The following is a 65,554-nucleotide window of genomic DNA, read 5'->3' on the forward strand; positions in this document are numbered from 1 at the left end:
CAATAAAATACCAAGAAGAATGGAAACACACACACACACACACACACACACAAAACCTAAGTATCCAACAAAGAGCCAAAGTGGAAATATGGCTCAACTGGTAGAAGGCCAGTCTTGAGAGAAAAAAGTGAAGCAAGAACATGAGGCCCTGAGTTCAAGCCCATGTTCTGGTGCACACATACACACACACACACACACACACACACACACACACACACAATGTTATTACTCACGGACATGAAGAGACAGAAGATCAAGAGGAGACAAAAAGATGTCACTATGATATGAATTCTCTAGCTGTGCAGGTGAGTCCAAGAGGCCTTCAAAAGATAATGATTGGCCTTAGGAAAAGGAGTCAATTTCTATCTGTGGGCACCTAAACACAAAGGGAACCCACCTGTTTCTGGTCTCCTCTCATAGAGGAGCCCTTCCCTCAGGGCTTCATAACACCTTTGAAGGCAGCCTAAGTTGACCACACTATTCTCATTGACCCAAAAAAAGCACATAATGTGATCTTACTGAGCTTGTGACCCTCTACCACCAATAGGAGCATGTTCATTCAGTCATACCTAAGAAAACAACTTTAAATAAAATGTAAAGCCCATGCAAATGAAAAGGTAGCCATGCAAAGATTCAAATTGCATCCTCTCAGTAGACATTCAGGCACTTAAAATATAAAATAAAGCCAGGCGCTGGTGACTCACATCTGTAATGCTACCTACTCAGGAGGCTGAGGTCTGAGAATCATGGTTTGAAGCCAGCACAGGCACAAAAGTCCATCTCCAACAAACAACTCAGAAAAAGCCAGAAATGGTGCTGTGGCCCAAGTGGTGGAAAACTAATAAAAGGTGCTTAGGAATAGCACCCAGACCCTGAGTTCAAGCCCCAGGACCAGAAAAAAAAAATAGTGAAATAGATCATTCACAGGTTGTATAGGAGCAACCACCAACCACAAAGAAGGAAGAAATAATAGAAATCATATTCCTTTGGGTGCAATGGATTGCCTGGGAGTTTTCATTACTATTATTTTTATTGACTTTACTTTCTACCAACACTAAATTGTAGACAGAACATGAGATTCCCCACCTAGTCAGTGCTTGCATAAAACAAGAGCTCCTTTCCTGAGCCTGCTAGTCCCTGACTTCCCATAGCACATTCAAGGCCCTGTCTTGATTCTGTCAAATGGGAGGACACTTTGGCCTGAGCCAAGGCAGTCCTGCTTTTACCAGGTCTCTGCAGAGCATAGCCTGGGGTCAGACTGTTCTTCCTGGGTATCCTCAGGATTAGGAACATGCATATATCCTCAGCAAATACTTACTGAATTTGGTTAATCCAAAAGATCTGATTCAAATCATATTCCTTTGGGTGCAATGGACTAACCCAGTATGATGGTTAATCTTGACTGCCATCTTGATGAGCTGCCTAGGAAATTAGTGAAGCATACTTCTGGATGCATCTGTAGGATGGCTTCCAGAGAGGAGTAAGGGGAGAAAACCCTGAATGTGGGCAGTAACATCCCATAGGCTAGGGTTCCAAATGGACTAAAAGGAAAAGGAAGAAGTAGCCCATTACATAGGTTCTCTTTCTCTCTCTCTCTCTGCCACATGCCAGAAGTATGGACTGAAACCTTGGAAATTATGAGGCAAAAATAGATAACGCCTCCCTTTAAGTTGTTTTGTCACAGCAATGAAAAACTTATTAACACACCAAAATAAAGTGCCATTGTGATCTCCACCAGCCAGTAGGCATACAAGAGATCTTTGGACTTGACCACGCCATATAAAGGAAAGCCTCAGGCTCAGTCCAAATCCTGTTCTTAATATCCATGGCTGAAGAAAAGCTCCTTTCATTCAGCACCACCAACCTCTGGACCAGCCAAGTTCAACAAGCCTATGTTCAGGACCCACTCTAGATGAGACCCAAGGATATTCAAGAGAGATCGCTGAGCCCATACCTTGAGTTTTCCGAGGGCCTGGGTTCCATTGCAGCCCAAACCAAAAGAGCCCTTGCCACCTACTAGAAGGCATCTGGTTCCCATTGGCCAGAGACTCCCCAGTAGCACTGGCTAGGAATGCTATGAAAATGCAGGGTGAGCAAGGAAGAAAGGGAAAGCTCCTCCCAAGATGCCCTTGGGCTTCAGCCATCTGTCAACACACATCTCCAAGTACAAACTGCTCATAGAACGTGGACTTCCACATAGCTGGAGGTGCAAGCCTACCTACCAACGTGATGGGAAACCACTTGCCATGAATGCCATCCCTGCACTTAATGAAGCACAACAATGGCAAAGCCTCTCTGGGGACAATGTCCTATGTGGATACACTCGAGTTCATCCTGTTTATTTCTGCATCATAATAAACACTCTCTATAATTTCAGTCCATAAAACTCTGGTCTTGGGGTTCTGCTGAGGCCAGACCCCTCATTCTGGATTGAAAGCATGAAGAAGATTTTCCTGCTGTTGTCTGGCTCCGTGTGGGACTCATTCTGTAAGCAGATCACCCTAGGGAAATGGGTGCGGGTGGGTGAGAAAGTGAGCCATACTGGCTAGAGAATGTATGCTGTCTTCTAAGGTGTTTGCAGGCATTTTGATTGTCTCAACCAGCTCACCTTTAAAAAAAAATAAAATAAACAAGCCTCATCAATCGTGTGCAACATTGCACTTTCACGATTCAACTACCTTAGGTGTTTTTATGGCAACCTCCCTCCCACCCCCACCCCAACCACCCCACCATTTATCACGTCATTTTATCACAGTCTCTTTGGGAGACGCAAATAGCACACTAATGTTTCCTTTTGTTAGGGTGAGTTGTCAATCTCCTCTGAGAGAGGGAACAACTACAGACAGCTCTTTCTTTTGATAATCTTCCTGACACTTGCCTAAGACTAGCTGATCCATTGCTTGAAACTGGGCTCAGGGGAGAGGCACATGCCAACAGTCAATCAGTATGGATGTCACTTTGTGTCCCTCAAGAAAATACATCATGGGAACTATCATGCATTTTGTTCTAGCAAAGAGCTTTCCTTTCTTCCGAAGTCGTGTGTGTTTTTCAGGAGCTGACAGTGTGAATCAACACACTGCACTCTGCTCTTTTAACATGCAAGTCTGAAAGTGGCCCTCTGGATGGGTCTGAGCATAAGGATGCACCAAGTGATTTCTGGAGATGAGGGACAGGAAGGTTGAGTCTCTAACATGGAGGGTTACCATACTGTAAATTTAGAACAAGAACCCCTTGGTAAATTAGGAATGCTGGGAGGTTGAGTATAAATTGCTCGATCATATCCTCAGCCAGCAAGTTCTAGCATCTTGGGATCTTCCCACTTAGAACCAACTTCACTTCCTAGGAGAACAATTTCGAGGCCCTGAAAGAGCAAACTAGGGATATAGAGCCAGAAAAATATAATGAAGTCATTTCTCCAAAAGAATTGTACAGATCAGCGTGGCACAAGCCCAAAAGCCATTCTTAGAACTTTGTTTTTCCTATGGGGGTGGGGAGATATCTGACAGGGCCCCAGTGGATCCCACCTAGAATTCTAGCTTCTCGGAAGGCTGAGATTTGAGAATCACAGTTCAAAGCCAGCCCGAGCAAATAAGCACATCAAACATCTATCTCCAATAACCACTATGAGACTGGAAGAAAATCTGGAGCTTAAGTAATAGAGTGGCAGCCTTGAACAAATGAGCTAAAGGATAATACCCAGGTCCTGAGTTCAAGCCCCATTACCAGCACAAACAAACAACAACAACAATAAAATCATGTAAGAGGAAGTGTTTGAGGGAAGGGGGAATAAAAAGCAAGATTTTTAGGCTGGATGCCAGTGGCTCATGCCTGTAATCCTAGCTACTCAGGAGATTGAGATCCAAGGACAGTAATTCCAAGCCAGCGCCGACAGGAAAACCTGTGAGACTCTAATCACAGAAAAAGTTGTGCCTCAAGTGGTAGAGTGCTAGCCTTGAGCAAAAAGGACAGTGCCCAGGCTCAGAGCTGGAGCCCTAGTACTAGCACAAAAAAGGACAGAAAGAAAGGAAGGAAGGAAGAAAGAAAGAAGGAAGGAAGGAAGGAAGGAAGAAGGAAGGAAGGAAGGAAGGAAGGAAGGAAGGAAGGAAGGAAGGAAGGAAGGAAGGAAGGAAGGAAGGAAGGAAGGAAGGAAGGAAGAGAAAAGAAAAAGAAAGCAAGATTTTTCTATATTTCCCAGACTAGCCTTGAACTCCTGGGCTCAAGTGGTCTTACAGTCTCAGCCTCTAGTGAACCAGTACTATAGGCATGTCCCACAGCACCCAACAATTAGGAATATGCTTAATTACTCTAGATTACAAGTAGTATAAAACTGTTTTATACTATTTCTTTTGTTCTCTGCTGTTTAATGCAGCATACACTCATCTTGTGGCTCATGCTAGAAGACAATATCAGCATGCATGCATGCATGCATGCACATGTGCATGTGGGGGTGGAGTGGGTGTAGGTGTGTGTGTAATGTCTATGCTCATGTTCTAGTACTTTCACTCTAGCCCAGCCATAGAGTAGGAGATATAAAGCGTATTTAGGTTCACATATTGTGTTATACAGTTTTAAAAGTTGCTTTAAATTTCTTACCAGATGGCATTTCTAGTTTTGAAGACTGTCTTCACAAATCATTCAATTCCTTGAATTCCTAGGGGAGAAAAAGAAGAAGCAAACAATAACAAGTATGTGGCTTCAGGGGCCCGGTTGCGTGTCTATAATGTCACCTCTTCTGCTTGACTGGAATGCCCTGTGCGAACACACACACAGCTCCTTTCTTCCTGCTGTAATCCATGAATCTCAGAGCTCTTATTCCTCAGCTCTCTCTCCCCAGGCTTTCTGTGTCATACTCTGCTTTTTTATGAGTCAGATTCTCTTACAACACTCCAGGGCTGTGGGTTAGCATGTTTGCTGAATTTTCATCGGGGGATCACATTCCTGGTTAGTGATTTATTTTTTAAACACTTTTTTAAAAAATAAATTCAGTCCGAAAGATAAATAAAAATAATTTTCTGAGATAATGTGTTTAATGTGGAAAGGGTTTTTATTTGGATGTTTGTTTAGATCAGTGATACTGACTTCTTTTTAGTATAGAGAAGCCATGGGGATTATTGCTTCTTTGTCACAGAACCCCTAGATCTTTGTGGGAGGTCCAGAAGCATCAGTTTCTCTTCCCTTTAAACAAATTCAATTCAGTTCCTTGCATTGGCAGAACACACCAAAATCTCTTATTTTTCTCAGCTACAAAAAGCAAAGCTGATTTTTACCATAGCTTGTTAAATTCACATTTCTCCCACCCCCATCCCCACACATGCTCAGAAAAGAAAGAAAAAAAATACCCACTCTTCTCTAAAGTAAGGACATGTAAAGTTTCCTTTTGGAAACCCTTTCCTGATCAAGAGATTGTGATATATGAATGAAAGTAAGTAAATCTTTCTTAATGTATTAAAGTAAATGACATGTAGGTGGTGGTCCTAAGGCTTGAACAAACTCAGAGGCTGGGTGCTGTCCCTGAGTTTGTTTTTTTTAAATCAAGACTATCGCTTTACACTTGAGCCACCTCTCTATTTCTGGCTTTTTTTGGGGGGGGGAGGTAGTTAATTGGAAATAAAAGTTTAATGGGATTTCTTGCTTGTACTGGCTTTGTACCCTAATTCTCAGATCTCAGCCTCCTGAGTAGCTAGGATTATAGGCATGAATCACCAGCACTTGGCAATACTTACTTTTAAAAATTAAGCAAAATAAAATATTAATAGATCTCTTCCATTCCCATTATCTCAAGTTGGTGCTGGTGTCCTGCATTAGAGAAAAAAGATGGGCTGTGTTGTCTGTACCAGCATGCAGAAAGTAACTTCACATTGTACCAGACACTAAGTGATAAGAAACAAAGATCTAACTCATTCCTGAGCAACAGCAGGGGATCCTACAGAACAATGACTCCCTATAATTTACTATTTTCTATTAATGGGCAGTTTGGTTTTCGGCAGAATTTTTATTGTTGTTTAAAAGCCAAGATGTTGAAGCTAAGTATGTCATGGTCCAATTATACTGCTGGCACATCCAGGCATGGGAATGTCAGGATTGATGAGTAGTTGCTTTGTCTAGGTCTACTTCTAGAAAACAGAGAATGAAACAATCCAGATCCAGTGACCAGCCTGCCTACCCAGTACAGAAATATAAATGTGAAACTGCTTCTCCTGCCTGTAGTCAGAGTACTTGGAAAGCAGAAGTTGCAAGGATTGTAAATGTAAGGCTAGCTTGGGCTTCAGAGCAAGACTCTATCAAAAAGAAAAAGATGGGGCTGGGAAGGTGGCTCAGTGGTAGAGTGCTTGCCTCTTATGCATGAGGTCCTGGGTTCAATTCCTCAGCACCAACATAAGCAGAAAAGCTGGAAGTGGCACTGTGGCTCAAGTGGTAGAGCGCTAGCCTTGAGCTGAAGAGCTGAGGGACAGTGCTCAGGCCCAGAGTTCAGGCCCCACGACTGACAAAAGAAAAAAAAGAAAAGAAAAAGACATTCTTTTTTGTTTAAAAATACAATTGAAATACAATTATAAAATATTTGGGATAGATGTGCTCAGCAATGTTAGTTCAAGGACAATTTTAAAATACAATCATAAGGAAATGATGGTATTTATCTATCAATAGTTAAAAGTAATAACAAATATAGTTTGGTACCTTAACCACAGTAGGATGCAGCTCTTATAAAGAGTGATGGTAGGCTGGAAAAGGTAGCTCAGTGGTAGAGTGCTAGCTTTGCATGCATGAGCCCTAAGTTCGATTCCTCAGCACCACATTTTTAAGCAGAAAAAGCCGGAAGTGGCACTGTGACTCAAATGGTAGAGCGCTAGCCTTGAGCTGAAGAGCTGAGGTACAGCACCTAGGCCCAGATTTCGGGCCCCATGACCGACAAAAAAAAAAAAAAAGAGTAATGGTTTGGAATGTGGCTCTGTGGCAGAGTGCTTGCCTACTATGCAGAAAACCCTGGGTTCCATCTCCAGCACCACATATACGCACAGTGATAGGCTAGTATCTAGTCTACTTACTGACAGGAAGGTATTCTACAAAATGATAATGACATAAACTATACACATTTTTACTATCTTTAAAGAGTTGTACAAAGGGGTTTTGATTCAATACAATTTATAAGCACAATGCGTCTTGATCAGTGTCGCTCTTCCCATCATTCTTCCCCATCTCTCTAAACTATATACTTCTACTAATGCTATTTTCCTAGTTTAAAGCAATACGATAGAATTAAAGCATATTGGTCCTTTGTGATACATAAAGTGCAAAATTGTATGACAATCTTATTCATTTTGGGAAAAGCATGTGATATACATAACACAAAGGGTAAAAAAGTAAAAATCCAAACTGATAGTTGTGATATGTGAAATACTGTATGTGAGCTATTTCACATTCTCTATGTGTATTATAAAGTGTATATACTATACTATATTATATTATATTAAAGTAGGAGAGGATAAGCATGGAATCAGAGTGTGATCCGTCAATTTCTGGAAAACACGTAAGATAGGAGTGTTAGGAGAGGATCTGACATCATTTGCTAGGGGACCAAAAAACACTATAGTGGCAGTGTAGGTCCATACAGTTTTAAAAATTATTTTTTAAATTTTATTAATTTACTTTATTGTTATTATAGAGGTGATGTACAGAGGTATCACAATTATATGAGTCAGGTAATGAGTACACTTCCTTTCATACAGTGTCTTCTGTTCCTTCGCTCTCTCCCAATCCCTCCTTCCCACCTCCACCCACGAGTTGTATAGTTCACTTTCATCAGTGTTTGGTGAGTTCCACTGCTGCATTAAAACTATTTTAAATGGTGTAATGTCCACTTACAGCTTGTGCACCTTTCTATATGTATATGATATTTCATTTTCAATTTTAAAAAGCATAGATCCAAGATGCGAAGAATGCTGTCTTTGGAAGCTAGGGTTGGTTTTTATTTTTCGTAGTCTATTTTCCTCTCTTATCTTGTATATGGATTGCTTTTCTAGTCTGAAACACGAATAATACAGTAATTATTTAGAGAAATATCAAGCCATGAAAACTAAGATCGTGATGATGTTTTGGAATCAAGATATAATTTCTCTCTGCAGGATTCTTTTCTTAACTTGTGATAGCAATAGATAGGCACTACCTGTATGGTGCTTCCCAGACACTTGAAGAATGTACCCCAACCCCAATGCAATCTACAGTTTCCCCTTGGTGGTTAAAAGGTGTGAGTAACACAGAGACCTAATCCTCCTGCCTCATTAGGAAAATAGCCAGCCCAAAGAGGTCACAAACCAGAGCAGTGTCCAGCCTGGGAGGGAAGTGAATGGGAGCTGGGATGAAGGAAGGCTCAGCTCAGACTCCTGCCGCTCTGGCCTAGAAGTTGAAGGGCTCCGTTGAGGTGTGTTGCTGTGTACGTGCCAGGCTCTGTTTATTTCATCTTCTGAATGATTCCTTTTTAACCTACCAAGTATTTATAGCCCATAGAAACTCAGAGATGAAAGTCGTTCCAACGCGCAAAAGCCACAAATGACAAGATCTTGTTAGAGTGGCCAAAGCTAGGAGGGCTCTCCAGCCCGTCTGTGTGTGTGTGTCTGTCCGTCTGAAGCTCCTGTTCATTACGAGGGGGCTTTTCTGGGCTGGTCCTCAGAGGAGAATGGATGACCCTAGGAAACCACTGCCCACCACTGTGTTGTGAGCTGAAGGAGAGCCATTGAACACAAACAAAAAGAATGCTTCAAGGACGCATTGCAACACAATCGGAACCATGCCACAGGCTCTGATGGCTAGAGGGGACAGCAGGAGTGACACAATTAGGGACAGGAGTGGTTCAATTTAGGGGGAAAAAAAACCAACAGAAGTGTGCGGTTTGCTGGACAAAGAGGCCGAGTTCTAAAGCACCCCTAGTAAGCGGCTTCCACAAAGCGCTGACCATGTGTATGGAGCAGGCTCTGCAGATGGCTCTTTAAGCCCCACTCAGAGCTGGCACTCTAAAAAGAGTTCAGGGGCAGCAGGCTGGCAGACCAGGGAGAGCGGAGCTGCATGAGGATGTGCGTGTGCCCTCATGTACCAGAGGCAGTGCGGGCCAACAAAGCCCCACCTGGCAGGACTGGTGAGTCTCCAGCCTATTTCTGCTCTCTTCCTCTTCTTCCTGTTCTGTCCTTCCCAGCACTCCTGGCTTTATGCATTCTGAAGTGATAAGCCACTTTAGAATTCCCACATCTCATTTGTTCAGTCATTTTTGGTTACCAGGCTCACTCAACCCACACTTTCCTTCTTCGTAACAGTTAAGGGCATAAGATCTTTGGGGAGAATAGGTTGGAAAAAGCTGTATCATATCTACTAGGACTGCTATGATGTACAGTATGTTCCCAATGACAGTGACTCATTCAAGACTAACTAGAGAAGATACAGATGAAGAAGACAAGTGGAATAAAATGTATGTTTTAACCCAATTTCTCTCCTGGAATATCAGGCTCAAAGGAATCCTCTATCAAGAAGTGGTACTACCACTCTCAGCCCTCAAATTCAAGGCCAGCTTAGACAAAGTAATTCAGATTCTGTCTCAAAGAATAGGCCAGGTGTGGTATTTCATGCCTGCCATCTACGTGGGAGGTGGTGGGAATTGGAACAGAGTATGAGACTGTCTAAGCAAAAGCAGGAAACCCTGCATGGAAAAAAAGAAAAGCAAAAAAGCATGACTCCAAGTAGTAGAGCACTTGACTAGCAAGTATGAGGCCCTGAGTTCAATCCCCAGAATTGTACACCCCAACAGCCCCCTCCTTCCACTACCACCCCTTGCCCCCCACAAAAAAAGGGAAAAGAAAAAAGATGTTCACAAAATAAGTCTCCATCAGCCTTTGACATGCTGCTGAGGTGGGAAAGGCAAGGGTACTCTGAGCTTCATCTTAACCATGCTGTCCTTGAGTTTGAAGGAATAGAGCCTTGGGTAGCAGAGAGCTAGCTCTACAGATCCCTAGTACTGATGTTTGGGGGTTTTTTTGTTGTTGTTTGTTTGGTTTGGGTTGGGTTTTTTGTTTGTTTGTTTTAGTTTTAGTTTTTGTTTGCTTTCTTTTGTGCTGGTCAGGTCCTGGGTCTTGAATTCAGAGCCTGGTGCTATCCTTGAGCATTTTTTTTTTTTTTTGCTTCAGTCACAGCTCCACTTCCAGCTTTATGGTGGTTAACTGAAGTGACAAGTCTCATAGACCTTCCTGGCCCAACTGGCTTCAAACCACAATCCTCAGCTCTCAGCTTCCTGAGTAGCTAGGATTACAAATTTGAGCCACTAGTACTAGGCAGCATAGATGTTTCATTTCCTTGTTGTTTATGGAGGACATCTTCCTTATTCAAAGATGAGTGCACCTTGTGATAACATTATGGAATAGGTTAGCATCTTTTGGAAAAGGATAAACACTGAAGATCCTCTCTATATTAGGAAAGAGGCTTTCTGGAATCATTGGTACAAAAGTAGTCTACCTTGAAAACAATACAGCCTTCAAATTTACCACTTTTTGTTTTTTAAATCAGGCCTGTTGTTGGATTTCTGAATGTGGCTTGTACACTTATGTCCTGTACAAACCCACAGGCGATTCTCAAACAGACAATGGCCTGGACAACTGCTGATGCTAATAGAGTAAATGAACATGTACAGTGGGTGCTGTATGTCCAAGCCCAGGCTGGTACTCGTTGCTAGTTGTACTGCACAGCAGTGCAAAGATGTGCATCCCTGTCCCTTTATGCCTCCAAAGACCACGTACCACAAAATGAGGACAGGTGTCTGCACTGCCATGTGGAAAGCTCACCAGCCCACCCATCACTCACAATCATCTTTATTAAGAGCCAGGGGCTAGCAGATGCTACTATTTAATCCTTCACAACTCATGGAAGTAAACTGGCCTATAAGTACAAGCCTGCCTGAGCCCCAGGACCACATGTCTCATTTGTTGACTATGATGGCACGGTTTCCCTCCAGGTTCTCCAACCTCCCTTCAGTTTCTGGGGCTCTCAGCTTCTGCTGCTTTGCCTGGAAGATGCTTTCTCATCTTAACTGCTTCTGATCCTTCCTCAAGCTAGCTTAGGCCTCTCCTGTTCTATTCCTTTCTTCCCCATGGCACTGGGTACTGCTCTAGCCCTGTCCTTGTTCTGTATCTGTGTTGCCATGCCAAGAGCCTTGCGAGGGAGGGTTGGGCCTGTCACACAGATAGCTGGGTGCCCAGTGCTTGGCACATTGCTGGGCTTCTTGACATCTGATGAATGAGTGAGTGCAAGGTATACACAGGGGAGTGGAGTCTAAGCAGCGCAGATACTGACGTGTCATGGAGTTCTCTTCAGATTATGTCTATTCCAGCAACACAATTATCATTGTTTAGAAAGCTCACAATCAATATTGGTTTCCTCCTTCAGAACCATTTTGTGAGCTTGGTACCCGTGGCCCATGCCTGAAATCCCACTCAGGAGGCTGAGGACCACAGTTCAAAAAAAACCGTAGGCAGTTGGGAGCTAGTGGCTCACGCCTGTAATTCTAGCTACTCAAGAGGTTGAGATCTGAGGATTGTAGTTCAAAGCCAGCCTGGGCAGGAAAGTCCACTCAATTAACTACCAGAAAACAACAACAACAACAAACAGCATAGGCAGACAAATCCAAAAGACTTGCCTCCAATTAACAAGCAAAGTGGAGGTATGGCTCAAGTGGTAGAGCACCAGCCTTGAGCAAAAAGCCAAGCAAGAGCTGAGCACTGGCACAAAAGAAAAAAAAATTGAATCATTTTCTGGGTGCTTATAAGGGTCCTTCTTTGAGGGGCCTCCTTGAGGAGGCTCTGGCCTCCTTTCTGCACCTGCCTTCTGGGATGGACTTCATCCAGCCAGAGAAGGCTCTTTGACCTCCTTGAGATTCTGCCTTTCCACCCACGAGATAACCCATTTGTCTGCACTGCCCTGGGTGAAACCTAGCCTGCTCATTCTTCTCCATATTAGTATAACTGGGTACCACCATTAAGTACAATATTACTCCTTAGTTTCATGTACAACGATCATATTATAGTGATATAATACACTGTGACAATCTCGATACTTTCATTTGACAAGCCAACAAACCTGACAATCTCATTTTAAAGGCATCTACAATTTAAAGGGGAAAAAAATGTACACTCTAATGTCATTGTACCCTCCCCACAAGAGGAGGGGTTGGACCCACTCAGAGTATGACATTCTGAGATGCTGTCAGGATTCTTAAAGTTAAACAAAAACCCTCTGGGTGTTACAAGCAAGAAGACAATAGCAGCCACCACCTGAATAGATAGCTGTCACTCCAGATGACAGCCTGCCTGCCCGCTATTCAGACATGTTGCTTTTGAGGGGAGCTGTGCTGGAGCTGTGAGGGTGTTTCTACTGGGTACCACATTCCAGCTGCCTTGCAGATAGGGTGGGAGGGCCCTACCTGGCCTGGCTGGTCCCTCCTCCAGGCTGAGCTCTCTGGGGGAACAAAGGCTGCCAGGTTATACCGTTAAACTGTAATTCTTCCAGAACATTGCAACAAGGCTCAGTCCAACCAGGCTTCCCCAAGAGTTAATATTCCCATTTAATAGTATTTTCGTGTATGTCTTAAAGTCAATCCTAATCTGCGATTGGTGTGTTTGGGGTTGGTTTTTTTTTTTTTTCCCCCTTCCCCCTTACAAATAGGTTCTCAATCCAAATTAATTATTTGCATCCTTTTCGTTAAAAAAGAAAGCAAAGAAAAACTGAAGCTCTGTGCGCTGAACAGAAGAGCAAACATTCTAGCCCAGTTGTGCTGCGTGGGAGAAGAAAGGGCAGTTCCCACCACACCCCAACCCCCTGGACTTTGGGAACCCCTCCACCAAGATCCTATTTTGTGCAGGGTGCCATGCACCAGAGGCTGGATTTGAAAGAGCCGGGAGGAATCTATCCTTGGTGCTTGCAGAGCTGCAGGGCCGTTTGTGTCTACAATGATTTCTTAGCCTTAATAAGAAGCTGTGTCCTGCCCAGGCGGCAGATGAGTGCCCCTGGGTGACCCCCAGCACGCAGGCACCCTGTGTCCATGCAGAGGCGATGCTCACCTTTGGGGAAAGAAATGCTCTAATCTTGATGCTGTTCCCACAGCTGCAGGAAAGCCCCCTGGGTCTGTGTCCTCGGCCTTTTTTCTTGCTTGCTTTTGTGGGCTGGGGACACTGATCCTTTCCTTGCTGGGTGAGAAGCAATGGGGCCTCAGGGCTCCCTCCCTCCCACCCTCCCTCCTTCGCTTGCTCCTCATCTGGGTAGCAAGCTCTTCCAACCCCCAGTCCTTCTTCACAGGTAGGAAGCACATCACAACTCATTAGTAATTTACTGCTACAGTAATTTTTATAATTACTGCCAGGAGGCCTCATTAAATTTGATCTAATGAATAAATATTGTATTTTTCAACGTGATTACCAGAACAGCTTAAGCTGAGTGCCATAAACAATTATTTTCCTCACTACTCAGGATGTCGGTGAGTATTGATTTTTATTTCATAAAGAATTTACTGTCGTAATACCAATAGAAATGATTTCAGGAATCGACGAAATCCCCTGTGTCAACTCGCAAACAACATCTAGCTCTAGAAAGAGCCAAAGGGCAGGGCTGGGAGGCCAAAGGGAAGAAAAATCTGGCCAGAAGAGCTCTGCACCCAGGGTCTATCCTGGGCTACTGACAGCCCTGTGATTTCTAACATCGTTTTGTAGTGAGCTCCAGGGTTGAACAATGAACACAGCAGTTTTGATTTTTGCATTTTATAAAAATAGTCCATAAATTCTGTTCAGTTGGAAATTTCTCAAAGAAAATATGAAAAAAGGCAACAATCATGTCATTCCAAATTCTACTTAATATATCTATAGATATTGTAAACTCTCCTGCTTAGCTTTTTCTCTGTTGATTTACTTTTTTCCCTTTCTAATTTCATGTAATATAATTTCACTTTCCTTTTTGTATACGTGTATGTGTGCCAAATGGCCTCAAAATCTCTCATTTGGATTTTGTAGCTCATGACTGATGCCACTTAAGTCACACTTCCACTTCTGGCTTTTTGGTGGTTAAGTAAAGATAAGAGTCTCAGGTACTTTTCTGCTCAAGCTGGATTCAAACCATGATCCTCACATCTCAGCCTCCTGAGTAACTAAGATTATAGATGTAAGCCACAGAGAATCCCATTTTAATTAATAGGATAAATATTTCCCTGCCTCTCAATTGTTATTGCCCTTAACACCCAGTGCTCCTGATAATTTAATGTATGGATAGTCTTCTGATTCTGATTTTTCTTCTTCTAACCAAAGCAGCAATTTGCTACCATGCGTGTCCATGGCTCCCTTCTCAGACTTCTCTTTCCCACTAGGTTCGTGGGCCTCAACCCAGACTCCATATTAGATTTGCCAAGGAATTTCTAAACTGTGTGAGTCTTCAGATCTTGAGCATAGAGCCAGGTTGTACAATATTCTCTTTTTAACTCACCAGGCAATTCTAACTCACAATCAGGATCTGAAATCACTGTCCTATAAAGGAAGGGATCAAGGACCCATTCTACATAAGAGCTCCAGCCCTGTCAAATTCCACAAAGCCTGTAGGTGGTCAGTTGGGCCCAGTTGTTTCTTTCCAAAACTCATGTTGCTGGGTCTGGTGACTGATACCTATAACCCATGCCTTTTGGGAGTCAGAGACAAGAAAATCAATGTCCTAGGACATTGTGGATGGTAGGAGCTAACAAATAAAAGCAGAGATTCTGGAAGTAGTCAGTTTCAAATTCTAGCTCTGGAATGTGCTTGGTCATATTACTTCAGAAACAGTGACATTAAATAGCTTTTTTCCATACTCAATCATTCTGAGTCAGGAATTTAGGTGGTGTTCCATGTGACAAGCAGTCTCTGAGACTCTGCCTGAGCTCTTAGCTGAAGATGGGAAGGATGAGGTCTAGGATGACCGAAGACCTGTCTTCTTTCATGTCCAGAAACAAGCCAGCCATTGGCTGGATCTAAGTTGGGCTAACTAGCCAGAATACTTACACATGGACTTTTCATGAAGTAAGGACTTCCTCACAATATGGTGGCCAGGATTTAAGGGCCAGAATCCAGAGGAAAAGCCAGTAAGATGCACCTCTGCCTTGCAAGCCATGCAGAGACTTTTCCTCAGTGTTCTGTTTAGCAAAGTGGTCACAGAGGCTTATGCATGTCCTGAGAGGAAGAAGAAAACTGAATGGCAAAGGGAACAAATGGCAGTGTTAGAAAAAGTAGGTGGGACCAGTAAAGTGGTGAAGCCATTTATTGGAAAATGGAATCCACCCACACTTAAACGTGTGTTTTTAAAGTTCCTTGAGCCTCTATTTCCTCATTCCTAAAATGTAGTAGTAAAGTGCCAGTGTGGTGGTGCATGCCTTCATGCTAGCACTTGGGAAGCAGAAGTAGGAGAAATGGAAGTTTGTAGTCAGCTTTCGCTAGTAAGTTCTAGGTTGCCTAGGCTACATAGGGAGATCCTATCTAAAAAAAAAAAAAAATCAGACAAAAAGGAATATGGTAAACGTATCCACTTATGGGTTAGAATGGTAACTCTTAAGTTTATGGTCTGATGTTCTGAGCAAGAGTTTAGGAAATCCTAGTTCTCTCTCTCTGTAGTACTAGGCTTTGAGCTCAGGGCTTCATACTTGTTACACAGGTGTTCTACCACTTGAATCATACCTCCAGTCCTATTTGCTATGGTTAGTTTTGCCTAGGCTGGCCTAGACTGTGACTTTCCTATTTACACTTTCCAACAGTCTGCCTTTTCTGTTGAGATAAAGTTCTCGTGAACTTTTTTCCCCCAAGTTAGCCTGAAACTATGATCCAGCTGATCTCTGGCTCCTGAGAAGCTAGGATAGAGGAATGATCCAGGCTTGAAAGTCTTTCAGGACAGCATGCCTCTTAGGGTCAGGCCTTGAGAAATGATCAAAAGTCTCAGAGGCTGCTCCTGCCTGCCCAGAATTGTGACATCTTCCTCATCCTCTTCCCCTCCTATACCCTCTCTCGCCAGACAGGGCCAGGGACCTCTGTTCTAAGCCCCACCCATGTGATCTCTTATACTCCCCACCCCCACTCCTTATCTCCCCACCCCCTGCTTCCTTCTGCCTTCACATTGGACATCCAGGGCTAGAAACTTGGATCTTCCTCCTTACCACTATTAATTCAGTAGCCCCAGGCCAAACATTCAGGGCAAAAAGCTGATTTGCAAAGCAAGATGCAAAATAGTTTCTCCAATATCATCTCATATTTGTTAAGAAAAAAAAAGCATATATATCCAGACACACAAAAAAAGCTAAAAATGCTAAATGTTAAAATGCTGAGCCAGGTGCCAGTCATTCACACCTGTAGTCCTAGCAACTCAGGAGGCTGAGATCTGAGGACTGCATAGCAGTTCAAAGTCAGTCCATGCAGAAAAGTCCATGAGACTCTGATCTTCAATTAACCAGCAAAAAGCTAGAAGTGGAGGTAGAGTTCTCAAGTGGTAAAACACCAAGTCAAGCAAGAGCTCAAGGCCTTGAATCCAAGCCCCAGTCAAAACAAAAAAACAAACATCAAAAAGTGTTTAAGCTAAAAATTAGCAAACTTTTAGAAGGCATTTGTATTAGTTAGTCCACCAACCCTTCCACATCTAGCCTACAGGTAGCATGAAGCAGCCAGGAATTTTTCTACAAGCAGACATTTTTTTTTTTTTTTTTTTTTGCCTAGAGAAAAAGAATTGAACTAACCAGAAAGAATTAGACCAGATAATCATGCATTATCCCTTCCTAGTAAAGCCCATTGGGACTTGCAAGTCTCCTAGAGAAAACTCATGCCCAGCCTTCAGCCCAAAGTCAGGTCACCCCTTAGCCAGCCTGGCTCAGCTACCCAGAGTCAAGAGCTAATCTTCCAATACCCCATGCTGAATACAGACTGACTGAGAGATTCCCAGATACTGAAGAAAACTTGAAACAAAATTAAATATAGACAAAGAAGCTGAAAGATTGTTTTCAAGTAATTATATAGAACATGAGATTACTATATATACAAAAAAACATAAAATATAGGATGCTATGAAAGAAAGTCATAGAACAGGAATGAACTCTTGGATATGAAAAATATGGTAAAAAAAAAAAAAAAGTGGTAAACTAAAGCATTTGAAATGGCTGAGCTTTTTGGTCCCATGTAACTAGCCACTATGTCCGATATGAACTACATTAAGGACACACCTTTACAATAACAAATATAAATTACCCTAGTAAAATAGAAGTTTTAATTGAAACTTCCAATAAGAACAAACGAAAAATAAAACAATACCAAAACAAAACATACCAAGGCACATCAACATAGTGATGACTGAAAATAAAGATCTCAAAAGCCTCCAAAAAGAAGCAGACATATTCTCACTAGTAACAGCTTCCCACTGGCACCAAGGATGCTGGAGGACAATGGAACACACAACAGTAAAAATCCTGAGAGAATTCTGATTTGCTTTCAAATTCTCTTTCCTACGAAGTTATTAGTCAGATTTGAAGATAAAATAACTTTTATCCTTTCTGGGACAATTACCTAAGGATGCACTCCAGCAAAAATAGAGTCCAAACTAAGAGAGGAGAAAATGTGAGTTACAGAAGTGATGGCTTTTACGTATCCATCCTAGGAACAGAGATGTGGAGCAAAACAGAGGCGAGATTGAACTGGCTTCAGGAGAAGAGAGTTCCAAGCAATAGATGAATGAGAAAGGCTAAGAAGAACCCTATGAAAAATCTGATAAAGAGCCAGGTACCAATGGCTTACACCTGTAATTCTGGCTACTCAGGAGAATGAGATCTTAGGATTGCAGTTCATAGCCAGCCCGGGCAGGAAAGTCAGTAAGACTTTTGTCTCCAATTACACCAAAAAAGCTTGAAGTGGCAATATGGTTCAAGTGGTAGAGCACTAGCCTTGAGAAAATAAATAAATAAGTAAAAGCTCAAGGAGAGGCTGGGAAGTTGGCTCAGTGGTAGAGCGCTTGCCTTGCATGCCTAAGGCCCTGGGTTCGATTCCTTAGCACCACATAAGCAAAAAGAAAAAAGCCGGAAGTGGCGCTGTGGCTCAAGTGGTAGAGCGCTAGCCTTGAGCTGAAGAGCTGAGGGACAGCGCCCAGGCCCAGAGTTCAGACTCCATGACCAGATCCCCCCCCCCAAAAAAAAAAAAAACGCTCAGAGACATTGCCCAAACCCTGAGTTCAAGCCCCAAGACTAGCACACACACACACACACACACACACACACACAGAGTATGATAAAGAAGGTATGCACTTGCCTGTCATGTGTGCGACAGGTTTGTTTCCTAACAATAGAAAGAAAACAAAAAGGCAGAAAAAAAAGAAAGAACAAAGAAAGGAAGAAAGAAAATAAAAGAAAGAACAAAAGCACTATATTTGTGTGTGTGTGTGTGTGTGTGTGTGTGTGTGTGTTGTGTGATTCTGGGATTTGAACTCAAGAGCCTTAACATTTGCATGGCATTCTACCAAGGGAGCCATATCCCATTCTTTTTGCTTTTGGTTTGTCTTTCAGATAAGATCTTATACTTTTTCACTAGGCTAGTCTAGGACTACTATCCTCTGACCTCTGTTTCCTGATCACCTGGGATTGAAGAGGTGTACCACCACACCTGGCCTGAAGAGTAGTATAATTGTGAATACTCACTAAAGAATAAGAATAAAGAGTCCAATTGATAACAACACTGAGAACATTCTACTTTGAAAAGACAAAGATGGTGAAGGAAATGAAATCATTTCACTTAGAACTAATAAAGGATCACATCTTAAGAATAGGTTTATTTGGTCTCAATCTTTAGAACTATCTTAGAGATGAGGCTCTATATCTATAGAAGAAAATGTAAATATTAGCCTTGATTACAGAAAAATGAAAGGATAAGTGCCAGAAGTTAAGAAGAGAGACCAAGAGGTCTCAAGTTAAACCAGTAGATAACAAGAAACTAGGTATGGTGGCTCATACAAGTAATCACAGCTATTTTGGAAGGCAGAAACAGGTGGATCTCAAGTTTGAGGCCAGCCCTGGTAAAGTTAGCAAGACTATCTCAAAAAACAAAATACATGGGCATGGAGGAAATACATGGGCATGGTGGCTCATGCCTGTAATACTAGTTACTTGGGATGCAGAAATTGCCAGGATCCATCCTTATTTTAAAAAAAAGGGGAGGGGGCTGGGAAGGTGGCTCAGTGGTAGAGCACTTGCCTTGCATGCCTGAGGCCCTGGGTTCGATTCCTCAGTACCACATAAGCAAAAAGAAAAAAGCCGAAGTGGTGCTGTGGCTCAAGTGGTAGAGCTCTAGCCTTGAGCTGAAAAGCTGAGGGACAGTGCCCAGGCCCAGAGTTCAGGCCCCACGACCGGACCCAAAAAAAAAAAAGTTTGTGAGATCTTATCTCAACCAATAAAACTGGATGTGGTGCTGTAGTCCTGATATCCTAGCTATAAGGGAAGTATAAACAAGAGGCTTATGGTCTAGACTACCAAAGGAATAAACGTGCTACCTTATTTGAAAAGTAACTAAAGCAAAAAGAACTCCAGGTATGGCCCAGGTGGTAGAGGGCCTGTCTAGCAAGAGGAAAACTGAGTCCAAACTTCAGTAATGGGGAGTGGGGGAAAGGAAGCTGAGGACATAGCTCAAGTGATAGAGCACTTTTACAGAATGTACAAGGCCTAGGTTCAGTCTCCAGTCCACAAGAAGAAAAATAGCATCAAGAAAGAAATACAATTATTTTTCAAAAGTTATTAAAAAAAAAAACAAAACTGAAGTTAAAGGTTTCCAGGCTGGGCACCAGTGTCTCACACTGTAATCCAGCTATTAGGAGGCTGAGATCTGAGGATCATAATTCAAAGCCAGCCCATGTGGAAAAGTCCATGAGACTCTTATCTCCAATTAACCAATAGAAAACCCGAAGTCGTGCTGTGGCTCAAAGTGCTAGCCTTGAGCAAAAAGAGCTCAGGCCCTGAGTTTAGGCCCCAACCAACCAAAACATTAAAAACAAACAAGTGGTTTTCAGGGGTTAGGACTGAGTATAATCTTAGTACCAACAGTCATGTTCAAAACCCATGAATAACTCAATTAACTGCAATAACTTGTGAGTGGCAGGATTGTGGGTATTATTTGTGAAATGCAGCTTATAAGAGTGTCACAGAGTGTCCAATAAACCCCAAGAAGTGGTCAAAGTTATCAAAAATTGGCAAAAGTTGCCATCAAGGATTGCAACAAGTGCCGGGCGCTGGTGGCTCACACCTGTAAACCTAGCTACTCAGGAGGGTGAGATCTGAGGATTGTGATTCAAAGCCAGACCGGGCAGGAAAGTTTGTGAGACTCTTATCTGGAAAGTGGTACTGTGGGTCAAGTGGTAGAGCACTAGCTTTGAGCTAAAGAGCTGAGGGACAATGCCCAGGTCCAGAGTTCAAGCCCCATGACCAACAAAAACAAAACAAACAAGGATTACAACACGTAGGGAAGCATTCCCTTAAATGTAATAATAACATCAATACAGGCTAGATACTGGTGGCTCATGCCTGTAACCCTAGCTACCTGAGAATCACTTTTCAAAGCCAAACAAAGGCAAAAAAGTTCTTGAGACCCCTTCTCAACCCAGAGCAGGGAACAGTGGGGTGTGCCTGTCATTTTAGCTTCATGAGAGGCTGAGGCTATGGGATAACCACAGTTCCAAACAAGTGCTGGGCAGAAAAGTCCATTAGACTTTTCAATAGAAGAAGCTGGGCATGTTGGCACAAATCACACACATGTGTTTCTACATGTCCAGAATGGGGGAAACCAGAAAGCATGAGCTGGGAAGAAGACAATGGGTGATAGATTTTTAACTAGTCCAGGGAGAGATGGGAGAGAACATTCATTACATAGTAATATTTGTATAGCATGTCAAATAGACCAGAGACCACTCATGATTGAAGATGTTAAAATGGTTAAGTTTTATGGTATGCAAAGTTTACTTTTTTTTTAAGTTAAGAGAAATAATCACAAAACCAGTAACGTAAAAATACTGCAGAAGTCAGGCACCAATGGCTCAGGCCTATACTCCTAGCTACATGGGAGGATCACAGTCTAAAGCCAGACCAGGCAGAAAATGTCTGAGACTCGTCTCCATTAATGTCCCCGAAAGAAGCTGTAGGTGAGCCGTGGCTCAAGTGGTAGAGTGCTTGCCTTGGGTAAAAGAAGCTCAAGCATCTAAGCCCTGAGTTCTAACTCCAGGACTAGCACAAAAAGAAAAAGAAAGATACATATGCAGAGAACTCAAAGCCTATAACTGGTTTGCTTGCAAGAGTTATCAATAGAACTTTGGCCTCACCTGGGCAGCTCCACAGCTTCCAGCCCATGTCACGTGCTGCAGTTGAGTTCTTGGTGTCTGACTTAATCACATGCAAACAACACTGTTAGCACCCTTTCCACCCTCCCCAGCACTGAAAATAAAAGTCTTATCTCCATAATTTTAACTAGTCATTTTAGTTCAGTAGCATCTGTTTATCATGATTGAGAATTTGGCTGGCAATGAGTTGCTGAGAGGATTTGCATTGCAGAATTTTATTTACATATTTTTCTTCCTTAAGTATTAGAATACTCGAAATGGTCACATCTAGGAAACACAGGCAAGCACCTATGTTATTACTTCTCTGAATGTCCTATCAGATGGTAATTTGTAGCTCATGCTTGTAATCTTAGCTACTTAAGACTGAGAGACCTGGAAGATCAAGGTTTGAAGCCAGCTCAGGCAGAAAAATCTGACTCTTAGCTCCAATTGACCAGCAAAATGCTGCATTGGAATCATGGTTCAAGTGGTAGAGTACCAGCCATGAGCAAGAAAGCTGAGCCTGAGCTCAAGGCCCTGAGTTCAAGCTCCACATGTATATACACACACAGGCACAAAGTATTGCAGCTATTCCGTTTGGAAGACAAACTTGAAGATCGCTATGAAAGCAGGATTAACCAAATAAAAATAAGAGACACTGAGACAGATTCCTGTTGCTCCTGGCTCCCACCTAGGCATGAGAGGAAAGGGAACTGGCCTCAGCAGCTCAGATTGGCATAAGGCAGGAACAGGTCTCCACTGTATGTTACTCCAGAACTTTCAAGCCTATTCTATGTCTATCCATGGAAGTATACTTCAAAATAAAATTTATTATGATCATCTCTCCCATATATAGTTACAAGAATAATAGATAAATCCATTCCAATTTTGAAAAATAAAAATGCAAACCCTAAAATTATTTTAAAATGGTTATCCACCCAGCAAGAGTACTCAGGGTAAAGAGGGACAAGGATGTGGACTAGATTTCTCTGAAGTCATCTTGTTTTGCAGACATGACTTAAGTAGTACATTATTGCTTAAGATATTTTAGCAGGACACTGGTGGCTTATGCCTATAATTCTAGCTACTCAGGTAACTTATCCAAGGATTTACATCATTAAAAGATAAAATTTAATCCTGTGAATGTGCACACACACATATACGCACACAGGCACACATCAATCTTAAGGCTTGAAATTAGTGTGAGTGCTGCCCCTGAGCTTCTTTTGCTTTACCACTTGGGCCATTCATTGTCCTATTTCTGGCTTTTTTGGTGGTTAGTTGGAGAAGAGTCTCATGGACTTTTCTGCCCATGCTGGCTTTGAACCACAATTCTCAGATCCCAGCCTCCTGAGTAGTTTAGGATTACAGGCATGAATCACCTTGGCCCAGCTTGAATATTTTTAAAAATAGGATTCAGCAAGGTGTTGGCTCAGAAGTAGAGCTATGGCTCAAGTGGTAGAGTGCTAGCTGAGGGCACAAAAGTTCAGGGACTGTGCCCAAGCTCTGAGTTCAAGCCTCAAAAATGGCATACACAAAACAATCATTAAAAGCAAAGGTAAACAACTAAATCTAATTATGTACAAAATTTACACAATAAAAACCCAAATTTCAACAGGGTCTGCAGTGTAGACACCAATTCCTGGTCAAATAATGGGGTTATAGGAGCTTTTAGAGACATGTCTTGTTATAGATGTAGCCCAAGCAGGCCTCAAACCCATTTCCTGCTCCTGTTTCCTAAATGCTAGGATTACAGGAATATGCCACCATTCCCAGCTAGGAGTTTAGATCACACCTTTTATGTTTTTTTTAGTTGACGTCATTTTAGAACAGGCCTCAAGACAAGCACACATTTAGTAAATAGATATTGGTAAAAGCAGTATTACAAAGTTGCTAAACTCTTTGGTCTGCAAATGATAAACAATGGCATTATAAAACTTCACAAGCACATGTAGGGTGGGGTAGGAGGGGGTTTAATGGCTGTCTTCATTTCCTCATCACAGCTGCTAATCACATCATCAAAGGAGATTGTTCAAAAGAGCTGGCCCTGGATCTCCAGAAACTTTAGCCAAATGGTAAACTTCTAAAAGAGGCAGAAAAGGCCTTTCAAATTAAATAAATAAATAAATAATAAAAAGATTAAGTACAGTAAGAATGATTTTTAAAAAATCAGACCAGTTAGAACATAATGTTTTATTATTAAAATAAAAACCTTTGTATAAAAGCATTACAGATCAAAAGCCATATTTACACTTAGTGATGCAAGGTCCAATTAAGCATCAAACACTGAGCGGTTCCAGCAACAGCTACACACACAAGGATGCCAGACAGAACACTTTTAAACTGTGTCAGCATTAACCAGTAAGTTAACAATTAGGTGAAAGCTATCCATTTCCAAAAAGGCACTTCTCATTCTTACAAAAGTGCTTAAAACCAAAACATAAGGCAACCCCCTGGGATGATTTCTTCAAGACATAGCAAAGAATAGACTAATTATTAATAAAAAAATTTTCAGAAGTTACCCCAACAATTCTAATTAGCCTGTTGCTGGATTTCACCATCCTAATTTTCAGATTATCTTTTCTACAGTCATTTAATGTAATACAGGACAATGCTGCCCACAAGTCTCTGGCTGACCATGTGTATGGGATCCACCACTTAGGCTCAGGGTGGGTGAAATCAGCAGGGACCACATGTTGGCATGGCAACTCCTATATTGAGTACAACATACACATCCAAAGGCCATTCTAACTCTTCAACTAATTACCTAACTTCCCACAAGGCTTTAAGTTTTCTGTGCCTAGATTCCATTTTTTAAAAGTCAACTAGTACTGGGTGCCAGTGGTTCACACCTATAATGCTAGCTACTTGGAAGGCTGAGATCTGAGAATTGCAGTTTAAAAGCCAGCCCAGGCAAAAAAATCTGTGAGACGCTTATCTCCAATTACCCACCAGAAAACCAGCAGTGGAACTGTGGCTCAAATGACCTTGCACAAAAAGCTCAGGGACAGCAATGACAGGGACAGACATAGGACCTGAATTCAAGCCCCAGGACTGTCACACACACAAAAGAAAGCCAACTAACATTAACCATTTGTTTTTTATGTAAACAAGTTATAGGGCTGCTCTCTGGAATCCAATGAAACAAGTAGTTAACATTAATATGCTTCTAAGTGCTTAGATTTTTTTCAGGGTGTATTCCAGGACTATTTCAACACCAATTAAATGCAATATGCCTTCATGACTTTGTCACTTAAGAATTTGGAAACTAATTGTTGGGAAGGGGCTCATCAGCAGGACTGGGAGAATTAGAAAATCCCTGAAGGGCTAAAGAAAAGTAGCAACATGCTTTCCATGGTTCAGCAGTCTGAGTATAATAAGATTAACCTGATTTGAGCTTCCTATAAAACATCAAGATTCTAAACTGGGTTTTCAATCAAGAACAAAAAATGAAAACTGCATGAGAGAGACTGAAGAATCAGGATAGCAGAGAGGAATCTTCCAGATGCTATGCTTGCATCTCAAATTCCTGCTTCAGGCTGTGAAAGAGAGAAGGAAAGATGTTAGGTATAATTTGTCACCAGCAATTCTCCTTTGAGTACCAAACTCAGCTTTTAAAGAATATTATTAAGTTATAATGTACAAGCTGGGCACCACTGGCACATGCCTATAATCCTATCAGGAGATCTGAGATCATGATTTGAAGCCAGCCCTGACAGGAGATTCATATCTCCAATTAGTCACCAAAAAGTTGGGTGTCGAGCTGTGGTTCAAGTAGTAGATCACTAGCCTTGAGTGAAAAAAGCTAAGCAAAAGCATGAAGTACTAAATTCATGCCTTAGTAGCAGCATACACACATACACACACACACACACACACACATGCACACACGCACACACGCACATGCACTCACATGTTATCATGTACATACATATAGCCAAGTATGTGGCACCTCAAGTGTAACTTGAATTTTGCACAGATGCCCATCTTGGTGGTCAGGGGAGAGAGAGAAAGAGGAAGAGGCCCAGTCAGATATTTCCAGCCCTATGCCCTGGCAATAATTACTGGTTTATCTTTTCATTAAGGCACATATAGAGAAAAATAATACCCATTACCTTTTTAAGTAAGCATGCACATTCCCAAAGCCATGATACTTGGCTAAATACACAAGGACCCCAGTGGCACATCGTCCGTCTCGCTGGCGGCAGAAACTACAATTGCAGATCCCCCGACATGGTGGGCAATGCCAGTTCTAAAGGCAAACAGTGAAAAGCACCATGAAACAAAACCTTACTGACTCACACTCCTTTCTAGGTAGGTATCAAGTCATTCAACACCCTTTTCCCTTTATTTAATAGAAAACTCATAAGCTGGTTAACATAGTAGTAGTCACAGCTAATTTTTTTTTCCTTATGAAACCCAAAGAAAGAAGTCCTGTACAACTAACCAGAGATAAGATGAAAAAGAGAATAAATGTCCCTCATGGATGTGAGCCTTCTAGACCCAGCTCAGCTGCAACCTGCTCACACCCAGCCCCCTGCAAGACCCCCAAGCACAGTAAAAGTTAAACCCTTCCTCTAGTGCCCTGCCATCTTTCAGGAAACCCACCGGATCCAGCAGGGCATTCTGGACCTCCTCTCCATAACGGTTTCGAAGGCAGGGACCACAGAACTGGCCTCGCACGCCCCAGCAGTCTGGGTTTCTGCAGTTTGTTTTGGTATCGATAGTTTTCTGGCGGCACTGATGACAAGTAGATCCCTTCAGAAAGAGCAAGGAGAATAAAAACTAAAAACATACTGCTATTTTGTAGAGAAAAAAAATGGCATTAAAATGACATCCATACAAAAATGCATACAAAAGTTTGACACTTAAAATTTTATTTCACAGCTGGGCATTGGTGACTCATATCTGTAATCCTAGCTATTTAGGAGGCTGAGATCTGAGAATCTGCAGTTCAAAACCAGCCCATACAGGAAAGTCTGTGACACTCTTATCTCCAGTTAACCACCAAAAAGCTGTAAGTGGAGCTGTATGTAGCTCAAGTAGTAGAGCACCAACTTTGACCATACAGCTAAGGGACAGTACCTAGGCTGAGTTCAAGCCCCAATAATGGCACAAAAAATTAATTACTCAACATCTATATTTACAGGTAACTGCCAGGCCACATAAACTATCAAAAAATATGATCAATTGACAGATATAATAGTTAACAGCACCAAACCTAATTTTGGGGGGAGACTAAGGGTATAACTCAGTTATATATACACTGGCCTGTATGAGCAGGTGCCTAAGTTCCATCTCCAACGCTAGAAAAAACTTACCTAGATCCACTTTTACCTAGCATACTACTGTATCCCAGCATCTATGTAATGCATACACACCTAAGAGACTCCTAACAATCAGAGGCTGAATCTAAATTGATTCAATACTGCTTTCAACTTGCAAGGGCTAGGTCCTAGGCACACTATAACACAATTCTTTCCACGTATGGAAGAACATACAGGCGTGTGTCCCATGCACCCAGACCACTGAGGGACAGAAGCCAGCCCTCCCATTTGCAGACACTAAGGAGATGGCTCTCACCAGTGACCGGCTATATATCTTCTCACGAGAGTTGGTGCAGATGTTCTCCAACTCTTCCTCTGTAATTTCTTCCACTGGGCGAATTATATGGGGAAGGGTCATGGATCCAGGACGACGGCTCCTGGGCATGTCATCATCCTATATGACAAGAAGCAGGACATAGTTCCTTAGTCCCTTTCCCAGACTCTGAAAATCCCAGGACCTTTGATTGATAATGACTGCTGCTTAGGAGGACAAGGTCCAAGATTACTGTAAGGACAATTTAACTACACAATGGATACAATTTGTACAACTGAGAAAAGCTGAAAATCAGACTTGCCTGGGAAAGAAACCAAGTAAGCTAATGTACCACCACCAGTGGTACTGCAGGGTCTGAGAAAAACATTCACATTGGACTATTTAATGTTGTAAGGCTAGACAACAATCTGAGTTAACATGATAACTGATCCAGAGAACTCACGTTCATGTAGCTGTCCATTGCCTTCTTCTTTCTCACTAATGCAAACTTATCATCTTCTTCCTCCTCTTCCTCCTCTGTGGGTATAGCCCCCAGGGACCCTAGTACCCGAGACCTTGACCTGGTAAGAGGTCGGGCTTTCCGCTCAGGGTTCCTCCTGGAACCCACACCTTGGAAGGAACGCCTCGAAGGTGTCTTTGATGGCTGAACAAACACAGGATAGAATTCATTTATTCCAGAGTAAAGAGAAATAGCATTTTGGAAAATTCATACCTTTTCTCTACATTTTCTGTTAAGTAAAAAAATAAAATAAAAAAGGGAGGATACACTTTTTCCTTTTCTTTTGTCCTTTTTATACCACATAGATAATGAGCCCAAAAGCTATAGGGTCACTGTAATTGACATTTATTCTATTTAGCTCTTCTACTATTTATTCTTCTTATACAATATGTAAAAAACCAATCTCAGGTTTCAATTTTTTTTCCCCTATGACATCTCTTGGCACTTTTCTATGACAACAAATGTGTTACACACATTGCACAAAAGAGGAACAGTAGTAGGCTTCCTCTGGGGAAGTTGGGGTAAAGCAAGCTTTTCTTTTGAGCTATAACAGACACAGAAAATTCTCCTTAGTTGTACCACGTTAATTCCTCAAAATACAATCATATATTAGGCCAAAACCTGATTGCGTTTGCCTACTTTTTCTTAATTCTCAACTCTTAAAAGCATCATCACCAGGCATAGTTGTATAAATCTGTAATCTTAGCTACTCAGGAGGCAGAGGTAGGAGGACTGTGGTCTGAGGCTACCTAGTACTAGATGCTGTCATGAAAACAAACCAAAAGCAAAAAGCCTAGGGTCACGGCACAATAGTCTAGTGTTTGCCTGGCAAACACAAAGACTAATTTCCTCAGTCTGGCCATAACAAAGCATAGCATCTATTGTTCATCTACTGTGGATAGATTTAGGAGAAATGTGCTAAAGCCTAACATAGAGAAACACACCTTCAACCTTCCCTGAGAAGAAGTAACCGAAGGGATACAGGAGTCAAGGGGCTGCAGGGGAAGGCCACCCCACTGTCTGGAAGACCATAAACTAGAGCTTCCAGTCTCACACAAACCTGCCCTAGGCTTACCCCAACACCATACTATACATACAAGCATGCACACTTAGCACACTTACCGGTGGTCTGGCGCCTGGAAAGGACCGTCTTCCTGGGAATGAGCCAGGGAAACTTTCTAATTCTGACATGAGTTTTGCAAGCTAGAATAGGAAGAAATTAAACAGAAAATACTGGTTTAGACTAACTGCTGACAATGAGCAGAAATAATGCTAGCTATAGAAATAATGCTAGCACAGCCCAAAGCTTTGATTAGTAAATTGATGACACTCTGTTATTTTTGCCCCTTAATCCATCCCAAGCTTTAAGAGATTTTCTTTTAACAGAGGAAAATAAAGGAAGGGGTGACACTGTCCAAGAAGCAATGTATTCATAACCTGACATGGAACTGTAACCCCTTTGCACAACTACTTCATAATAACAATTAAAGCTGGGCGATGGTGACTCATGCTTATAATCCCAGCTAACTCAGAGAGCTGAGATCTGAAGATCACAGTTCGAAGCCAACCCAAGCAGAAAAGTCTGCGAGACTCTTTAAATGAACAACTCCCTAAGCTGGGTACTGTTGGGCGATCCATGTAATCCTAGCTACTCAGAAAGCTGAGCTCTGAGGATCATGGTTCAAAACTAGCCTGAGAAGGAATGCCCTTAAAACTCTGATTTCCAATTAACTACCAAAAAAGCCAGAAATGGAGCTGTGGCTCAAGTGGTAGAATACTAGCCTTGAATAAGAAAAAAAGAAACCCAGGGACAGCACCCAGGCCCCGAGTTCAAGCCCTACAACAGGCACTAACAACTAATAAGGAACACCTCAAAAATAAAATAAAAAATAAACACCTTCCTACACGGAACCAATGTGGCACGCATGTTCTTCTCAGGACACAAATAACCAAGTTGCTTTCTGAAAAGCTGGGAAGAATTATGACGTACGCAAACCCAAATTACCTACCATTGCTTTGTTTTGCTTTATATTTAAAGCCCTTTTCTCCAGAAAGTTCATGCCACTTTCATCTTCTGAGTCGGAATTAGACTCCATGGCAGAGTTCTCTGGGGGCTGAAGGGGTGCTGCTTTTTTGCTTGCTCCCTTCCCGGTGTTTCGCACTGGGAACTTCATGGCTACCCGGAGAGGTCCAGATCGTAGGCACTGGCTGCGGGTTCTGCAGCCTTCCTGCCTTGGCTTAATCAGAGCAATTAAGTTGTTAAGAACTTGTAAATTTCACCAATGACTTTCAAATATAAGGAACTTTAACAAATCAATTTGAACTCAATACTGATAACAAAGTCAAAGGCTTGTAGTGGCCTGTCTGGGACACAATGTTTTGAGCTACCTGGGCACGGGATTCTAAACCATTCTGTAAAATGTCGTCAACTCCAGCTCCCTTTCCCATTTCTTTAAAAATAGATCTGTATGTATTTGCAAAGGACTTCTATAAGAACTGTGTATTAAACTATTTGTGTGTGCTGGTACTAGGGCTTGAACTTAAAGAGTCTAGGTTCTGTCCCTTAGCTTTTTCAAGATTGGCACTCTACCTCTTGAGCAACAGCTCTACTTCCCAGTTTTTTGCTGGTTAACTGGAGACATGAATCACCTGGACTTTCCTGCCTGGGCTGGCTTCAAACAACAGATCCTCAGATCTTCTCCTCCTGAGTAGCTAGGATTACAGGTGTGAGGCATAGGTACCTGGCTTAAACTATTACTATTTTAAACTGTCTCTATTCTCTAACCCATCTTTTCAAGATGTAAGAAAACATACCTAACATAAAATTTACCCTCTTAGCTACTTTGATGAATGTAACTCAGTGACATTAAAAGTGTGCTCATGGTTGGTATGTTCCCATCACCATGTGCTTTTTTTTTTCTTTTAAATCAAACTGAATGCCCACATCTACTAAATAACCTCAGCCCCTGGCAGCTACCACCATATTTCTGTGTCTATGAATGTGACTAGTCTAGTTTTCTATTCACTTTTTGTAAGCTTAAAAAAAAATTTAGGCTGGGCACTGATGGCTCACGCCTGTAATCCTAGCTACTCAGGAGATTGAGTTCTGAGGATTGAGAACTATGGTTCAAAGCCAGCTTGAGCAGGAAAGTCTGTGAGACTCTAATCTCCAACTAACCACCAGAAATAAGAAGCAGTGCTCTGGGTCAAAGTGGTAGAGTACTAACCTTGAGCAAAAAAAAAAGCTCAGGAACAACACCCAGGCCCACAGTTCAAGCCCCATGACTGATTTAAAAAAGAAAAAGAAAAAAGAAATTTAGGATTCCTAATGCAAATCAATATCACAATGAGCTATCACTTCATACCCATGGAAAAACTAAACCAAAGACAGCAAATAAAACTTGCATGGACTATTCAACCCAAATATATATCAACTGAAGGATGTTGAAGAAAAATGGAAAGTGCAAGCCGGGAGCCAGTAGCTCATGCCTGTAATCCTAGCTACCCAGGAGGCTGAGATGTGAGGATTGCGGTTCAAAGCCAGCCTGGGCAGGAAAGTCTGTGAAACTCTTATCTCCAATAAACTACTAGAAAACTGGAAGTGGTGCTGTGGCTCAAGTGGTAGAGTGCTCGCCTTGAGCTGAAGTGCACAGGGACAACGCCCAAGCCCAGAGTTCAAGGCCCACGACAGACCAAAAAAAAAAAAAAATAATGGAAAGTGAATATTAATGAATAGATAAGTTTCTTTTGGGAGTGATAAAAACATTCTAAAACTGTGAACAAAAACAACGACGATACAAAAGAAGTCAAATACAGAGGTTACACAGCTACTCAGAGGCACAGAGCACCAAAAAGTTAATAAGATTTCATCTCAACAATAAGTGAGTTTGGTGGTTCATACCCGTAATCCCATCTACAAAGGAGGATCAAGATCTGAGGCTATGGAGCTGGGAAGGTGGCTCAAGTGGTAGAGGGCTTACCTTGCATGCATGAGGCCCTGGGTTCTATTCCTCAGCACCACATGAGTAGAAAAAAACAGAAGTGATGCTGTGGCTCAAGTGGTAGAGCGCTAGCCTTGAGCTGAAGAGCTGAGGGACAGCGCCCAGACCAAAAAAAAAAAAAAGATCTGAGGCTAGCCCAAGGAAAAACAAATCAGAAACAGGAAACCCTACTGAGAAAATAACAACAAAAAAGACTGGAGGTAAGGGTCGAGTGGTAGAGCACCAATCTAGCAATAAGGTCCTGAGTTCAAACCCAGTACCAACACACACACACACACACACACACACACACACACACACACACACACACACACACACACACACACACACACACACACACACACACACACACACACACACACACACACACACACACACACACACACACACACACACACACACACACACACCCCAACTTGGACCAGTATTGCTTGTTGAAGGAACACATCTCAGCACCAACTAATTGTGCTAAAAACATGCCTGGGTCAGGCGCTGCCACTCATTTATCTGTCACTCAAGGGACTCATGTCCGAGCACTGGAAGTGAAGATGTACTCAATGTCATGCTGCCTCTGGAAAGAGTCTTAGAGACAATCAAATCCCTGCAAGGCAGACAGCATGCTCAGGGAGTGGCTGGGCGCAGCAGCAACAGTGCACGCAAGGTGAGCAAGCTGAAACAGCAGAAGCATGCACCAGAACGGCCCAGAGAGAAGCCGAGAGAAACAGGCGAGGCTGTCAGAGCGTCTCCCCAGGAGCCTCACTAGCTCTCAGAAGCAAGTAGAGCTCTCTATAAAATCAGTCCTGATCGAAGACCTGCTCTGTACCAAGTACTGCGTCGGGCATCTAATGCCCAGCTCATAGTTAGGACAGGGGTGATCTCTTGGATTAGGCTAGATCTCTGAGAGAGTAGGAATCTGAAAACCGACCAACTTTATTTACTAACTTTCTGAGATGGTCAGATCCTATTAAATGTGTAAGACTTATAAGTAAGACATTAGTTAAAATCAGTTTTAAACATGAGGCAGCTTAAAAAGGTCAATAAAAGTCTTGACAGTCACATGAAAAATTGTTTCTAAAAAGTCAAGTATCTCCTGCCTGTCAACCAATGTCCCCTGCTTCTTCACAGCGGTGAAATTCTCAGACTCACCATTCCATTTTGCCTCTCACTCTCTGAGAAAATGTAATGAGGTTCATCAGCAGAGTCGACATGAAAACCACTGGCCAGCTCGTTAGTGACATCTGGCCTTGCTTTCTGTAAAAGTCCACAATGCTCTAACACATCTTGCACCTCACTTTCTGAAAAGCCGCAGAAAGATTCATTATCAGAGTCCTCATAAAAAACATTTGCCAGTTCTTCACTGATATCTGACCTGAATTTAGGTTTCTGTAAAATAAATAAATAAATGTGGTTGTGCATTTTTTCTCCCTGCTTTTTTTTCTTTTCAAGAACCCATTTTCCATAAACTGTGCAGAGAGCAAATCACATTTACAAGTGCACTACAAGAGAATAGCTTTTGTTACAAAGGAAAAATGGCTCAGAGGTTTACAAATGACTTCTGAGTTGTTATGGCAAATCATCAGGCATGTTAGGTTAGTCGACATTTCAAAAGGATAGAATAAGTAGCTAATCTACCTCCAACAATTACTACCTAGAACCACAGCAAAAAGTGAAATGAAATTACAGTGCGTACAGTATTTTCCTAAGGGCTGTATAGAAATGTAGGCAAAAAGCAAGCAGTTTTAATCATGCACAAAGTGTTGGGGGGGGGGGGGGCATGTTGAGCACTGCAGACGCAATTCTGTTTATTCTCAGGCAGCACTTACCGTGTTTGCAAAATTATCAGAAGCAAAGCTGTCACAACTGTCATCAGAAGATGACGAGGTTTCCATGGAAATCAACTTCATATAGCTGAATTTCTTTACGTTCTTTACTCTGACATCCTTTTGCTGCAAATGGAAATGGCAACACTATTAAGTGGCATGCTTACTGTGGGATCTAACTGGAGATAGCGCTTTTTAGTTTAGTAGGTTTAAACAACAGAGCAGACATGTTCATCTCTCATGCCCTACAGACAAAAAAGGAAGATTTACAATTGCTGGGGAGAAAAAAAAAGCCCAAACTCAGATCAAATCTGAAGAATCCTTTTGAAGAACATTTTAATGGTATTTATAAATTTATTCAAACATCTGCAGAGCTACCAATTTTTCCACCTCAAGGAGCCCCTAAGCTCTTAGTATTAGGCTGAGCTCCAGAAGAGTTGAATACAAAACTCCAAAAATTCAACCTCATTTTTTTAATTGAACAGTACTTCTACAAGGAAATTTCCAAAATACAAAATGGCAGAGCCATTTTTCTCCCTCAGCCAAAACCAAGCTAATGAGGTCTTTTTCTATAAGCTGTGGGCTCTGTACTGTGACGCTAATTTCCCAAACTACAGAAATTGGGCAGGACCTCTGCTTCAAGATGGCAGGCAGGTTTCCAAATGGGCCCCATTCCAACCAAGGAAGGGGACAAAGCCTTACATAGCAAATACATCAATCCAGTAAACATAGGGTACAAAACACCAAGTGAAAGGTCAAACAGCACTCCAAATTTAGGTCTTTCACTGGATTATATTTTAGTAGCAAACTAGTCTAGGTTTCATTCAGCTCCTATACAGGCCTCTGGGTCTACAAGACCTCACTTTTTAGGGGTAGGGCTAGTGGTATGGCTCAGTAGTGGTTGTTTGCCTATTATACATGAGACCTTGGGTCCAATTCCTAGCACAAGGAGAGAAAAGGAAACTTGTGGTCCAGAGACCAAAGTCCTATAAGGTCAAATTACTTAATGCAAAAATGCTTTATTTGTTCACTTAACAGCCCTGTACTGGTAATCAGAAAATGCAACTTGCGTAAAAATGATAAAAAATGTCTGCCATTTAGTCATATTTCATGTGATTTTGTTGTCTGTATAATACCAGGGTTTGAACTCAAGAGGCTTAGGCTTGCTAGGCAAGTGCTCTACCATTTGAGCCATACCTCCAGCCTAGGGCTCCCCATAACTTCCTTTTATTTTCTGAACTGTTAACTCAGCCTTCTTGCTCACTGCTGGGGCTCTACCACTTGAGCCACACCTTCAGCCCAGCATTTTGTTCATTAATTGGAGATAGAGAAAACAGTAGGCCTCACTAGTTTCAAATCCTGATCCTCAGGTCTCAGCCTCCAAAGTAGCTAGGATTACAGGCATGAGCCATCAGAACCTGGTTTTATGTAATGTCTTAAGAGTTGCACGTATGCCTTTTTTTTTCTTTTCTGGTGCCAGTCCTGGGGTTTAAACTCAGGACCTGGGTGCCATCCCTGAGCTTTTTTTGTTGGGGGGAGGGAGGGCTTGACTCTGGGCTTGGGCGCTGTCCCTGTGCTCTTCAGCTCAAGGCAATCACTCTACCACTCGAGCCACAGCGCCACTTCCAGTCTTCTAGTGGTTTATTGGAGATAAGAGTCTCACGACCTTTGCTGCCCAGGCTGGCTTTGAACCTCGATCCTCAGATCTCAGCCTCCAGAGTAGCTAGGATTACGGGCATGAGCCACTGGCTTCCAGCCTCCCTTCCCGGGGCTTCTTCTGCCCAAAGCTAGCCACACTCGAGATACTTCCAGGTTTTTTGGTAATTTATTGGAGATAAGAGTCTCAAGGATTTCTTAATCCCCCACCCCAACAAAATCCTCAGCTCTCAGCCTCCAGAGTAGCTAGGATTTTAGGCATGAGCTGCCAGCACCTGGCTGTTTTTATTTTCTTAAAGAGAGCCATGGAGTAGCAGGGAGTCCTGATATACACCCTACAAAAACAATGCTAACACCTAAGGCCACAGGTACACCAACAGCCTTAATTTCCTTCACCTTACACTGTCAATTTCAGTCTGGCAACCAAGTTATTTACATGATAGAAGTAGCTCAACTTCCCTTTGCTAAGTAGATATCATTCATTTTAAGAATGTCTTTCCAAGGAAGGTAGGAAATTGATGATAAGTAGGTAGAGCTACCAAGTATAAAGTAAACAGGATACAGCATTGAGAGTGGAAAGGCATCTCAATAAAGTCCCCATTTCACCTTTTCAGAAGAGGAAATTCAAGGCCCTAGGAAGGAAGGTGAAACAAGACTGCACAACACTATAGTGTTGTAAGGAAACTTGAAAAAGTCTTTCATCTCCTCAAATAGCAGGTTCCAAGCATAGGGTTCCGCATCAACCTACCAGTCCAATCAAGAGGTCCAGGAATAGCCCCAAGGAAAGCCTTTATTGGAAGCTCTGGGGAGTGGGCAGGGCATACATGTTTATCTTTAACTAGTTAGGTCAGGCCAAGGATTATCAGCCAAACAAATTTACCTAGGAGGAAAAGACTTAGCAAGAAGCAAAACAAGTGGCCCTGGCTAAGCAGAACGTTTTGGCAGGCATAACTTCTTTTGCTGTGGGTGTTTCCTGCAAGCCAGGCATTATGTAAATAATGTTTACAAGTCATGCTTAATTCTTTGCAACAAAACGTGCTATCATTACTCTCACTTAACTAGTGAGGAACCTAAGCATGAAGAGTTCGTGAAGCAGATTGTTCAAGTCACTCACGTAGATACCCAAATTTTAACTAGATTGACCGATTCCAAACCAGAACACCTGAAAGCAAGGCCCAGTTCCACCTGAAACCATGCCCCCACACCTACCCCAGACTTCCCTAATCTTGATAATTCGGCTAAACACCTCACAACCCCCATTCTTCTACCCACTCCAGGGCAGAAAGGATATCCTGGCTTCCGTTACATTCGACGCTCACTCACCACAGCGAGTGAGTTTGGAGGTGGAGTCGAGTGTGGTCGGGACCACCAGACCCTTTAACTACCCTTAGGCAACATTTGAGACGAAATAAAGACCCTTCCCCTGCGTAAACCGAGTTCTAAAGATGCCTTTGCTGAGACGTGAAACTTCAAAACCTCAGAATCTGAACCGCGCTGTAATCCCAGCGCTGGGGATGCAGAGGCAGGAGGATCGGAGCTGGAGGCCAGCCAGGACCACAGAGCCAGTCCTCAACGCCCGGGGAACTCCGAACAGGGCCGCGGGGGCCCAGTGTCCCAGACCCACCCTCGGTGCGCAGGAAGTCACTCACCCGCCCCGGGAAAGCCACTCCGATCCGCCTATGCGGCTCCGGGCGACGTCCCAGGGAGCCTGGCGTGCAGAGACCCCGCCCGGGGACGCCATCCTTGCAGCCTCCACCTCCCCCTCCGGCGCGCACGTGCATCCCAGGAGCACGTGCCTCGGGCTCCCCAAGGCTGCCAACCACCCCACAAACCCGCTTCCTCCTCCAGCCGTGCGCACCGACAGGATGGTCCCATGGCCTCGAGTTACAAAAGTGCACAAAACCTGCAATGAGCTGCCGCTGGCGACGCCCAGAACCGTCGCCAGTGCATTAGCAGCACAAGCTTGAGACGGAGCTCACCCCCGCCCGAGCCCATTCAGCGCCCACCTCGCCCACCCCAGGGTCTGCCCGCCCTAGAGATCGTCCATCCTACCCTCACCAGCGCTCCGCGGGCCTTCATGCTGGCGACCTGCACCCAGGCAATCGCTCAGAGCAGGGAAAGCGGCGCTGCAGAGGGCCGGGGACCGGGATGCAACAGAGCCAGAGCCTCCCGAGCCGCGCGGTCCGCAGGCGGGGCGCACCGACCTGGTCCCGAGGGGCGGGGCGCAGGCCGACTTTCCCGCGTTAGAGTGCAGGTCCTGAAAGCTGAGGTAACAGCGGAACCCCATAGAAGACAGGTTCTGGCACAGAAAAAAAGACTTAAGCCGTTTCTATGTTTAAGTTCAGAGAATAGTGTTGAGAACTTCTAATATCTGCTTTTATAACGCACTCTGGAGACGTCAAGGATCCGTCTCTTTATAGAGCTGTGCGGTCCTCAGCCAGTGGCGCGAAACTGGTTCGGATGGCCCCAGGGCTAGCTGGCTGATTTGCATGAATTCCTGAGCTGGCGGGGGCGGGGGAGGGGGGCAGCCGTGGTGGGGGTAATGGAGAACCGTACTGGGCACTTTGCCACCTGACATTGCTTTAAAAAATAGATAACTGTCCCCGAATCTGCCTAGAGCACCACCCTTTATTTGCAGATTCTAGGGTCACTGGGTGTAACACTTTTTATCTGGCAACTGAGGTATTCCCCGCAATGATAAAATGCGTAAACCTCTGCTCTAACCGAACGCGTGGCCGCAGACCTCCGCTGAGCCAGCACCCCCGGCCACTGCAGGATCAAAAATGGCTTTAGGGGTCAGCTGCTGGAGATAAACCGTGGAGTGCATCAAGGTGGCGCATCTTCAGTCGGAATTTGGAGTTATCTGAATCAGAGCTACTTTTCATGCCTTTTCATCAAATCTGGCATGAGGACGGAGGAGAGGGAAGGGATGTGTGTGTGTGTGCGTTTAGCAAAACACCTTTAAAAAAAAAATCGGGTTGCTTTAAAAGACCTTAATTGTAATATTACTTCTAAAATAAGTGCTTTAGGTGAAAACATTCACATTGCCTTCTGTTGGAAAACTTTTCTTTGGAGACTTAATTCCTTCAGGGTGAAGAGAGCGTGCGTAGACAGAGTTCCTCTGGATATGTGCACTGTAAAAACTTGTAAGTAAATAATGCATACAACAATGGAGCCGCCCCTGCTCCTCTGCAACCCAGGCTAGAGACAAAGAACTCCTCGGTCTCCAGAGCAGGCTCCCGGAACTGGCTGTTAGTCTGTCTGGCGACACCTCTAGTCCTAACTGCTCCTCAACAAATACTTGCTGGATAATAACCAAATGTAGGATGAACTAAAAGTAACTTCCATGCCATGTCTTTAGAAGTAGCTTATGCATATAGGAGCATTTGTTATTGCTGGTCACAAAAATAAGGAAGCTAAAATCACTTTGCCCGTAAAAGAAAGGTTCTGACAAGAAAATTTGGTCCCTCGCAGGCACTCCAAAATAACTTGGTTTACACGTTTTTGAAAGGGTAATTTTTGACAAAAATAATCTTTTTAGCAAGGAGGAAAACGCAGACTAAAACAAGATGATACCGTTTTGCTCTGATGGACAAAACTTTAAAATCTTACCCAGAGTTGGTAAGGGGAACTACTCACCCACCATTAGTGGAAGAAATTATTGGCTAGTTAGTAAAGCCCACCAGTTACTTACACTGCTGGTTCAAACCTCTCAAACCTCAATTCGGTGAGTTACAAGTAGCATATTTTCTTCTAACTTGTGTGTGTCCTTAGTAATTTTATTTTACTATGGTTGGTAAAAATATTTAACATGAGATCTACCCTCTTAGCAAATTTGAAAGAATATTATATTGTAGTACAGATCTTCAGAATTTACACATTTTGGGCCACTGAAAGTTTAGGTTGATTACTACTCACTTCCAACTTCTCACTTCCTCCTCCCTCCAGCCCCGGGCACCTACTATCAACTTGATTCTAGTAATTTGACTATTTCAGCTACAAGAAGGATAGAAGGAAGGAAGACATCTGTAAGGAACATTCCCTATACATAACAGACAACCACAATGAGATACAAGTTAAGCTCTAGGGAAGGAGAGAGATGGCAGTGAAGCTTTTGTATAAGGAATGTTTCCTTTAAAAATAAAGACTATGGGCTGGGAAGGTGGCTCAGTGGTAGAGTGCTTGCCTTGCAAGCATGAGACCCTGGGTTCGATTCCTCAGCACCACATAAGCAGAAAAGGCGGGAAGTGGCGCTGTGGCTCAAGTGGTAGAATGCTATCCCTGAGCTGAAGAGATGAGGAACAGCATCCAGGCCTAGAGTTCAAGCCCCACAGACAACAAAAATAAAATAAAAAATGAAAATAAAGACTGTATCAGATATGGAAAACTGGTCAAGGTATAAATATGGGTACATGGATATCCTTTATAATTTTAGTTTCTGTGGGTTTTCTTTGTATCTGTCACATTTCATAGTAATAATTAATAGTTGAAATATAAATATGTACATATGCATATATATATGTATTTGTAATGTTAAATAGGCATTTCCTTTACAGGTACCAGTAAATGAGAATGCAAGTGTGCCTCAATTTTCTGTCTGTCATAATGCTTTAAGTGAGTAGATTAAGCAGTAAGCAGGGAAAGCAGAGGCCCAGGCCTGAGGAAACATGTAAAGAAGGTAATGACAGTTCTGAGCCCTGGCCCCACTTGATCGCCTTAGCATCTGAGGTGAGTGCTGTCAAAACAGTAGGTTTTCAGTCAGCACTTATTATAAGTGTACTCTTAAATCTGTTGTAAATTACCAGTCTCCAATTTCAGAGCTTTGCATTTCTTGGGCTATTAAGAACTTTTAAGGATGGTGGTGTGTTGTCCCCTAGCTTTTATTCACTTTACACAAAGAACTCTTATTTCCTCTTGTTCAAAACTTGACCCAGAGGTTGTGAGCACCTGGTGCTTTTATAATGAGGTGAGCTGCAGTTAAACTTGTAACTCCGAATGATTGGCTTTACAGTAAAGAACTTCACAGTTGGTAAGATGTATCATTTTTAAATGAGATTCCCAAACAATGCTGAGGTCTGAATGGGGCCACACCCCCTCTTAGGGTGGTGTCATGTGAACCCAAGCAGTCCGGGGGAAACCAGAAGCCTTGAGTAAACCAGACCCACCGAGAGACAAAAGGCTGGGAAGGGTCTTTTCTGTGTCCCAGGTACCAACAGGTGGCAGTTTGCCAAATCACAAATCTCTATTTTCAATAACCTTCTAATTACAGACTGACTTCCCTGGGCCAGCTTTCAGGATGTATAAAAAAAAGAAGTCAGGTTACGTTGCTAAAAGCCACTGGGTGGGAGGGGCCAGCCTTTCTACCCACACTTAGCTACCTGAAAAAGCAGGCAGGTTCAAATGGGAATATATATCCACTTTCATCTTAAGTACATCAGTTAGCTGTGTCCCCTACTTGGTTAGAGAAAGGAATATGGGGGAAATGAATGGAAATCTGTGCTTTTTTCTTTCTTTCTGTTGTTTGTAGTGCTTGAACTCAGGGCCTGGGTGCTGTCGCTGAGGTTTTTTTTTTTTTGCTCAAGGCTAGGGCTCTACCACTTTGAGCCACAGCTCCACTTCTACTTTTCTGGTGGTTAATTGGAGATAAGATTCTCATGGACATTCACTGCCCCTGCTGGCTTGAAACCACGATCCTAAAATCTCAGCCTCCCAAGTAGCTAGGATTATAGGTATAAACCACCAGCACTCGGCTTGGAAGAGCATTTTTCAGTCTTGGGCATTGTTTAATACTTTTGGTTTGTTGATGTTGTTTGTTTTTGTTTTGTTTTGGTGGTGCTGAGGTTCAAAGTCAGGGTTTTGCACTTGTTAGCCAAGTGTTCTACTATTAACCTATATCCCCAGACCATTACATACTTTGAGTAAAGTCAAACTTTGATTAAGAAATCGGTCAGTTCCACTACAGAAGCTGATTTATAATTAAAAACTAATTCTAGCTGAGTGCTTGTGCCTTTAACTCCAACTTCTCTAGAGGCTGAGATCTGATGATTGTGGTTCAATGCCAGCCAGGACAGAAAAATGAGACTCTTATCTATAATTAAGCAGCAAAAAGCCAGAAATGGAACTATCACTCAAGTGACAGGAGCATCAGCCTTGAGTGAAAAAGCTAAGGGATGGCAAAAAAGTAGTTTCAAATTCTGCAAAAGAGTACAGAATTCCACTCACACTCTGCTCATATGTGAGGCACATCCTAGAGGTTCTGGCATAGGAAAAAAACAATAATATTTCAGCTGCTGCCAAGCACAGGGATGTTTGCATTTGAGGCAGGACTAGGTATCATCCTATCAAGATTCGTTGGGAGAACAGAAAGGAATCCAGAGTTTCTGCAATGTATCCTTTACATTGTCTTAGATAAAAATTCAAAATTACCAGACAAAAGAAAGAAGACAACTAGTTCAGGCTAATTTCAAGATTCCCTAGATGATGAAGTTAGCAAAGAAAAACTTTGTAAGTTATTAAAAGCATGCTCAAAAGAAGAAATATCTGGGCTGGGAAGGTGGCTCAGTGGTAGAGCGCTTGTCTCACATGCATGAGGCCCTGGGTTCGATTCCTCAGCACCACATAAGGAAAAAGAAAAAAGTTGGAAGTGGAACTGTAGCTCAAGTGGTAGAGCGCTAGCCTTGAGCTGAAGAGCTGAAGGACAGCCCCCAGGCCCAGAGTTCAGCCCCCACAACCGACTAACAAACAAACAAACCAAAAAGCCTTATAAATAGTAGATAAATAGGAAAGAACAATAGAAAGATGAAAATGGGGGGGGGGGGTAGAACCAAATGAAAAGTCTAGAGCTAGAAAAGGAAATGACCAAAATATTTAGCAGAAAGACTTCACAGAAGATTGGATATGATGTAAGAATATGCGAAGATAAGGACAGGTAATTAGAAATTACACAATCTGAGGAAGAAAAACATTTGAGGGAAGGGGAAGGGACAAGGATGGAACTGGGGCTTAGTGATCTATGGACCATATGAAAAAATCTGGCATGTCAGATTCTAGAAGGAAAGGAGAATAAGTAGAACAATAAGGGAATGGTAACAGAAAATTTCCTAAATTTATAGATTCCATAAGCTCAGCAAACTCCAAGCAGGACAGATGGGAAGAAAACCATGTCTATGGTGGTATAGTAAATTTCATGAAAACTAAAAATAAAAGTCTTAAAGCAATTTAAAAAATCTATTATATGTAGGATTACAATACAAACAACTAATGACTTACTTGAAATACTTATTTAAGCATAGACATGTCTATATTCCAGGTGTAATTAAACTCCAGCATCCCATGAGCCAGAAAAGGCAGTTGGCTGTGTATTTATGATGTCAGTTCCTTAGCAGAATTTTTTTCCTTCAGTCCCATCCTCCAAAATAGATCAAAGAACCAGTTAGTCCACTGTAGACTAACAAAAAAACCTAGTTGCTTAAGAAAATAAAACTGTGCCTTTGTGAAATAACTAAGTATTAACACTAGGTTGTCATATCAACCCTGGATAAGCTAGCATAAGAAGCTCAGGTAGGAAGAGATCAGGAAAAAAAACGCAGCTGATTAAATTGGATTATCATCTTTCCAGCTCCTTCTAATCTCTAGTCAATGCTATCTCTCTGGGGGTTTATTTTCTTTATATTCTTTGGATAACAGAAGTGTTCGTTTTTTCAGGTGATATTGACCTGATCCAGGACTAGAGTCAAATGACTTAAAAGAAAATTTTATAACTCTTTTCAGGATCAAGATCAATGTAGAAAAAAAAAAGACAGAGGAAGAAAGAAAGGTAACAATAGATACTTCTAAAATTGAAGAAGTTTTCATCAGAGCCATTCAAACAAATGAACTTATAGAGGCATTTTAAAGCTATCTTCACAATGGGTGGATATATAAAGCAAAAAAAAAATCAAATAAAAAACATAAATCAGAAGTAGAATTGAGCATGTGATACTGATTCTTAGAAAATGTATCAACTATAAGGATAAAAACATCTCAGGGGACCAAAGATAGGCCCTCTTAGAATGGCTATATTCTCAACAAGCTTCACATAAAAGTTATAAAACATGATTCAAACAATGGCACTGGACTGAAGGTCTCTAGCCTTTGAGTTCTCAAATCTGTTTCTTGAATTTTCTTCCTAACTCTAGATTGCCCTTTTCCATTCACCATTCTTTCATGGGGAACTGTGATGCCTTTCCTTGCTGCCTTCCAGCTCCTTGGTCATGTTTTGTCATAAGTGTAACTTCTGATCTGCTGTATTACTGCATTCTTTACCTCCAATCTTACCTACATAAAATTTTAAATCATGGCTACAATGAAAAACAATGTAATCTGCCATCAATAAAGTGATAGATAAATGCAATATAAAACATGATTTTGCTGGGCATTCATGCCTATAATCCTACTCAGGAGGCTCAGATTTGAGGATCGAGGTTTAAAGCCAGCCTGGTCAGGAAAGTCCATGAGACTCTTATCTCCAATCAACCACCAGAAACCAGAATTGGCGCTATTGCTCAAGTGGTAGAGAGTTAGCCTTGAGCTGAAGAGCTGAGGGACAGCGCTTAGGCCCAGAGTTTAAGCTCTACCACTGACAAAAAAACAAAAACAAAAACATGATTTTTATTTACATGTGGTTGTCTCCTAAAGGCTGAACTCTACTTTCTCTTTGATAAATAAAAAGTATCCAACATTAAATAACATTAACATCAAATGAAGCTTCTCCTTGATATAACTTAAAAGATTTTTTTATAGAATTAGAAAACAGTTTGTGTGTGTGTGTGTGTGTGTGTGTGTGTGTGTGTATGTCCATACTGGTGTGAATTAGGGTCTTACGCGCTTGCTTAGATTTTTTTTTTTTGCTCAAGGCTGATGTTCTACCACTGGAGACACTTCTTCCAGCTTTTTGCTAGCTAATTTGAGATGTCTCTCAGCTTGGTCTCCCAGGTTGGCTTTGAACTTTCATCCTCAGCTCTCAACCTCCTGAATAGTTGGGATTACAGGCTTGAGCCAGTAGCATCAGACAAGAATGGATAGTTTTTTTGTTTTGTTTTTTTTTTGCCGGTCATGGGGCCTGAACTCTGGGCCTGGGCGCTGCCCCTCAGCTCTTCAGCTCAAGGCTAGTGCTCTACCACTTGAGCCACAGCGCCACTTCCAGCTTTTTTTTCTTATGTGGTGCTGAGGAATCGAACCCAGGGCCTCATGCATGCAAGGCAAGCACTCTACCACTGAGCCACTTTCACAGCCAAGAATGGATAGTTTTTAATAAGAGAGATGGAAGAAGACAAAAATTAGAATAATCAAAATTGTTACACATAAAAAATCAACCAAAATATAGTACTAAAGGAAATGGAAAGTAACTAGAATTAGATAGTAAAAGCAACGAATCTAGTTCTTAAATCATGTTGCCATTTTCTTTTCTTTCCTTTTTTCTATCTATTTCTTTCTTTCTTTCTCTTTTTTTTTTTTTTGTTGTGCTTGTCCTAAGGCTTGAACAGAGGGCCAGGGCATTGACCTTGAGCTTTTTTGTTCAAGGCCACAGCTCCACTTCTGGCTTTTTTTGGTGGTTAATTGCAGATGAGAGTCTTAGGGTTGCCAAAGCAATTCTAGGCAAAAAAAAAGGGGGGGGGGCAATGCTGGTGGTATCACGATCCCAGACCTCAAGATCTGCTACAGAGCTATAACAAAAAAAACACTTGGAGCAGGGCGCAAGAGGCTGAGATCTGAGAATGGAGGTTTAAAGCCAGCCCCGGCAGGAAAGTCTGCAAGATTCTTATCTCCAATAAACCACTCAGAAAACCAGAAGTGGTGCTGTGGCTCATGTGAGAGCGCTTGCTTTGTGTTGAAGAACTGATGTATGGCACCCAGGCCCAGAGTTCAAGCCCTATGATGGACAACCCCCCCCCCCAAAAAAAAAAACCCCATCTTGGTATTAGCACACAAATAGACCAGAAAATTAACAAGACAGGCTATAGAAGGCCCATTAAAAAAACACCCAGGTACTTACAGTTATCTGATATTTGATATGGGAGCCAAAGGTATACAGTGGAAAAAAGATAGCCTCTTCAATAATTTGTGTTGGTAAACTGGGCATCTATATGTAGAAAACTAAAACGGATCCCAGTTTGCCACCATGCACTAATATCAGCTCAAAGTGGATCAAAGACCTCAATGTCAGACAGACCTGAAACTGAAATTACTGCAAGAGGGAGTGGAAGAAACACCAGAACTCATAAGTATAAGCAGAAACTTTTTGAAGAAGTCCCAGGGGCATAGCAAATAGGAGAGAAACTCGCATATGGGATTATACCAAACGAAAAAGTTTCTTCACGGCAAAGGACATAGTTACTAAACTAGAAAGACAGACAACAGACTGGGAGAAGATCTTTACCAGGAATACATCAGGCAAAGGCCTAATATCCATGAGCTCAAGAAACTAACCTTTCACAAAGTTAGTAAGCCAGTCACTAAATAGGCAAAGGAGCTAAGGAGAGACTTCCCAGAAGAAGAGGTAAGAATGGCAAAGAAATATATGAGGAAATGCTCATCATCCCTGCCCAAAAAGGAAATGCAACTTAAAACAACTCTGAGATTCCATCTCACTCCAGTTAGATTGGCCAACATGGTAAACTCTAACAACCAACAAATATTGGTAGGGATATGAGGGAACCCTATTACATTGTTGGTGGGAATGTAAACTTGTACAACCACTCTGGACAGCAATCTGGAGATTCCTCAAAAACTTAAACATAGATCTTCCCTATGACTCAGCCCTACCTCTCCTGGACATCTACACAGGCATCACAAACCAGGATACCATAAAGACACTTGTACATCCATGCTTACTATTCATAATAACCAAGTTATAAAAACAGTTCAGATGCCCTACAAAAGATGAGTGCATCCAAAAAATGTGTTATCTAAACACAATGGCATTTTACACAGCTGTTAAAAAAGAATATTTTGTCATTTTCATAGAAATGTATGGACCTAAAATCATGTTAAGTGAGGTAAGCCAAGCTCAGAGAGACAAACAGTACATGTTTTCTCTCATATCTGGAGACTAGATCTAAAATACACGAGAACATGATAAACTATACAAGACTCTACACATGCACATACAGTGAGATCAAATGAGGTTACACTTAGAAGACCACAAAGGGGCAATGCCTATGCACCTCTGATCTTATAAAATAACAGTTTTTCAATTTTATTTTGTTGGAAAGATGTTTTGCAGAGGGGTTACAGTTGCATGAGTTAGGCAATGAGTATATTTCTTGTTGAGCATTGTTACTCCCTCCCTTGTTGTTCTCCCACTATCCCTTCCTTCCCCCCTAATACAATATTGATTGAAATAAACTCCAGGAAATGGGAAAAAGAATTTTTTTCTTTGTTGCTGCTTTTCTTTTCTTTTTGTCTTGCTTGCTCATTTATCTGTCTTGTGGGAGAAGGCAAGAGGGGGCACAGAGATCGAGGGACCAAAGGTGAACAAATACAGCAGTGGTACTCACTAAACACTATGTTGAAAATGATCTGTACAACCTGTGGGTGGAGATGGGAGGGAAAAACAGAAAGACAGACAGACAGAGACAGAGAAAGACAGGTGGGGGGGGGGGTGAGGAGGGTAACATTGTCTAAAAAGAAATGTACTCATTACCTGGCTTATGTAACTGTAACCCCTCTGTACATCACTATTATAATAACAATTAAAAAAAAAAAAACAGCCTTTTGGCCAGAACCACCACCCTCCAGTAATTTGCCAAAATGACAAACACACAGGGAAAGAAGAGAGGTATCTGATACATGTTCTCTAGACCCTTCAGGAAACATGGAGTAGCTCCTTTGGCCACATACACACAAATCTACAAGAAGGGTGTTATTGTGGACATCAAGGGAATGGGTACTGTTCAAAAAGGAATGCTCTGCAAATGTTACCATGGCAAAATTGGAAGGGTCTACAATGTTGCCCAGCATGCTGTTGGCATTATTGTGGACAAGCAAGTTAAAGGCAAGAGGATTAATGCGCATATTGAGCATATATATTAAGCATTGTAAGAGCTGAGATAGTTTCCTGAAATGAGTGAAGGGAAATGACCAGAAAAAGAAGGAAGCCAAGGAAGCCAAGGGTTCAATGGAAGCGCCAGCCTGCTCCACCCAGAGAAGCACACTTTGTGAGAACCAATATATCCAGGAAGGGAGAGAGAGAAAGAAGGAAGGAGGGAGGGGAGGGAAGAAAGGATGGAAGGAAAATAGGATGAAAACATAAAAGTTCTTTGCAAAAGTTTACTGTGCTTACTGAGGGTAAAATGGAAAAATTTGTGTTAAATTATTATTAAAATGTTCTAATATAACGCTACATATTTTGAATATGATGTCCCATGTACAATTTACAGTATTAAAGCTGGAGGTTATAAATCAAAGCCTGAGGCTTTGAGTTCAGTTCCTGGCACCACAGAGAGTGGGAGAATGAGAGGGAGAGGGGAGGGGAGGGAGAGGGAAGGAGAGGAGGAGAAACAGGATTAGCACATGGGTATTGGTGTTAATAATGTCAAAGTATTCACACTCCAGTAACTCTCACACAGAAAACACTAATACATTCTAGACAAAACCTAATCAAATACTTGAAAACACTGGAAACTAGAGGGCATTTCAAACCATAACGGGAATGTGAGATTCACATTTGAATGGATTGTTCTCAAGTCTTTGTAGCATGGAGCAGAGACAACTGCAGTATTCATGGCATTAGGTATTGGAGGCTAGAAATTACAGTGGCTGGAAATGTAGAGCAAATCCCAGAAAAGAAAGAGTCATAGAATAAGGAGTCCCAAAATCTGTGTATAAACTCCTGTCAAATACCTGGTTGACTTTGAATTTGTGCTTGTGTAACTATAAGTGCAGAAAAGGGGGATAATTGGAAAGTTGGAAGAACTGAGCAGCTATGCCAGCTATTGGAGAGAAAGAGAGAGAGAGAGAGAGAGAGAGAGAGAGAGAGAGAGAGAGAGAGAGAGAGAGAGAGAGAAAGGCAAACAGAGACAGAGACAGAGATTGAACTTTGAGCACTTTCCAGTTTGAGTCTTCTTAAACAACTTAGTCTCCGAATAGGCTCATCCTGAAAACTTATAAAACCAAGGCTTTACAAGTTTAAAGAGATTTGCCAGCAATTTGCAGACCACGATTTGAGGCTCCTTGGAAAAATGTAACAGAAACCAGAGTTTCTACAGATCATCCACTAGGTCCAGGGACAAGACATGGGAAAACAAGAAAACCTGGCCCCACACTGAAAAAGAAACACCCCCAGATTACCAAAATGCTGGAATTATCTGACAAGTACTTAGAGCTGTCACATATATGTTTCAAGAACTTTGGAGATACTCATAATGAGTGAACCAATGGGGAAATCTCAACAGAGAAATAGAAACTATAAGAAAGAATAAGTTGGCAATTCTAAACTTGAAGGTGCAGTTGCTGAAATGAACCAGGATGAGGTTAGGAAGCAATTACAGATCAGTACAAATTATCCATGGATGGTGTATGCAGGTGTGGATATACCGCCATGAATCTCATTAATGTGTACAATTAATATACATTCATCATAATAGAAAAACAAGTGATACAATCTGGAGACAAAAGAAAAAATACTTCAAAAAATACATCCTCCATCACATATGATACAATATGAAGTAAATGAACACATGTAGTTGACACCTTGGGGGCAGGAGAGAGCCAATGAAGCAGAAAATAATTTGAAGAAATGTTGAAGAGATTTTGCCAAAACTGATCATTTTTGTAAAAAAAAAGAAATCACATTTACTCACTCATAGAATGATTAATAACACCATCAAAATCGAAGAGAAAGGATAATTCTTTTTTTTTTTTTTGGGTCCGGTCGTGGGGTCTGAACTCTGGGCCTGGGCACTGTCCCTCAGTTTTTCAGCTCAAGGCTAGCGCTCTACCACTTGAGCCACAGCGCCACTTCCGGCTTTTTTCTTTTTGCTTATGTGGTGCTGAGGAATCGAACCCAGGGCCTCAGGCATGCAAGGCAAGTGCTCTACCACTGAGCCACCTTCCCAGCCCAAAAGGATGATTCTTGAAAGCAGCCAAGATGAGGTGTGGGGTGCCCAGGATGGACACACTATACACATGGAGGTCACCAGACAGTGGAACAACATCTTTATATTACTGGGGGTTAGAGAACCCTGCCAAATGTTTGCTATGCAGTGAGAGGACTCTTTAGATAATGATGCTGGCAAAACAACAATGAACTTATAAATAAGAAAAGATGAAAAGAGGGAAGGAAGGAGAAAAATTTTTTTTTAAAGAAATGAAGGAAGAAAGGAAGGAAGGAGGAAAAAAGGAAAGAAGGAGGGAAGGAAGGAAGGATCGTTACAGGTGAAAGGATTTAAAACCATATAAAATTTAGATCTATTGAAAGGAAGGAAGAACATGGGAAATAGCAAATGTGTACCTAACTATGAAGATTGCGCTTGTGAAAAATTCAATATGTATTTTCAGATTTGTAATGGTCTCAAATTGTATATATGATACCACCAACAAAATGATAAAAGAAATAGATGAAATTACATTATAATCTGGATCTTGATTTCATGTGAAGTGGTACAATATTAATGGGAAATAAAATGTGATAATAAGAATCCCTATAGTAATCTATGAAAATAACAAGAGAACAAGGTTGAAAGAATGTAAAACCCCCTGTACATCATCTTGATAATTAAAAAAATTAAAAGAAAACAAAGATAACAGATACAGGTTAAGAAGCCAATAAGAAACAAGGACTAAGTACTAAAAGTATTAGATTTACTACAAATAAGTATGTAAAGGAAAAACCGAGAATGAAAAGCAGTTGGGACAGAAAAAAAAATAGTATAACTGAATTCACTATACCAATAATTGCATCAAATGTAAATGAACTAAATATGCCAATCAAGCCAAGCACAGTGGATCAAATCTGTTGTCTTAGCTACTAGAGGAGCCACAGTGGGAGGATCACTTGAGCCCAGGAGACTGAGGTCACCCTGGACAAAATAGTCAGACTATACCGTAAAAGCAAAAATAACCCCTATAACAAAAAATAAATAAAAACGCAAACTACAACAACAAAATATCAAATGAGGTACAGTTTAGTACCTCATACAGATTTGACCCCCATATCACACACACACACACACACACACACACACACACACACACACACACACACACACACACACCTTCATTTGCTTTCCAGTTCATTTGCTTTCCAGATCCTGCCTTCCCCTTCAGTCACTCTCTAATCTCATCCCATTCCAGTGGTCCCTGGGGATCAATGGGATCCAGTCACAGGAGGCTCAGATTCCCAACCACATTGAGGCCTGTGCCTATGCCATTCTGTCTGCCACAAAATAATTTTTGTACTTAATATCTTTTCAGAGTCCAAGTCTAAGTTCAAATGTTGTCTCCCCTAGCCCCCATATTATATTCAGAGAGGCTACCTGTAATTTTCATTCTATCACAGCATCCTATTTATTGTCTCCCTATCTCCTTGTGATTAGCTGTACCTCCTTTCTAATACCTGATGACTGCGTAGGCTCTTGTTCTGTGGAATGCTGAAGAGTTCTGTGTGGTACTGCCTTGTGAACACGTGGCCTCATATATGCAAAGTGCTCTAAATAAGATGACAGGTGTATATGCCACCGAGTCCACCTATTGGTTGAGAAGGAGTCTCTTAAACTTTTTCTCCCTGAGCTGGTCTTGAATTATGATCCTTCCTCTGTAAGTCTCCCAAGTAGATAGGATCACAGGCAGGAGCATCAGGCAGCCAGCAATAGCTAGCAAGTATTTCTAACACACATACACATGTAATTGAAAAGAATTTCCCCCCACCCCCTCCACCCCTTCTTAGTTCTTAGGTGTGCTTTTGGTTGGATCTTCAAATCAATTAATTCTCGCTACTAGTAACAAGAGAAAAAAGCATAAAAGCTTTGTTAATCTTATAGGTATAGGTCAGTCTTCAGAAGAGAGTGACATCACAAGAAATGACTAAAGCATAATGCTTTTGTACATTTTACATAAAGAACAGTAGGCTTGTGAAGAAATGACAGGACAAATGAATATCTGGTTTATCTAGGACAGGAAATGTCAGGAATGTTATTAGAAGATTCGATGGCCTCAGTCTCTAGTGATCAAGGCTATTTTTCAGCCTTGGATGTCAAGACTGTCCCTCCTAAAACAATCTTTACAGCTTGTTACTAGGAAAAAACAGGACACATGGCCCTTCTGAAGTTACAGCAAATGATTTCAACTTGAAATAATACGCCAATTCCTATATTTCACCTTATATCCTTCACTCTGTGATTTCTCAATGGCTCTCAAATGTTAGTGAATTAAAACTCCACAATTTCAGCCCAGCTCAGCGACTTACTTCTTTGTCCTCTGCAGTGAGTAGGCTAGCTTCTCTTTGCAGTTTAAAACTACCAAAAGTCTACCATCTACCATCCTTCAACTTAAAGAGTTCCTTTCTCCCTTTCTCCAGACTGTGGAATAGGTCACAGTCTCTTGCTTACTCATGTAGGACAGGCACAAAGGACCAAAATATACCACCACTAGCCAGGAGCCAGTGGCTCACACCTGTAATCCCTAGCAATTCAGGAGGCTGAGATCTGAGGATCACAGTTCAAGACAGCCTGGGAAGAAAAGTTTGTGACACTCATATCTCCAATGAATGAACATAAAGCCAGAAACAGAAGCATGGTTCAAATGGTAGAGTACCAGCATTGAATGAAAAAAATAAGTGATAATGCCCAGCCCCTGAGTTTCAAGCTCTAGTGCTAGTGCGTGCACGTGCACGCACACGTGAGCACGCGCGTGCACACACACACACACTCCAATTAGGCCACCTTGACAGAAAGATTCTTTTGAGCAGAAGGCAACTAGGAATCAACAGATGGAGAAAGAAGCCTTCCAAGCAATTCCCTTATTCCATTTGACTAAACACAGAATCTTCTGGCATAAATTCCCTCTCCCAATGGGTTTATGGCCATGAGGAAGACAGAGTTGGCACCAAGATGGACTTTCACAAACAACCCAGTTACCACCACCTATTTGCCACATTGGAAACCCCAGGTTCTTATCCTTAGCCTTGGTGCTTCCCTAGAAATATGGAATCTCAGCAGCAATAAGGCTAAGGTGTAACTAGCCCCCTAAGGTACTCATCAGAGCTTCCTCTAGCATAAAGTGTGCTGTGTGTATTATTTTGGACGATTCTGGGACTTAAACTAATGATCTGGGCACTGGTCTGGAACTCTTTGGCTAAAGGCGAACCCTCTACCACTTGAGCCACAGCTCTACTTCAGGCTTTTTTGATGGTTATTTAGAGATAAAAGTCTCACTGGCTTTCCTGCCCTACTAGGCTTTAAACTATAATGATCCTCAGATTTCAGTTTCCTGAGCAGCTAGGATTACAGTTATGAGCCACCAATGCCTGGAAGGCTGCATGTGCATTATTAATTCTTTGTTACTCTCTTGCTCACCTGTTTGTGCAAGTCAGATTTATAGACCCCAGGTGAAGAACCTAAGAAGATAATGAGAAAAAGAATATTTTCCTTCCCTACATAATCAATCTTCATTTCTATTGAGCCATTCTGCTGCCCATCTTAAAACAAATGTTGATGCTTAAGAGAAGAAAAGTAGAGTTTCTTTTCTCAACCCTTATAGACCCTTAGGAGATATTCCTGTTAACAAAAAAGACAAATTAACCCTGGAGGATCAAGCAATTTTAATGTCCTGGGGTCATGCCTGTCATATTGGGTGAGGGAAGAACTTCTGGGAAGGAACTTGTCAAAGTAATAGATTGAAACTTGGTCATCAATAGTATTTTAATAAAGAGCAATTAATCTTGGGGTGACAAGACAAAGGAGCCAAGAGTTTCAGCCTTCAGAGGTGGGAAAACTGGGGAGGTGTGAAGTCTGCTCCTAGGTCCCCTGGGTTGAGAGAGTTGTTTCCAGTAAGGGGAAAATTTACAGGGCTTCAGGCAGGCAAGGGGGAAGGGTGGAAAGACTTTTGGTTATGTGACTCTCTCCTGTCATCAGGCAAACAGAGAGAAAGGCAGAGAGACCTCTTAATACTTCAAGTACTAAGTCTGGTTTCCTTTGAGTTTTGGGGGACTCTGTTCTGGGTGCTCTCCTCTACCTACTATTCTTTCTTTCTTTTTTCTTTTTTTTTGGTTAGTCATGGGGCTTGAACTCTGGACCTGGGCACTGTCCTTGAGCTCTTCAGCTCAAGTGATCTACCACTTGAGCCATAGCACCACTTCCAGTTTTCTGGTGGTTAACTGGAGATAAGAGTTTCTTGGACTTTCCTGCCAGGGCTGGCTTTGAACCGTGATCCTCAGATCTCGGCCTCCTGAGTAGCAGGATTACATGCGTGAGCCACCAGCGCCGAGCTCTTTAGTTACTATTCTGAGTAATCACATCCCATCATTCCTGTTACTTTCTCTCCTCAGTTCTTCTCTTCCTCACTCTTGTTAGGACCAGGCCTAGAGATTTAGGGTGTGTCTCCCTTTTCAGAGGCACAGTGAGGCATAGAACCCCTTGTGTTTGAATTTTCAAAGGCTCCGTCTCTGCAGTATACCCCCACAGGCTTGAGCCCAGGAACAAATACACTTTACCTGGGTTCCCGAGTCCTTTCAGTACCCTCTGGCTAACTTGACACAGAGCAGGCCAGAAGATAATCAGTGCATTTTTTTCCTTTATAGAAGGACTTCTTCCCAGGGCAAAGAGCATCCTCCTCTTAAGACAAGTCCTCTGAGAGCCACTTTCTATAGTACTTTCTAGACTGGCGATTCTCTTCCACAGCCACCCAGCAGCTCTAGTTCCACAGGAAATACCTAGCTAATGTGGTGAACCTTCCTCCAGGCCGACGGCTGCCTAGGTTTCTTGCATACCAAAACCAATTCTGTAGCTCTGAAGCTGTTCCATGGGAACTCCTTTGTTCCCTACTATCTTCCAGGTCCCCCAGGAATGACTCTGCTAGCATCTTTCAACAGCCCTAACTCCTGTCACCTTTGGCCTCTCCTTGTGACCATGTGAGCACCCAGATGGCCTCAGGGTCTCCAGAGGACATCAGTTGCTCACACCTCATCCACCAGACACCTGAAGATGGTGGAAGAATTCTCCCAGCTCTCTGGGGCCGACTTCAGCTCATTAATTTCCCACTTTGCTCCAAAAACTACTTAAATTACCCACCACCCAGCCTTGAGCTTCATCACTCTACATTGTACTCTATAGCCAGCTTCAAGTGACCCAGGCTTCATCACCATCCACAGGAACTGTAGAGCCCATGAAGAGACCCATCTAACAACTCACCTTCAGATGTCTTTAACTGATTCTAATGGTCCCTCAGCTCCCACAGTTCAGAGCAGCGCTATTTGCACAGGGGTTAACTCTAATAATAGGAATAAGGAACACACTCCCGTCCCTCCTGTGGTCTCACTTGCTGACTAAAGACTGGGGTTTCCTTCCTTCCCTCCCTCCTTTCCTTCCTTCCTTCCTTCCTTCCTGCCTTCCTTCCTTCCTTCCTTCCTTCCTTCTCTCTCCTTCTGTGCTTCTCCCCCTTTCCCCTTCTCCCCTTCCCCATCTGTTCCCCCTCCCACCCCCCTTTCTCTCTCTCTCATGCTGGTACTGGGCGCTGAACTCATGCTGTTTCTTAGCTTTTTTTTCTTTCTTAGCTTTTATTTTATTTTATTTTTTTTGTTCAAAGCTGGTACTCTTTCACTTGAAACATAGCTCCACTACTGGCTTTTTGTTGTTAATTGTACCAAAGAGCCTCAGGTACTTTTCTGCTCAGGCTGGCTTGGAACCTTGATCCTCAGACTTCAGCCTGTCAAGCAGCTAGGATTACAGGTGTGAACCACTGGTCCCCAGCTTGACTAAGAGTTTTGGCAGGCCCCTGCTCAGTGGTTGACCTGCCCATCATGCGCTCAGAGCTTTCCACCACCTTCCTCTTCCTCACTGCCAAAGATGATGTTAGAGAAAAGCTTTGAATGTTATATGACAAAGAAAAAAATTGAGACAGAGCAACTTGATTAAACAGCTCTGCAGTGAAAAACAAAATTCCTTGTTGCTTGCTGTTTTTAGGGCATTGGGACAAACAAGCTGTCATATATCCCCAAAATATCCTCCAGATATCTCTTGATGTTGATGCAGCATGAAGAGTGATTGAGTTACCCTATGCATGCCACTCACAACATAAGCCCTATTTATTTGTATTTTGAAAAAGGAACATTTAACAAGCAGAGTAGACTATATCCTTGGGAGATAAGAAGATACTAAACAAGAATAGGATGCTATCTATCATGAAGGAGTATTCAGAGAAACACAAGAAAAACTTTATCAAATAAAAAGTAAATATGGCCAGGTGCTGGTGACTCATGCCCATGATGCTAGCTATTCAGGAGGCTGAGATCTGAGGATCATAGCTTGAAGCCAGTCAGGGCAGAAAATTCCCCAAGAGACTCTTATCTCCAATTAACCATTCAGAAACTAGAAGTGGCACTATGGCTCAAAATAGTAGAGTGCTATCCTTAAGAAAAAGAGCTCAGGGACAGCACTCTGATTTGGGGGAGGGGGGGCGGTATGGGAAGTAAATTTGCAAAAGTAAAGAAAGGTTTGATAGATCATGCTTTGCACAAATGAAATGCAAATGAAAGATTTAAGTCACTGACTTGCTAACCTGATGACTGTAACTCAGAAAGGTTAAGTACTTTCCCCAAGTCCTCATAGATCATTGTGGAGTTGGGAATATAAACCAGATACCTGGTTACAAAAATCTCTTCATACAACAGGATAATGTGATAAATGTATCAAAAATAAAATGAGTTAGGGCTGGGAAGATGGCTCAGTGGTAGAATTGCTTGCCTTGCATGCATGAGGCCCTGGGTTCTATTCCTCAGCACCAATAAGCAGAAACAAAAAAAATCTGGAAGTGGTGCTATGGCTCAAATGGTAGAGCACTAGCCTTGAGCTGAAGAGCTGAGGGATAGTGCCCAGCCCCATGACCAACAAAAAATAAAAAATAAATAAAATGAGTTAGTTTTACTAAGCATATGTTTAGTTGCATATTTTTTTTTGTCAGTCAGGGGGCTTGAATGCTTCAGAAGCTCAAGGCGAGCACTCTACCACTTGAACCATAGCAGCACTTCCAGTTTTCTGGTGGTTTATTAGAGATAAGTGTCTCACAGGGACTGGGAAGGTGGCTCAGTGGTAGAGTGCTTGCCTTGCATGCATGAGGCCCTGGGTTTGATTTCTCAGTACCACATAAGCCAAAAAAGCCAGAAGTGGCGCTCAAGTGGTAGAGTGCTAGCCTTGATCTGAAGAGCTAAGGGACAGGACCCAGGCCCAGAGTTCTGGCCCCATAACAGACAAAAAAAAAAAAAAAAGAGTCTCACAGACTTTCCTGCCTGGGCTGGCTTTGAACCATGATCCTCAGCCCCCTGAGTAGCTAGGATTATAGGCATGAGCCACTGGCACCTGGCTTTCTTTGCCTTTTGATGTGTGTTGACAGAAGAGGATACTGAACCTCTAGTATCTTCATCCTCTCTACCAGGTTGACAGTGTCAGCTGTTCTGTACCTGGGAAACTGTAGCAAAATGCCATAACACTAGACATTAATGTTTCTGGAAGCTGAAATCCAAGACCAAAGCCAGCATGGTGAAGTACTTGTGAGGTCTCTCTTTTGGGTTGCAGACTGCTGGCTTTTTGTCATATCCAAAGGAAAGAAGGAGGAAGAATTTCTAGAGAGAGAGGATCTCCTCTACAAAGGTCCTGCTCTTATGACCTAATCACTTCCAAAAAGCCCTGTCTCTGATCATCATCACATGAGAGGTGAGGATGGTGATCTATAAATTTTAGGCAGTCACCAACATGTAGCCCATAGTATAGTGTCTACTGTATTTGTGAAGTTATTGGATATTTAAAAGATATGATCAATGATCCTATTTAGGAGAGAGTTGCTCATAATAAGAAAAGACCAAGCTACAGAAACATGTAGATCTTTTTGCTGTTGTTGGTTGTGGGACTTGAACTTGGGGCCTGGGCACTGTCCCTGAGCTCTTTTTGCTCATAGAACTCTATCATACTTTTTTTTGTTGTTGTTGGTCATGGGGCTTGAACTCTGGGCCTGGGTGCTGTCCCTCAGCTCTTCAGCTCAAGGTAGCTCTCTACCACTTGAGCTACATTGCCACTTCCAGTTTTCTGGTGGTTTTTTGGAGGTAAGAATCTCACAGCCTTTCCTGCCCGGGCTGGCTTTGAACAGTGATCCTCAGATCTCAGCCTCCTGAGTAGCTAGGATTACAGGCGTGAGCCACCAGCACCCAGCTGAACCTTACTACTTTTAACCATAGTTCCACTTCTGGTTTTCTGGTGGTTAATTGGAGATAAAGTCTCACAGACTTTGCCCTGGCTGGCTTTGATCTACAGTCTCAGATTTCAGCCTCTTGTGTATTAGGCCTGAGCCACCAGAGCCTGATTGATTTTTTTTAACACTCAGTTATTGTGCATTCAGTACTAAATCAAGTGTAACAGAACATAAGTAGAAATTTGGAGAAAAGAGAAGCAGGTTTTCTGTGAGTCTGGATATGTAGGGAAGAAAGTTACTAGGGTGACACACTTTCACTGATAATCTCCAAAGAGAGGCAAGTAGACAAGGGCTGTTCACGCAGTCTTCAACTTAAATGTTCTAGGAACTAGTTGGAACTTTCTACTTGGATTGAGCCTATTGTGTTTTCTCACATAAGATGTTTACACATGGTTAAACATAATCTCCACAGACTATTATTAACTTCAGACATAGAAAATTCCTCCTACGTAACCTCCAACCTGTCACAAGCAAGAATGTGATTCTAGAAGTTTATTACAATAAAAACAATTAGAGAAAAGAAACCTGAGCATCATATATATGAATGCAGCCTCATACAAAATATTTGTGCCAATCTCATTCTTGAAGGAAACATGACTGTTTACTTCCAATTTATTAATAGAAACAGGAGGTCTTTTCTGATCAGGCTTTTCCTCTCAATTTTGAAGCAGTTTTGGCTTTTCTGGCTCAGAATAATAACAGTAATTAGGTCATTGGACATTTCACTTTGGAAGCAAAAACTCAAATGCATAGCTTTGGGGCATACCATCAGTGGACCTGAAAGTTGGGTTTGTGGAAATTGGAAGCTTTAAGGGCAAAGACTTGGTCTTGAACACTTGGACCTGAAAGCAGAGGTGGGGGCAGGCCCAGGGAGAGAACTGTGTCTGGCTGCCCGGCAGAGTCTATGCCCCACCGTCAGCTCAGCAAGTTTCTAGACAATGGTCAGGAGGCAGTTCTAGTGTGCCCTGGTAGAGTGCACTTCTTGGGTCTTCCCCAATTACTTCTCTCTGTAAATGGAGACACCTACTGGGGAGGGGCTGGAATTAAGAAGAGACTGGGATTAGAAAAATGCTAAGGGACCCTGCATTCAGACACTTGACTCAGCTTGAGTACTGTGGCACAAAGTAGTGACTACTCTCGGATATCCCAAACCCCAAGTCAAGTTTCTTCACAGGGAGAAGAAGGCCCTGCCATTTAACTGCCAGTCATACCTATGAGGCAAAAATTGCTTAGATGTTCTGTGTACATCCTGCTATTCTCTATGACAACTGCATGTAGATTTAGTCATTTTTTCTGACAATGGTTCTCAAGAAACAGAATCATGTGTGTTGCTAGTGTGCCATTGGGGTGGAGTGATCGAGTCACAAAGGTCAATGGAGTCTCTCCCACATTTATCATATTGATCACATCGAATAAGCGCTAGTCTGTGCTGGACTCTTATTGTTCTAAGCAATTTACCTTGTGAGATGAGCTGGAACTATGATTATCTTAATTGTTGAGGAAACTGAAATAGTTGAAGTAAGTAATTTGAAAGTGATGAGTTGGAACTGAAGCTAAGGAAGTCTGATTTCAGATATACTAGTATGTGTTGGAGGTGGGGGGAGGGGGAAACACCTAGGAGTGAACCCAGGGCCTGGAGTAAACAGAGCACATGTTCTACCTCTGCGCTTCGCCTCACCTCCTATTCCTGGTTCTGAATATAGGCTAGAAAATAACTGGGGTGGTAGTGGGGCGGAGGGAAGCAAAGGAGAAAAAACATTGAGAGGTTTGGAGGACTTTCAAAATGAATGCTGCTCAGGAAGATTTCTGGTTTGGAGTGCTAGGGATGGAACACAGGGCCTGTTATCTGCCAGGCAAGTTGCCCAGATAGTCTTGAGACTACAGTCCTACCTCTGCCTCCTGAGTAGCTGGAGCTGGATTACAGGAATGAGCCACCATGCTCAGCCTATTATTATTATTATTATTATTATTATTATTTGTGCTGGTCTGGGGCTTGAATTCAGGCCCTGGCCTCTGTCCCTGAGCTTCTTTCTTTGCTCAAGGCTAGCTTTCTACACTTGAGCCACAATACCACTTCCAGTTTTTTCTGTTTAGGTGGTACTGCGGAATTGAACCCAGTGCTTCATGCATGGTAGGCAAGCACTCTACTACTAAACCACATTCCCAGACCCCTAGCTTATTTTTTAAATTGAAATTTATATGTAATAATATCAGCTCCGAATCTTGGAACCCGGTTAAGAAGTATTTAATTTTATTTAACAAATCACCATGCAATGAATGTTTAAGAACATGCAAATTTGTACAGCAATAGACAGTGCCTGAAGGAAATAGGTGCATTTATTTTTTTGTGAAGCTGAATGGTTCAGAAGAATTTAAGGAATTCAAATATTGATTCACTGTTAATACAATACTCTTAAAACAAAGAAAAGAGCATGGAAGGATGGTTTAAACAAAGATTAACAAAATGACTAAAACAAGTGTTTGTTTATCTGGATGGTACTGGTGTTTTCTCTCTATTCTGGCTGTTTCCATTTGAGTTTTGGGATATAGCAACAGCAGCAACCATGGTAACAGCTCTATTTTATTGAACCCACAGGAGGAGCCAAGAACAAACTGAGATACACACGTGTGTATATGTGTGTATATGTGTGTGTATTTGTATGAATATAGTTGTATGCTATATATATATATATATAGTAAGCTATACTATGTGTATATCTGTATGCATATATCTATATATACCTATACACTTATTTATGTTAATATTGTGCATAAACATATATGCAAAGTACACATATATATCCATTCTTCTCTCACTCCCTCCACCCCCTGTTTTTAGTGCTAGACATCTAACTCTAGTTCAGTAATGTGTCTATGAAAAAATGATGGATGAGGGAAAAGGGAAAAGTTGTTCTTTTTCAAGGAACCTGGCTAAAGAAAACATAGAATACAAAGGTTTTTACTAGCATGCAAAATGTTATTGAGAACCAAATTACCACAGTCATATACCAAGCATCAAACTCTCTCTAAGGACAACAAAAACCTCTCAAGAAAATGACTCTCCAAGTGTCATTAATTCTTGACCCCAGCAATAAACACAAAGGCCTTGTTCAGTGCTCAACTTTCAGGAACACTTAGCAGCCACTCAGCATGAAAAGCTGCCTCAGTAATGAAACTTCCACCAAACAAAGACTTGGGAAACCAAATGGCTAACAAAACCCAATTGAAGATAAAGCAGGATGTGTGAGGTAAAATTAAACATTACACAAGTTTATGTTTATAAAGCATTTGGGGTAGAGTAAGCTCAGGTTAAATTGTAGTTTCAATTATTACTAGTCCTAAAAATAGAAGAGAAGAAGGAAAAGGAGAAAAGACTGGGAAAGAAAAATCAGAAAGTGCCTAGTTGGGTGATCCAGTTAAACAGACAAGGAAAAGGCCCTCAAGGTGCAATCTCAGAAAGGATATGGGTCCAAAATTTAGTTCTGGTCTGTCACCAACTTCCTGTGGCTTTGAGTTCCATCATATTACACTGACAAGCCAAGATCTGGACACTTGAGATGTCCTAAGCAGCTCACAGATTTCCTTCTATTCCAGGGCGTTGTCCACTATCAGAATATGGGTAGGGTTGCCTGAAATTACCATTTCTTGAACAAGTAATGGAAGGCCTTCATTTATTTATTTATTTATTTGTTTATTTTTGTTGGTCATGGAGCCTGAACTTTGGGCCTGGGTGCTGTCCCTCAGCTTTTCAGCTCAAGGCTAGTGCTCTACCACTTGAGCCACAGCCACTCCAGTTTTTTCTGCTTATGTGGTGCTGAGGAATTGAACCCAGGGCCTCATGCATGCAAGGCAAGCACTCTACCACTGAGCAACTTTCCCAGTCCCAGAAGGCCTCCTTTTAAACGAAAGGAATGATATTTTCTAAGTATCTTTTAATTACTCTGGTAATAATGTTACTAAATATAAACAGCACCTGGGGGGAAAAGCATAAATTCCTTATCATATAGTTGTCTTTCAACTATACCATCTTAACTAATTTAAAACTAAATGTAAGCTGGGCACCAGTGGCACATGCCAGTAAGAAGCTGAGAGGTGGATCATGGCTCAAAGACAGTCTAAGCAGGAAAGAGGGTAAAACTCTTATCTCTATTAACCACCAAAAATAAGCTGGAAGTAAAACTAGGATTCAAGTGGTAGGGCACTAGCCTTGTGTAAAAAAGTACAGATACAGCACAGAGGCCCTAAGTTCAAGCTCCAGGATCAGAACACACACAAGCAAACAAAAACCCTAAATGTAAGCAAAATCAATATTTTATTTTAATTGTTTTTTTTAAACTCTATAAGGTCTGATGTGTTGTGAATTTGAGATTCTCCTGCCTTAGTCTCCTGAGTTCTGAGATTCCAGGAGTAAGCTATGCTATGTGTATGTATATATGCTATGTGTATGTGTATTTAAAGCAGAGATATTTATCTGAATACTCTTCCTAGTACAGTTCTTCTAATGCCATATAACATAGACCTATTATTAAATTTAGCAAAAGTATTCACATACACCCTTCTAGCAAATGCAATTAAACAGTGGAGGATAATGACTCACTGGAAAGATTGTTCTGAATCTTATAGCCCCTGAAGCTTCTGGCAACCTAAATGGCCATGCTGCTTTTCATTTGACGTCGTGTTCTCTCCCTTTAGAGGCCATCACTAGCAACTGAGTCATATTAATGGGGAAACATGAAGGCATGAAGGCAGGACCCAGCAGCCCAGTCAGTCCCTAGAGATACCTTAAATCCAGAGCACCCATCTTTTTGGGGCTCTACTCTGTTATGGTTTTATTTCTTGCTACAGAGAACAAGCAGAACCTCTCTATACCTTTTCCTTTTCCTTTTTCTCCCCTCCCTCCTTTTCTTTTCCTTCCTTCCTTCCTTCCTTCCTTCCTTCCTTCCTTCCTTCCTTCCTTCCTTCCTTCCTTCCTTCCTTCCTTCCTTCCTTCCTTCCTTCCTTCCTTCCTTCTTCCTTTTTGTTGGTTGGTTTTGGAGCTTGAACTCAAAGTCTGAGTGCAGTCCTTGGGCTTTTTTTTTTTTTATTGTGAAAATATTGTACAGTGGGGTTACAATTACATGGGCAAGATAATGAGTACATTTCTTATCAAGCATTGTAGCCTCCTCCTTTGTTTCCCTTTCCCATCCCTTCCCATCCTCACCCTACCCCCCCTCAACCCTCTCCCTCACCAAAGTTGTAAAGTTCATTTTTCCACATAACGACTTGTACATCTCATTGTTGCAATGGATCCACCTGTATCCCTATTTAAACGATTTGTTTCAGTCCTTGAGCTTTATTGCTCAAGGCTAATGCTCTACCACTTTGAGCCATAGTGCCACCTCCAGTTTTCTGGTGGTTAATTGGAGATAAGAGTCTCGTGAACTTTTCTGCCCCCACTGACTTTGAACCATGATCCTCAGATCTCAGCCTCTTGAGTAGCTAGGATTACTGGTGTGAGCCAACTGCTCCCGGCTCTGTGCTTTTTCTTAAACTATAAAATGGAGATAATAACAGAATTTGCCTCTTAGGGTTGAAGATTCAATGAGGAAGGAATTTAGAAGCAGGCATGGCATATACAGAGTGAGCACTCAATAGCTAACAGTTACCATCACTTATTGATTTCATGAACTAGCTAGAATGGTACTTTCCCTCAGTGCCAAGAAGTGAATCTAGGACCTTAAGCAAACATGTTTCATGGAGCAATACCCCAAACCTGGGACTCAGTGTTTCTTATTTCCAATATTATGGTATTATTTTCCTTTAGAGTCTCATTGGAATATCATCTTCTAGGACTTCTTGCTCTATCCTCACATGAGAGGGAGGAGAGAGAGAGAGGAACTGTTATGATTTTTCTTGAAAGGGCACTAATTCCATCCTGAGGATTCTACTCCCAGGATCATATGAAAGGCCTTATTCCACATATCATCACATTAAGGATTAGAGTTTCAATAAATAAATTCTATGGATATATACATTTAATCCATTATAATCATCTAGTGTTAAAGTAATAGGTTGTAAACTCATTTTGAACCTTTGATACAATAAGACTGATTTACTACAATGTTCTAAATGTAAAGAAAGGTTACCATGGATTATATCACATTCAATTTAGTAACTATGAGTTCTAGCTTTTTAGGCAAATCATAAGAGAGTGAGCCAAGCCCTGAGAACTTCAAGTTCAGAGCCCCAGGGAAGGATGGAGAATGTGCAAAGGGGAAGGGGAGAGTGGAGTGGAATGCCGGGGAAACCGAGAGCTCGTGAAAGACGTGGGGAAATGGCTCTTCCGTCTCATAAAGCAAATACTTTTTCTTTCTCCATTTTGTGTTTCAGTCCTGTTCCAGGTTACCAAATTAGTTCACAGGGAAATATTCTCCCTTGCCTCTGAGATTGTAACTTAATTAATGAAACCAGAACGGGCACAGAACAATTAGACTACCTTACTTATATTTGCTTGACCGAATTGAGGATTCAAATGTATTCTGCAGACATCACTATTAGAAATATTCTATAAAAGAAATATTCTTTCGACCACACCATAGAGGAAACAACATAGCCCCGATGGCAGAAAGAAAATGTCCTGCCTTCTAGAAACATTTACCCACTTACTGATTCACAAAGACTCTCTCAATCTCTTTTGTATCTTTTTTTTTTTTTTTTTTTTTGGTCAGTCATGGAACTTGAACTCAGGGTCTGGACACTGTCCCTGAGATTTTTTGTTCAAGCCTAGTGCTCAACCACTTTGAGCCACAGCTCCACTTCTGGTTTTCTGATGGTTAATTGGAAATAAGAATGTCATAGACTTTGTTGCCTGGGCTGGCTTTGAACTGAAATCCTCACATCTCAGCCCCCTGAGTGGCTAGGATTACACAGGTGAGCCACCAGCACCCTGGCTTGACTTTCCCCAATCTCTTGGATGACTATGTTAGTGACTTACATCAGGGCTATGACCAAATATCAAACAGAAGCAACTTAGGGGGTTTATTGTGACTCACAGTGTCAGTGGGTTTAGTCCATGGTTGCTTGGTCCCATGCATTTGTGCAGACCATCATGGCAGAAGAAGTCTGCCCAGAAGGGCTTTTTCACCTCTTTGGGACCAGGAGCACAGAGCATAGGAACTAGAGCCAGGTATAACCATCAAAAGGCCAACCTTCAGGGACTACTTCCTCTACTTAGGTCCCACCTCCTCTTACACAATCTCTCAATATAACATTTCCAGCTGGGGACCACGTAGTCAAATATATAAACCTGTAGAGATGTTTCATATTCAAAACTCTAACAGCCACCCAGCCACCCAAGATGCATCAGCCATTCAACACTTACTGAAGTAAGTGTGAACCCAAGGCTCACAGCGCTTAGCAACACAAATTTCACAAGTAATGGAAAATTCCCAGAGCATCAGTTTCAGTGAGAACAGTGCAGGAAGGCGCTGGGGCTGGGTGGCTTGGAGCTCTGTCTTTCCTTGAAACTGGCTGAATAAAATGAGGACACAAAACTTCTGTAGATGCTCTTCAAGATGCCTTCCTGTTCCCAATTCAACTGACCTATGAGCAGGTTCAAATTGTAGATCATGGGAAAACTTAAAACAAGCAGAAAGGTAAAGCTCAGAAAATGTCAACGGGGGTTGGGGGAGGAGGAGAGAAAGACTTGGTTGCAGTCTGCAGTGAAACTCAGTGTTGTCATTGTCTCCTCTCACACTAAACAGGCTCCACCTATGTAAGCAGTGGGATATTACAGGAAAAACGGGGCATGACTTCTGTAAGAGATATCGTGCCTCTCACCTAGCCACCTTGGATCACTCATGCTGGACAAATCCTGCCACTATGTAATGAGGACTGTCAGGCATGCGAAGACTCCAATGGAGAGGAGTAAGGCATGGCCCTACAATAGCCTGAGGAGAGCCATCTTGGAGCAAAACCTCCAAGCCCGGTCAAGCCTTCAGTTGAATGTAGTACATTCGATACTCTGACTTATACTTCATTAAAAACCAGACCCAGAGCTGGCCAGCTAAGCCATTTCTTGATTCCTGACCCTCAAATACCATGTGGGATCACACATGCTTATTCTTATTTGAGGTCCCTAAGCCTCAGGGGATTTGTTACACAACAATTCCATAGCTACTGCAACATAAGAAAAATACAATTGT

General features: G+C 42.1%; 1 protein-coding gene across 3 annotated transcripts; it reads right to left on the reverse strand.

Annotated features, from left to right (window-relative positions):
- Positions 1 to 24,366: 24,366 nt before the first annotated feature.
- Cdca7 (cell division cycle associated 7) lies at positions 24,367 to 37,124 on the reverse strand. 3 transcript variants are annotated; one of them, XM_042694152.1, is made up of 10 exons: positions 36,990 to 37,124; positions 33,285 to 33,407; positions 32,585 to 32,844; positions 29,470 to 29,692; positions 28,583 to 28,663; positions 27,404 to 27,604; positions 26,944 to 27,081; positions 25,969 to 26,118; positions 25,476 to 25,612; positions 24,367 to 24,899 (listed from the first exon to the last, which is right to left on the reverse strand). In XM_042694152.1, the coding sequence occupies exons 1-10, from the start codon at positions 37,014 to 37,016 to the stop codon at positions 24,869 to 24,871; spliced, it is 1,371 nt and encodes a 456-aa protein (XP_042550086.1). In that variant the 5' UTR covers positions 37,017 to 37,124; the 3' UTR covers positions 24,367 to 24,868. The 3 variants fall into 3 exon arrangements, with proteins under 3 accessions (XP_042550086.1, XP_042550085.1, XP_042550084.1); XM_042694151.1 differs by lacking the exon at positions 32,585 to 32,844 and having other exon boundaries at positions 29,470 to 29,697; positions 36,996 to 37,124; XM_042694150.1 differs by lacking the exon at positions 32,585 to 32,844 and having other exon boundaries at positions 29,470 to 29,697.
- Positions 37,125 to 65,554: the final 28,430 nt, after the last annotated feature.

The sequence above is a fragment of the Dipodomys spectabilis genome, unplaced genomic scaffold (genome assembly GCF_019054845.1).
Source record: "Dipodomys spectabilis isolate Male_0828 unplaced genomic scaffold, ASM1905484v1 ptg000174l, whole genome shotgun sequence".
Classification (NCBI taxonomy): domain Eukaryota; kingdom Metazoa; phylum Chordata; class Mammalia; order Rodentia; family Heteromyidae; genus Dipodomys; species Dipodomys spectabilis.

What these genes read in the sequence shown, in the direction of transcription:
- Cdca7 (XM_042694152.1), bottom strand. Translation starts at nt 37,016, where the DNA reads ATGAAGGCCCGCGGAGCGCTGGTGAGG. An exon ending in CCCGCGGAGCGCTGGTGAGG is followed by an intron (nt 33,408 to 36,989) that starts GTAGGATGGACG and finishes TTCCATTTGCAG; the next exon opens with CAAAAGGATGTCAGAGTAAA. An exon ending in AGTCTGAGAATTTCACCGCT is followed by an intron (nt 29,693 to 32,584) that starts GTGAAGAAGCAG and finishes GATTAAGCCAAG; the next exon opens with GCAGGAAGGCTGCAGAACCC.